At 40.2% G+C, this 72089-nt stretch overlaps 3 protein-coding genes across 4 annotated transcripts; 1 reads left to right on the forward strand and 2 right to left on the reverse strand.

Annotated features, from left to right (window-relative positions):
• The first annotated feature begins 9970 nt into the window (after positions 1-9970).
• Positions 9971-11867, forward strand: LOC148842616 (peroxiredoxin-2). The gene is made up of 3 exons (XM_088959143.1): positions 9971-10207; positions 10513-10592; positions 11478-11867. Exons 1-3 carry the CDS (start codon positions 10053-10055, stop codon positions 11729-11731), a joined length of 489 nt encoding a protein of 162 aa, XP_088815269.1. The 5' UTR covers positions 9971-10052; the 3' UTR covers positions 11732-11867.
• Positions 11868-24492: 12625 nt separating this feature from the next.
• On the reverse strand, positions 24493-25796 carry LOC148842617 (uncharacterized). 2 transcript variants are annotated; one of them, XM_088959880.1, is made up of 3 exons: positions 25181-25796; positions 24983-25098; positions 24493-24891 (listed from the first exon to the last, which is right to left on the reverse strand). In XM_088959880.1, exons 1-3 carry the CDS (start codon positions 25239-25241, stop codon positions 24727-24729), a joined length of 342 nt encoding a protein of 113 aa, XP_088816006.1. In that variant the 5' UTR covers positions 25242-25796; the 3' UTR covers positions 24493-24726. The 2 variants fall into 2 exon arrangements, with proteins under 2 accessions (XP_088816006.1, XP_088816004.1); XM_088959878.1 differs by having other exon boundaries at positions 24983-25123; positions 25211-25689.
• A 19639-nt stretch (positions 25797-45435) lies between these two features.
• On the reverse strand, positions 45436-46430 carry LOC148842618 (uncharacterized). The gene is made up of 3 exons (XM_088959866.1): positions 46167-46430; positions 45891-46031; positions 45436-45801 (listed from the first exon to the last, which is right to left on the reverse strand). The coding sequence occupies exons 1-3, from the start codon at positions 46320-46322 to the stop codon at positions 45652-45654; spliced, it is 447 nt and encodes a 148-aa protein (XP_088815992.1). The 5' UTR covers positions 46323-46430; the 3' UTR covers positions 45436-45651.
• Between the last annotated feature and the right edge of the window lie 25659 nt (positions 46431-72089).

Below are 72089 nucleotides of genomic sequence, written 5' to 3' on the forward strand. Positions count from 1 at the left end.
GTTGCAATCTACATTTGATTAATAATTGGATTGGATTCAAATTTTACCCCATCCGATCCATGAACCTGATTATATTATAATAGTTATTAATCTTAATATATAAATTTTATATAATTATATTAAAAGTTATAAAAAAATATATTATATTTATTATATTATATATGAATTTATATATAATAAATTCAATATGTTATATTTACATTTATTATATATAAAAGTTGAAAAGTAATTAAATATTTAATTTTTATGGTATTTTAAAAAATTAAGTGAAGTTGGATTAAATCCACATCCGATTAGAGTCCGTTAGGATTTGAATTCGAATATGAGGTCTTCAAATCTAGTTAGATTTCGGATTGGATTTGGATGTAGGTTTCTAGTAGTCAGATTGGATGTGGATTTTGTTGAATCCAATCCTAGTCCGATTTTGTTACAACCCTAATGGGATAAGATTAATAGGAGTACCAGATTGGGGACCAAGACAAGGATAGGGAGTGAAGTCCACACCACACCCTGACCTCAATTATATATATTAAATATATGTGTATATATATTATATTAAATATATAATGTTATTTATATTATATATAATATTATTTACATTTTAATTTTCCTTTATTTTAAATAAATAAGTTTCTGAAAAATAAACTTTTAATTAAAAAATTTGGGGATTTAGGTCCCCAATGGGGAGCTTGTCTCCATCCGGGATCAAGGATGCAAAGTAAAATTTTTCCCAACGGGGATTGGGGTCAGAAATAGGATTTAATTTAAAACTTGGGATTGGAACGGGGAGTATGATCCTCGCTTTGAACTTGCCCATTGCCATTCCTACTTGGGGGGTCATCCCCCATACCCATAAATATAATTCCAATAATTATGGTAATTATAAATATAGTATCCAATACTTATGGAAATCATTAAAAATTTCCAATTATTTATTTGAATAATTGGAACTTTTATAATTTAACTTTCACTAAATTAAATTACCAAAATCAGTAATTTTTAGTAATTAAATTCCCAAAATCACTAATGATTGATAAAAAATTATAGTAAATATCCATTAAAAAATAAATATCATTAAAATTACCAATAATTTTTAATTAATAAATTTGTATTTATTAATATTTTACTTAATTATCAAATTTTCAGTAATTATTGATTTCAATAATTGATTTTCAAATGTTTCTGAAATTAAATTACGAAAATCAGTAATTTTCAGCATGTAATTCTTAGTAATTAAAATTTCCAATTTACCAAAATTACGAAAAATTATAGTTTAGGTGTTGATATTTATTGAATAATATTCAATAATATCAGTAATTATTGAAAATATCAAAAATATTTTACAAATTAATTTAACCACATTTGGTTTTAGATGGTTTATTGGACATGTAATATAGATTAAGAGGTGTTTTAGGAGGAATTTTAGGTGGGAGAGATAGTTTAGAAGAAATTTTAAGAGGGGGTTGGCTAAGTGTTTGGGAGCATGAGAGAGAGAGAGAGACTGTAATGAGGAAGAGAATATTGCCACGTGACTAACATGGAAGGGTTAGGCAAATTTCCATTTGTGTGGATTGGAGGAGAGAGAGAGAGAAATTAACTGGGCAAAAAAGGGGAGATTGCCATGCCAATGACAACTCCATGGGCTTGCACCCCTCTACAATTGCTCCTTTAGATAATGGAGCACAAAGAGGCCATTTAGGGTGGCATAAATTAATGAGAGAGGAAGAGAGTGATTAATACCTTGCAATAAGAATTAGTTACCTAAATTAATGAGAGAGAATGAATAATAGCTTATAGTTAAGAAATAATTATCGAAATTAATTAATAGGGTAAATTACAAATACCCCCCGTATTATGAGATCTATTGGATTTCGTTGAAATCCACCATTTTAATCTCCATACTACCCTTTAATAAATATTCGAACACCGTTCATCTTCCCCAACCTCACATACACGAACAACAACGGCAACAAAGGTATTGGTGACCTTTTTAAATACTTACCCCGTCGATAGTGGAGAAGATCCATCCAACCAGACCAGACTCCAGAGCAGTTCCACTTCTACTGTTCGACGTCCATGGAGAAGAGTCCTTCATTTGGGTTCCTAAGCCAAGATCTAGGCCTTGACATAGCCCAGACCTTCTTCAAGCCCATCCATCGAACGGAGCCCCCATCTCCCACCAAGCGTCACATAAAGATCACCGTCGTCGGTACTGGCAACGTTGGCATGGCCATTACTTAGACCATCCTAACTCAGGACCTTGCCGACGAACTCGCCCTCGTCGGCGCCAAGCCCGACAAACTCCGTGGTGAGATGCTCGAATCTGGCAACTACTGTGCAGGGAGGCATGTCGCAAACTCGATGTGGAGACACCAGACATGTCTGCACACTCAAAGACCTTATCTTTTCCTTCCTCTGCTTCTTTCGTTTCTCTTCTCCCTCCCATTGAAGCCCTCTACATCAACAATCTCATCAGTTTTTTCTGCATACTCGACGTGTAGACACCAGACATGTCGCAGACTCAAAGACCTTATCTTTTCCTTCCTCTACTTCTTCTGTTTCTCTTCTCCCTCCCATTGAAGCCCTCTACATCAACAACAACAGAAGCCCTCACCAATATAAGAAGCTTCTGCAACTGGGTAGGCATCGTCTGCAACAAAGCCGGAAGCGTCACCCCAGATAAACCTCCCCAGCTCTAGTCTCAACAGGACACTCGACCAACTCAATTTCGCATCGTTACCCAATCTCACCAGTTTTGATCTTAGCGACAACTCTCTCAATGGAACAATTCCCTCGGCCATTGCCAACCTCTCCAACTTCACTTACTTGGACCTGGGCACCAATAATTTTGTTGGTTCCATCCCTCTAGAGATTGGAAGACTGTCGGAGTTCCTCTATCTCAACCTCTTCAACAATTCTCTCGAGGGTCCAATCCCATATCAGATCAACAATCTCCAAAAGGTATGGTACCTAGACCTCGGGTCAAACTACTTAGAATCCCCTGACTCATCCAAGTTCTCCGCCATGCCCAACCTTACATATCTTAGTCTTTTCTATAACTCACTAAGCATGGACTTTCTGCCTTTCATACTCAACTACCGGAACCTGACTTACCTCGACTTATCGTCGAACAATCTTTCGGGCCCAATACCAGAACTGTTGGCAACCAATATTCCGAAGATTGAGTACCTTAATTTTATACTAGTAATTTCTTTCAAGGGCCGTTGCCTGTGAACCTGAAGAAGCTTGGTCGGCTGAAAGAGCTACGTCTGGGAGAGAACAGGTTCACTGGTACAGTACCCACTGGGATTGGTTCTATTTCTGGACTGCAAAATCTCGAATTACAAAGCAATTCACTGGTTGGGCATATCCCTTCTTCACTGGGGCAACTCAGGATGCTTCAAAAGCTGTATCTGGTTTTACAAGTAATCTTCGATGGAGGCGTGAGTTCTCTGGTTTTACAAGGAATCTCCGATGGAGGCATTCAAATTACGAAAAACAGAGCTCTTTGTAGGTGAACAGTGTTTTATGCCCGGCCGTTAATGTACAGTGAAATTGGGGAAGATGAATAGTGTTTGTAAAACCAGAGCACCAGAGCTTCTCTGGTTTCTACTCTCATAACTTATTCACTAACAATACCCAAATATATACATTCGAGAGTCTCCTACGTATACAAGGATCGGAGGCTCCTCATTCAATTACAATTACAACAGAGACTTTCAATCCTAATTGTAATCCATTGTAATCCTTACACCCCCCCTCAAGTTGGAACATGCAGATTGTGAATGCCCAACTTCCAGAGAAAGTACTTAAATTCTTTGCGACCCAATGCCTTTGTAAAAATGTCAGTCAGCTGAACGGTAGTCGATACATAAGCAGGACGTATGCAACCATTTTGAATCTCATCCCGTACAAAATGGCAATCAACTTCAATATGTTTCGTACGCTCATGAAACACTGGGTTTGCGGCAATATGCAAGGCTGTCTAACTATCACAATATAATCGTATTGGGTTTGAATGCGTAACTCCAAGAGCCAATAACAATCCCTTCAGCCATTTCAATTTACATGTGGTTGTGGCCATAGACCGATACTCTACTTCCGCTGAAGAACGAGCCATAGTGTGTTGTTTCTTAGTTTTCCAGGAAATCGGTGATTTTCCAAGCATAACAAACCACCCAGATAGAGAACGTCGGGACAAAGGGCAGCTCGCCCAGTCTGAATCACACCATGCATATAACTGCAAGTCACAATCTGAACGCAAGAGAATTCCTTGACCAGGATTTCCTTTCAAGTAGTGCACCACTTGCAACGCAACCTCCCAATGTCTTTCTTGCGGCTGCGGCATGAATTGGGACAGAACATGCATACAATAAGACAACTCTGGACGCATTGCTGAGAGATAGATAAGCCTCCCCACCAAGCGTTTGTATTGCTCAGGATTAGATAAGAGGGCCTCGTCTGTCAAGGCGAGATTGTGATTCTGCTCCAGAGGAAAAGGAGCAGGTTTTGCACCAAGTAATCCAACTTTAGACATAATATCCAAAGCATACTTTCATTGTGATAGAAAAATTCCTTTTGAGTTTCGGGCAACTTCAATGCCCAAAAAATATTTCAATGACCTCAAGTCTTTCATATGGAAACAGTCACTCAAATATTTCTTGAAGACTTGAATTGTCATACAATCATTACCTGACACGATAATATCGTCCACATATACGAGAACAAGCACATGCACCCTGTCCTAACGAAAGGTGAAGAGGGAGTAATCTGAACATGATTGCTGAAACCCATATGTCTTCAAGGTTGCGGTTAATTTAGCAAATCAAAATCTCGGCGCTTGTTTCAAGCCATACAGAGATTTTCGCAACCAACACACCATACCTGGTTTATCTGACTGAAAACCCGGAGGCATTCGCATGTAGACTTCCTCATGTGGATCACCATGCAAGAATGCGTTATGTACATCCATTTGATGAAGCTCCCAATTTCTAGTTGTTGCGACTGCAAGGAAGGTACGAGCAGTAACCTTTTTTGCAACTGGGGCAAAAGTTTCATTATAATCAATTCCCTCAACTTGCTTGTTCCCAAAAACCACGAGACGAGCTTTATATCTTTCCACTGTCCCATCAACGTTATACTTGATTCGATAAACCCATTTGCATCCTATGGCTCATTTTCCGGATGGCAAAGGCTCCACAGTCCATGTGTGATTATTTTCAAGTGCCTGTATTTCTTTCTGCATAGCATCCCTCCATTTTTCATCCTTTATAGCTTTAGCAAAAGAAGTGGGTTCAACTCCTGCAGTGATAGCTGCCAAGAAAGCACGATGTCGACAAGAAAAATTGTTACAGTTCACATAGTTATCTATGGGGTAAGGACTACCTGCAGAATGTGATTGGCTGAGTGAGCTTGCAAAGGGACGCAAAGAGGGACTCAAGCGTTGTGTGGTGTGAAGCACATAGTCTCTTAACCTTGTGGACTGCTGTTTCTGTCGATGCCCACACCCCAAATGAGTATAAGAGTGTTGTTGTTGCTCAACATTGCCACCCCCTTGACGTCAGGTCTGTCTTCGCTTGCATTTTCTGTGGTGACGTTAGAAGGATGCATGGGTGCATTGGTATTCGGGTCTACTTGGGTTCCTTCTTCTATGAGTTCATCTTGCTAGTTAGTCTCTGTCTCGCCATTTGCAAGTTCAGGTGAAGAAATGGATGGTACCAACACCTTATCTGTCCCACTTATTCCACAATCTTGTGCTTTGTTCGGCCGTGCATCCTCTGTGTGTGTATATGGGAATTCATGCTCAAAGAAAGTAACATCTCTGGAAGCAAAGAACATGCCGGATTCTAAATCATATAAGCTCCATCCTTTCTTCCCAAAAGGATACCCGACAAAAACACACCATCTGCTTTGACTAACAAATTTATCCCCTCCATGACTAGGATTGTTTGCATATGCTAAGCAACAAAGACTCGCACATTATCACAAGAAGGAGGTCGCCCAAAAAACATTTCATAGGGAGTCTTTCCCTTTAACAGAATGGACAGTGTCTGATTGATCTGATAACATGCGGTTAAGACACATTCCCCCCAAAAATCAATAGGTAAGCTAGTTTGGAAGCGCAAAGCTCGGGCAACATTGAGTATGTGGCGGTGCTTGCGTTCAACCCTCCCGTTTTGTTGAGAGGTCCCGACACAAGTGGTTTGATGAATAATGCCACTTTCAGCAAAATAACCAGCCAAGCAGACAAACTCAGTCCTATTGTCAGTACAGATCACCTTGACAGGTTTGTTAAATTTCCTTTGAACCATAGCAAACAAATTTCGAAGGACTAGTCCCACTATGGTCAAGAAATAATGTGCACCAGAAGAAGTTGCAGTTCTATAAGGACCCCACAAATCACAATGAATTAACTCAAAAATATCGGATGCTTTATTATTACTAGGAGCAAACTCTTCCCAACATTGTTTAGCTCAGAAGCATACATCACAACCCTTAACACTGTTAGTATGCTTAGTATGAAAATGTAGCAATTTAATAAGTCTATAAGAAGGATGCCCCAACCTTTGATGCCAAATATTTGACGTTTTGCTCTCTATAGTCTTCATTGCTATTGTTGATGCAATGCTCCGAAAATAATAGAATCCCTTTCGCTGCTCACCTGCTCCAATCAGCATCCTCGTAGTGCGGTCCTGTATCACACATAATTTGTTAGTGAATTGGACGATACAATTCGATTCCTCAATTAATTGTGATACAAAAAGTAAATTGCAATTCAAACTAGGCACATATAAAACACTAGTCAGTTTCAGGTGATCGTCCAGTGCAATTGTGCCTTCTTTTTCTACTATCGTCGGTTTCTCGTCTGGCAGTCCGACAGAGCACAAAATGATATTCTTTATGTCTCTCATCGACTCGAGGTTTCCTGTCATATGATGAGAGGCCCCTGTGTCTATTATCCATTCTGACAATTTTTGCTTACCACTTAGTCGTTGACTCCCTTTTTTCTGTGTGTTCAAAAGGTTGAGCAACATGTTCCACTACTCACTGCTCAGTCCATTTAACCCAGTCTTGGCTACATCGATTGATTCTCCTTGAGACGTATTGCCTTGCGCAGAGGCTTTGGCTGTAATGGCCTTAGCTTGGCTGTCACAACTTTTTCCTCCTGCCCCTATTCGTTGTTTTTGTCCACCACGCCCTCGACCTGTTCCACGGGTATTATTTTTCGGCCGATCACCCCACCATTTAGGGTAGCCGATCAGTTGGAAACAAGACTCTACATCGTGGCCTATCTTGTTGCAGTGAGTACATACTGTGTTCTTGTCTCTGCCTTTGCTTTGCCTCTTTCCTGTGTGGGTTGTGAAAGCCACAGCTTCAGCTTTCTCTTCCTTTGCGCGCGTCATAGTCTGAACTTGCTCTTCTTGAACCACTATGGCAAAGGCTCGATTCAAATTTGGCAAGGGTTCCGTACTCAGTATATGCGAACGCACACCTCCATAGACCGTGTCATCTAGCCCCATCAAAAATTGATGAAGTTTCTCTTCATCTCGCTTCTTATCCCACGCCCTGCTTATGTCGCAGCTGCACTTGCCACATTGACAAGTGGGATATTGCTCATAATTTCCCAATTCCTCCCATATCATCTTGAATTTGCCATAGTAATTTAGAATCGTCATACCTCTTTGTTTGCAATTCGCCAGCTCGGATTTGAGTTGTTGGACTCATGGTCCATTACCAATAGAAAATCGCTCATTTATGCCGTCCCAAAGTGTCTTTGCAATCTCTGTGTATGTTTACGGTTGAACGTAAATTTGGTTCATTCGTATTTAGAATCCATGACACAAGCATGAAATTCACCATCCACCAATCTTCTAATTCCACTGAATCTTCCAAAGGTTGTTTCACCGATCCATCGATGAAGCCGAATTCCTTCTTGGCTCACAGCGTCGTTCTTATTGCTCGAGCCCATTCATCATAGTTGTCACCTCTAAGCTGGATCTGTGTTATAACACTCCCTAGATTGTCATTGGTTGATAGAAGGTAGGGTGAGATCACGTTCCTTGGACATTGACTGCCACCCTGATCCTTGTTTTCAGCCATGTCGAGTATAGTGTTGGTGCCGCTGAAGAGAAACTGCTGTAGAATGTTGATTCGTCGGAAGAACTCTACGAAAAATCATAGTGTCGCACTGATTTGGTAGGTGAAAAATACAGCTTAGAACGTTGTCGCTGCTGATCATTGGTTCGAAGTGCCGCCGTTGTTCACCGAATGAGACGATGAACAGTGATACTTCAGAAACCAGAAGAAGTGCCACCACAGTTCACCGAAGAAGACGATGATCACCGAAGTGTCGCTGCTTGTCCGAAAACACAACACCGGACTGAAAACCACAACGCAAAACATTGTCGCCACTGATCGCTGATCCGAAGTCATCGCTCATCACTGGTTTGAAGTCACCGTTGATCATTGGTTCAAAATGGTTGCATACGTCCTGCTTATGTGTCGACTACTGTTCAGTTGGCTGACATTTTTACAAAGGCATTGGGTCGCAAAGAATTTGAGTACTTTCTCCGCAAGTTGGGCATTCACAATCTGCATGCTCCAACTTGAGGGGGGTGTTAGGATTACAATGGATTACAATTAGGATTGAAAGTCTCTGTTGTAATTGTAATTGAATCAAGAGTCTCCGATCCTTGTATACGTAGGAGACTCTCGAGTGTATATATTTGGGTATTGTTAGTGAATAAGATATGATAGTAGAAACCAGAGGAAGTGCTACCATTGTTCTCCGAAGGAGACGATGATCACCGAAGTACCACTGCTGGTCCAAAAACACAACGCCAGACTGAAAAACACAGTGCAATTGATCACTGGTCCGAAACCAGAAGAAGTGTCGCCATTGTTCACCGAAGAAGACGATGATCACCAAAGTGCCGCCGCTTGTCCGAAAACACAATGCCGGACTGAAAACCACAACGTAGAACGTTGTCGCCGCTGATCGCTGATCCGAAGTCGCCACTGATCACTGGTCCAAAGTGCCGCCGCTGAACGATCGTTGCTGCTGCCATTGATCTCCAGAGTGCCCTGGCTCTGATACCATGTAAAACCAGAGCTTCTCTGGTTTCTACTATCATATCTTATTCACTAACAATACCCAAATATATACACTCGAGAGTCTCCTACGTATACAAGGATAAGAGACTCCTGATTCAATTACAATTACAACAGAGATTTTCAATCCTAATTGTAATCCATTGTAATCCTACCAGTGTTTTTTCTTAATTGTTCGAATATTTATTATGAAGGTAGTATGGGGATGGAACGGCCGATTTCAACGAAAAATTAATGAAAGGGGATCTTTGTCTCACGGTCATAGTACAAAGAGGCTCTTTGCCCAAAACAAAGTATAGGGTGTTTTTTTATCACAGACCCCATAATACATAATACAAGGGGGTCTTTGTAATTTCCCCAAATTAATAAGAAGAATTCAAATTATTGAACATTCGTAGACTGGGAACATCCAGATCTCCTGAATTCTGCCCACCCCTACCCACATTACATTATCCTCGTACGCAGGAGATCCGGACTGGGTCACCACGGATCAATGGGAACAAGCAGATTTTTAGGTGAAGCAGAAATAGAATGTCGGATCAATTTCAATCTGCTCCACTAATTTTAGGGTTCCAAAACTTTATTATTTCAATTTTAAGTGGGAGAAGACAAGTACGTCATCGGCTACACGTACTGACCCACCTTGCAGCAGGTTCATTTATTACGAGTATAACTATAGATGATAATTCGCCTTCTACCGTCGATTCTAAATCCAATCACTTACTCACAAGAAATCGGACCCAAAGAAATTATTAAATTCAGTAAAGGAACGGCGACCAGAATTTCTTTCCTTTTCTCTCTCCTCTCACTCTGAATCTGAACTCTATTTATAGTTCTTAGTTAATACTTCATACGCCTTGTGCTTAACTCCGCTCTCTCTCGTCTCCTCTTGTCTCGGAAGGAAGGTAAGGAGTAAAAAAGAGAGCAATCAGCATTCAGCAATGGCTCCCATCTCGGTTGGTGACGTGATTCCGGACGGCACTCTTAGTTACTTCGACGAGAACGACGACCAACAAAAGGTCTCCATTCACTCCCTCGCTGCCGGTAAAAAGGTCATCTTGTTCGGCGTTCCCGGTGCTTTCACCCCAACCTGCAGGTAACCGAATCCCCCCTCCCCCTCGTCGGTCCTTGTCTCTTTCAGCCCAACCCTCGCCGCCGCTTGACTCATGGTCTCGCTGCTTTTAACTTTCCAATAATGTTCCCTTCCCTTCAAATCTTTGCTTTGATGGGACCAGGCTTGCTCTGATCTAATTGGGAATTCATCCTTATCGTACAATTCTGCTTATTTATTTATTTTTTTAATATAATGCATATGGAAATTTAATATTATTTTAATTACATAAATTAATTCTGATATATTGGAAATTATCTTATTTATTTTTTTGTTTTTGTGGATTGTAGTTTGAAGCATGTTCCTGGCTTCATTGAGAAAGCAGAAGAGCTCAAGTCCAAAGGGGTCGATGAAATTTTGCTCATTAGTGGTATTTTTCGTAATTGGTCATTTTTATTCCTTTGATCAGAACTTTGTTGCTTCTGTGACTCTCGTAATGTTTACATTGCAAATAAAGTAGAAGTTTAATCCCAAGGAAACCAGAATTTTCACTAGCGCAAATGAATTATCAAATAAACGGAGCATAAGGAAGAGAATTACATAACTTGATTCGATACCATTACCTGTGATGTACTGAAATAGAAGATTAGCTTTGTCTTTCTGTGGTGCCCAAAAGGTTTTACAATCTTTCTATTCAAATAATACAAGGAACATTTAGCACAAAACTCAAGACAATTGAAGATCAGTTTTTATCTGTTTTTTAAAACCATCAGAACTAGTGATGGATTCTCTCCTGAATTTAAATTTGATTTACAAATACCAAGTTAAAGACAATGGTTAAAGCATGAAATGCAACGTATTGATGATAAGATCCAATGTGTGGGTTTCACATGGGTCGGCAGATTCTCTGTTCCAATTTACAATGTTCAATCATTATACTTCTTCCTAAACAGAAGTTCAAATAAAATCGCCATAAGCTTCATTTATGGAGAACTCCCTGTAAGGTCTCCAATTTTAGCTCTCTCTCTCTGGAATTTGAAGGAAGTTGGGTGAACTGTGGTATAACCTCATCTTTAGTCTTTGCTGAATTATTTGTATACTTGTGAATAACCTCATCTTTCTTCCAGAAGAAGTGACAAATTCAGAGAATTAATACTAGGATGTTGCAAGTTTTTTGAACATCTCAATAGAACCCTTCCCATTTCCCAAAAGCCTCAACTGGATTGAATACTGAATAGCATTAGTTGATGATTCTATCTAATGATGATCCCTAACCAAGTAACCATGTTTTTGTTTTTTTAAATCTTGACTGCAGTGAATGATCCCTTTGTGATGAAGGCATGGGCGAAGACCTACCCTGACAACAAGCATGTCAAGTTCCTAGCTGATGGTTCAGCTACCTACACTCATGCACTCGGTCTTGAGCTTGACCTTTCGGAGAAAGGACTTGGTACCCGCTCTAGGAGGTTTGCTCTTCTGGTGGACGACCTCAAGGTGAAAGTTGCAAACATTGAATCAGGGGGAGAATTCACCGTCTCCAGTGCTGAGGACATCCTCAAGGCTCTCTGACTCCTACATATTCACAGTTGCCTTTGAGCTTTTGCTTTCTACTGTTATGTGGGCCCTTGGCTTATGCTCTTCTCGCACAATATCTTTGTGGCAGCACGAACTTGTGATAAAGAAATAAATGACTTGTTTTGAATTCTCTCTTTTTGTGGTTTGGTTGAATGTTGAAGATATTAATACTAGTCTTTTTGCCTTCTAGAGTTGGATTAATGATGGATTTACGTGATTTCCTAATTTTGATCCGTCGGATTCATTAACAAATTAATGTGAATTCTTGCCCCACGTTCATTGATCTTTCCTAATTGAACTAGGTCCCCTTTGGCCTTTGGATGGCTTTCATGTTAATTGAGTTCCGTTGACAGACCCTAAAGTTATTATTATTATTTTTTTGGTTCATGTATAACCTATTTTTGGAGTTTCGGCTTGTTACCTTCTGGGTTTCTCCAAGCTGCTGTGCTAATAAAGCCCTCTCAAATGACCGAATGGGCATCAAGGATAGTGGACACTTATGGCGTTTTGTAGTCGCAATGGGAACTGAAATCAGAATCCAAATCGCTCAGGCTTCTCCCTCTCCTTGAACCAAGTCAACATTCCTCCCTCTTTCTCCTCATTCCTCTCCTTTCCCATTTCAATTAGCTAAAAGTATTCTTAACGTCTCTCCCGCATTATTTTCCCTCTTAAAACTACCTTTCTCCTCTTACTCCTAAACTAACGCATGCTTGCTTTATCAATAACACTATAGTAGTTTCATGTTGGGAGCACTTAGTCCCACCACACTCATTCTTTTATTTAGGTCTTTGTTTTTGTGTTCTACAATGGAAATAAGATATTCCCAGCATACTCCTTCCTCCATTAGCACATATAGCTCAGTTTGGAAGGAGTACAAATACAAATAAACAGAGTAAAACTTTATATTTTGTATTATTTTTATATATTTGTATTTGTACTCCTTTCAAACTGAGCCTATGGATTATTTGTATTGATTTGTTTGTATTTCCTTTAATATCTTCATTAATGATGGGCTTGATTGATGATGGTAACAAGGATCGTAATTGTTGCTCCCTATTAGCCATCTACAGATCCATTTTTCTGTGATGACACTTTTAGGCTATGTTTGGTTTGAAAGAAAATGTAGGGAAAGGAAGAAAAACAAAAGGAAATCTACATAAAGGTTGTAAAGGTTTTCTTATATTTCCCTTCCTTTCCCTACTTTTTCCTTCAAACCAAACATGATCTTAAAGCAGATTAAGCTATTTCCTACTGGGTGTTGCTTGATGGATGAAAGAACTTTGTTGATGTGAGTGTTTAACCTTCTCCAGTGATCGATGTGGATTCGTTATTTTTAGTTATTTCAGTAATTAATAATACTAGTAATTAACACTTTTCAATAATTATTATTTTCAGTAATTAAATAATGATAATATTATTTATTTATTTTTTGAAACAAGGGGTGAAAATCTCATCCCATGTTAACTTCATTTTGGTTAGGAAGACAATTATTTTGGGTCGGATTCTAGATAATCTGACCCGAATCTGATCCATAACCATATAAGTAAACCGTTTTAATAACAAAGTGTCCAGTTTCATCTTTTAGAACCGGTCCAAACCAGCAGAACTATTAATAACCGGTCCACTTTTGTCTTTTAACTAATAACTATCAATAACCAATTATTACTATTAATTTATCGAAATAATTAGTAATTTATCATAATTACATTATTTAATAAATAATCATTACTTATTAATTCATAATCTAATAGGTAAATTATTAATAACTATTAATAACCAATTACTACTATTAATTTCTGCAAATAATCATTATGTTATTTTCAGTAATCCAGTAATTCTAACATTTTTCAGTTATTTGTTTTTAATTTACTTATTTGTTTTAATGCTTTCATTAATTAGTTATTAATATTAATTTTCTATTTTAATATTTTAAAATACAAATATTGAAATTTTAGTAATATTTCAATAAATTAATCATTATTATTATTTTTTCAATTTTTTCATATTAACATATTTTAATATTACTGAAAATATTAACATTTTTAATTTATTATAAATTTGTTTAATTTCAGAAAATTACTTAAAATTGAAATTGTTATGCAATTAATGAAACAATTACTGATAAATTACTGAATTATTGATATTTATGAAGATTACAAACATTTTGAAGAAATAATTTATTGATATGTTAATAAATTAATCATTATTTTTTTATTGTTACTGAATTATTGGATTTTCCCATGCATCGCACAGGTCCTGCTAGTTTAGATAAATAGAGTTATAAACATAAAATAAAATTTTTAAAAACATAATATATAATAAAAATAAAATATGTAAATTTTCTATAAAATAAAATAAATTGTGTATATTTATACTTTGAGGCTCACATGTACACCTCAAACCACCTTAGGTTTACGCCTCACCTCTTCGTCACCCAACCGCCTTTCAAGTCTCATCCATCATTAGCCTTTTAAAATCTTGTCCATACACTCCCACTCCGTCTTTGAAATACAGCTAGTTCGCACCTTATACATAGATTTTTCCAATTTGATCTAATAATTGTCATTATACGTGTAAGTTGAACACACTCCACTACTACACTCATAGCATTTCCACTTTCCACAATGGGGTGGTTTGAAATGATGAATTCTAAAAATGAATCTAGAAAGATTGAAGCCTTGATACCAATGTGATCAGAGTCAAAGTCGTCCATTAAATTGGAGACTTTGCTTTTAAGTTTAGACATCATCCTGATGATGAAAAAGCAATAGAGAATTGGAAATTGGAATCGCTTATTTTGGTTAAAAAAACAGAAACCAGAACCATGCTTACTTTAGTCATCAGTCGATGCCATATATACAAAGATGGGAGGAAGAAGAGTAAGAAGGGTTTATTCAATAACCCTCTTTCTTAGTTTCTTTGTACAACTTATTTTTTTAATATTATCAATTGTTGCCATAAATGTTATGAATGTTATTGTTTTCTTTATGCAAGGGATAAGGAGAGAAAGAATGATTTTCATGTAATAGGTTAGGTGTCTTTCCTGTAATGGACGAAAACTAAAGAGAGAGAGGTTTTAAAGAGAGACAGATTTTGTTTGACAATCCAGGTCGGATTTAATCCTCACAAAATCGGAACAGGATCTAGTAGGCACAACATAAGTAATCACGCTAAATGAGCATTTGATAAATATTTTGACAATGCTTAAAAGTGGGTTTTAATCTTTCCCAAATGTGGGCTGAGGGTATTTTAAGGGGCAAGTGTCAAAAAAATTTTCAAGTGCTCATTGAACGTGCTTACAACGTTGTAATTGCCTGATCCCAACTGCACAAAATCAGTCATTACACCTCCCTCAGCCTAGTCTCACTTTGGCACCAGAATTTTAAAACGTGCCAATTCAGTTCCTGAACTCCCAAAACATTTTTAGTTTATTTCTTGTTGCTACCGGTCTATTAGTTATCTGTATATGTACAACTCAAAAGTTTTGGAAAATCTCAAAATTACCCTTTGAAATAAGACAATGTTCATCATCTTCTTCCTCAAGAATCAAGATTGAATCAAAGCAATGGTGAACAACCCCAAACCCACCACCAATCCAAAGAAATTTGAGCATTTGGATGGTTGATAAAGAAAATTAGATGACACCCAAAGGCATTTGTGCCCTTTTACATATCACTAAATGGTGGTTAATGATTTTAGACTAAACTGGAACGTTTTAGGAGTTCAAGTACTAGATTGGCACATTTTGAAACTTGAGTACCAAAGTGAGACCAGGCCAAAAGTATAAGGTATAACATGCAATTTACCCTCTTTTTTATTCATGATAAGATATTCCCAATATGCCATTGTAAGATAAGGGCTGTGAGGATGATGTGAGACTATGAGGACCAAGGTTTTAAAAACCAAACTGGACAGGGAACCGTTATGGGGACCGGTTTAAAAAAATAATAAAAAATAAAAAATAGCCAAAACTGTTGTCTGGGTCAATGGTTCAATAGTTTGACTGCCTGGGTCAACGGGTCACTAATCAAATCAATAGTTCTTGGCTCCTAGATATTCTGGTCTAACCGTCTGGTTTGGTCTGGTTTTGTAAATCATGATGAGGACTAAGCTGATGTTTGGCATTAAATGATGATATCCCAAAAATCAGCACCACTTAGGATCCATCTCATAATTTGAAGAATCAATGATTTTTTTTCTTGTTTGGTTGGCCGATTTTGCCAATTTATGGGAAATCGGCCAAAAATCTATTATTGAAATCAGCCCTTTTCAGGGGAGTCCGGATCTCCTGCCCACGAAAACTCTGCCCACATTTATCGCAGCTATACATGGAGAACATCTCATCCTCTGCATAGCTTTATGCAGGGGGAGATGTTCCCAATTCACGGGGGACAGTGTATTGTGGGTAGGCGTGGGCAGAGTTTTCGTGGGCAGAAGATCCCGACTGATCACTTTTTTTGGTGATTTCCTGATTTTTAACTGGTTTTGATTTTTTGAGGATGATATATTAACATAGCATCCAACATGGCATTGAATAATAACTCTAATACAAAAATAATCGGCCCTTGAAAATCAAAACCAAATAAACTCAATCAATTTTTCAAATATCAGCTTACATGGCATAAATGATACCAAACAACAATTTTTTATGACTTTTCAAAAATCACTAATTACAGAAATCACTGATCACCGATTTCTGAATAATCGACAAAGAAAAATCATCATCGATGCCAAACATCACCTAAATCCGAATTCCAGAAAATCTCATTCTCATGAAAGCATATGGACTCTCCGTGTTGTGAATGTCAGCGGGCGCATACATGAAAGCATATGGACTCTCCGTGTCGTGAATGTCAGCGGGCCCATACATGTAATCCACTACCACCACTACAAATCCACTTGCCCATTGAGGTACGAGAGGGGTCCTCCACTAACCGGCTAATGGCATAGATTTGATTATTTGAATACCGAATTTTTCTTTTTTTAATTTATTAAGATTGGTTTAAGTACAAACGTTATCAATACAAGATAAAAAAGAAGGGCAAAATGACCAAGTCTGCAACCTATGAAGAAGAAGTCCATACTTTGCTAAACAATACAAAGGTTTATATGTTGTTTAAGTTTGCAATCATGAATTTGAATATGAATAAGAGTGAATGTGAATTCAACGGTAGAGATTCAGATCTTTATTACCCTTAATTTTTTGTGGTGTTCATTTGTTTTAAGTATTGATGTAGGGACATTAGTTCTCTAATAACTTTGAGCTTCAACTGAGTAATTGAAGAAGATACTTTCACTCAGAATTTGAGTAATAAATAGTACAGTACTATGATACTATGTTCATGTCATGTCTAATCTGAAACTACAATTACGATCACAGATTTTCAAAATAAGGTCTCTATCTGAGGATAAAATAGGATTTTATAAATTTTTTTGAGTCTAAAAACTAATGATGGGTATGTTTAAGTCTAGTGGGTCAGCCCACAACTTGTGGGTCAAATTATATTTAAGTCTATTTTAAAAACCCGGATGTAGTTAAGTCAATTATTTAAGTCTTTTATTTATTTATTTATTTTTTTAAGCCACAATGATGAATTTATTCATCAATCATCATTATATGGATGATTATACAATCAGCAATAAGCCAAATAAGGAGACCGAGCACAAATGTGGAAGAGAGAAAACAAAAACAACACTCAAACCTCTTTTTGAAACTGAACCAGCACCATTGGTTTTTGAAAAACCATGAATCAAAATTGAACCAAAACCAACAGATCAATTCTTGGTTTTTTATATTTATAATATATATTATAAATAAATATATAAAAATATAATATATACTTATAAATATAATATATATTTATAGTTATATAATGCATATCAATTCTTCGGGTTTTCAGCTTTTATTGAGCACCCATACCCAAACACAAATCAATTTTTTGAGAAAATGAAGCCAACTGAGCACCTAGGTTAAGCAACTTGTGAGACGCCTACAGACGACACCAAAAGTCCAAAATAAGACTAATATGAAGTATCAACTTCCTCCCACAAGGATTCAATCTTCTCATGCCCATCTCCGAAATATAACCCAATATGAAAACCCTGTCAATATGAGTTTTTTTTTTTTTTTTTCTGAAAAATAATTTGTCTAGGGAAAAATCACAACCCATGCCAAATAAAAGCTCAAATATCAAGATAGATTGGAGGCAAGAGAGGGTCAAAGATCCGGAAGAAGGGAGGTAGGGGTGTTAATGGACTGGATTTGAGTTGGACCTGGTGCATTAAAATCAATTTGAACTAATTGGATGGTCCAATAAGACATGTTAAATTGAACTAGTCTAGACTGTATGGTCCAAAGTATTTATAGGAATGGATTGGACCTGATTCATCTATAATAGATTTATATTGGAGTGAGTTGGATTGAACCAATATCTAGTCAATTGACAAAATATAAGATTAAGGGTGTTAGTTAGGGGTGGCAACGAGCCGAGCTTTTCATGATCTATTTGAGCTTAGTTCGTGAAAAGCTCGGCTCAACTTAGTTTCAACCGAGCTCGAATTTGAACTTAAGCCCAATTCACTAACTCGATTATGAAACGAGCTGAGATCGAGCCTACTATCAAATAAAAAATGTTTTTATATATAATTTTTTTTTTTACAAAATATTTTTTTCAAAGTCGAGCTCGAGCCGAGCTGTACTCGAGCTTATGAATTTTTGACTCGAGCCAAGCTCGAGCTTGAACCTTGTAGAACAGTGTCGAGCCGAGCTCGAGCCTCATACTATTTGGCTCGGCTCGGCTCGAATCCACCCCTAGTGTCAGTGGACTAAGTTAAAGTTGAACCCAATTGGAAGTGAAACCAATGTGAACAGATTGGACAATCTAATAAGACATTAAATTGGACCAGTCCAGACTAATAGTCCAAAGTATTCACCAGATTGGATTAGACCTGGTCCATTTATGATGGGCTCATATTGGACCAGGTCAAGTTGGACCAATATCTGGTCCATTGACAGCCCCGGAGGGAGAGATGGGTGGGAAGAATGAGGATTAAGAAAACACTCGAAGAGACCCATGCAACTATGCAAGGTTGTTCTTAACAAGATGCTCATGATGTTACATTCGGTTTCTAACTGAATTGTTATGGGTGAGTTTAACTGATCTTGGTTATCTTCCTTTTTTTATTAGGTGTCGTTCAGTTTTAGCATAGTTCAAATCAGCCGCCCACAAGATTTCCCCCCACAACATCCCACAGCACAATCCCACCGTGTATTGGGAACATCTCCCGATGATGACATCATCATTTCTGGGATTATCATCGAGAGATGTTCCCAATACACGATGGGGATGTGTTGTGGTACATTGTTGGGGATATCTTGTGGGGGGCTGATTCGGTCTCGTTTTAGTAGGTTTTATGTTAGTTTGTAGTAGGTTGCTTTCAATTTCCTTGTTTTCTAACAGTGCTTTGGTTGTTTTTCTCTTCTGCTATTGCTTTGGCTTTGTAGCTGTTTGTTTCTCTTCAATAAATCCAGTTATTTACCCAAAAAAAAGTTTAATTGATTGTAGATTTTTTTTAAGGCTTAAAGTATATTTCATTCATTCAAGAAATTGGTACAAGTACAAAGAATTGCCAACAAGGCCAATTAGAACATAGACACAATTTCTCAAGAAGAACAAAATTTATAAATGGATGAAGGAGAACATAATGAACTTTTGCAATCAAAGAAAGGTGAATTTAAGATCACCAACAGAAGTAGATAAGCATAATTCCAATCCACCACAAATGGCCAAAGAATGACAAGAGAGGTTCCCAAAAGAGACAGTCGACAGAGTCCCAATTATTACAACCGCTGCCAGAGACTATAACTGCCTTCTATAACTACATCTGCCAGAGAACTACAAAGGGAACTAACCATGAATTGCATCTGCCAGAGAACCACAAACAGACTTAACCATGGATGGCAAACGTAAAGCAACATCCACCGGTATCGAATGCTCAATACAAGATTCAAGAGAAAGTAACCCCCTTGTCAAAACGCTTGCAGAAAGAAAAAAAAAAAAAAGCACAAAAAAAAGACAAATAATGGAGAGAACTAGACAGGAAAAGTGAGAGAAATAGATGGGAGGAAGAATAATGGGAAGAATGGAGAGAACCTAATGATAGGAAGAACGAAAAATGAAAGCAGGGGAGGAGAGAAGAAGAGAAACAACAGAAAGAAAAAAAAAAACAAGAAAATAAAAGAGAGAATAATGAAAAAGGGGACTCTCCCAAGAGATCATTCCAACAGAGAGATTGATAAAACCTCAAGAAACTCAAGAGAGAAGCTCTCTCTAAAGAGAGAGAGAGAGAGAGGGGGGGAACAGTTTTGCAACTTGCAAAGAGGGAACGGTCTTTCACACGGTTTCACTGTCTAATTGATTGTAGATGAGTTTAATTAAATAGCCCCATGTTAATTATTTTATTTTAAAAATTCAAAAAACCATAATTAGAGGTTGGGAAGCAATATACGAAAACATTGCAGCTTTGGAGGCCTACCGTATATAGTTAGATGAACAATACAAGTTTTCTATTATCCTTAAAAAAGCATGAAGAGGGAAATAAAGCCAACATGGAGGATAAACAATTCTGCTCAAGAACAGCAAAGAGATAGTAGAAGATGGGTTTCAATACAGGATCTTACCACATGGTCCCAACAATCATTGTAGCTTTGTAGCAGTACATCAAGAAGATCTCCGCCATGAAGTACAAGGAATGTTCCCAATGAACTCTAAGGGTTGTTGGGATCATATTTGAACTTTCAATGGATCATATACCACCACATACGTGAGGCGAAATAGACTATTTCAACTATATTCCTTTGGGCTGTATTTGGATGCAATGTAAATCAAGAGCGGATGTAAAATTTACATTGATTTGCTTTTGTACGTGTTTGATAAAAGAGTGTAATTATTATTGACGTAAAATTACACTCCAGTTCAGTTTTGCATGCATTTGGGTGGAGTATAGTTTTACGTCAATGATAGATATAAAACTTCATCACTTTTAAAGCTTTACATCGACAATCGATGTAAAAATTACATCGATGTAAAACTTAAACATCTTTTTACATCGATTTCAAAATACAATGGTCATATATATTTACGGCTCAGTGTATTTTTACACTGATGACGTTTTATACCTTTTCCAAACACAGCCTTGAGAATTGGGACCTAGTTTACACATGCTTAGGGGTGGATAATAGAGCTCGCTTGGAAAAAGGTGGATTTAAGTTAACTCAAACACAATAAACCAATTTTGGATCGCCCGTCAACAAAATTCCTTCCAATACCCTAATAACAAGTTCTGATACCACACGAGTTCAGATCTGCACCCCACGATGGGGCGCCCCACAACGTTCCACAGCGCATCCTCACCTTGTATTGGGAATATTTCTTGATGGTATTATCATCGGGTATGGTATTATCATTAGGAGATGTTCCCAATACATGGGGGGATGTGCTGTGGGACATTGTGGGGTGCAGATGTGAATTCATACCGCATACCTCATTACAAGATTGGACCCACCAAAGTAGGACCCGCTATGCATGAGGTGTGTAGTGTCAACTCGTGTTGGTTGGTGATCTGGACTCAATAAAATTTGGCTCCTAAAACTCACAAGTCTAATCAAATTTACACATAGACGTGACCCAATTCAAACCGCTGTTTGGATAAATCGGAGACAAAATCATGCATACCCAGCTGAACTACCTATCACAGTTGAACATGCCATTGCTCACTGTGAGTCCCTTCTGGGACCCAACTATAATGAACACTAGCATATTCAACCATGATAGGTATTTCAGCGGGGTGTGTATGTTTTTGTCTCCAGCTATTCTGCTCCCTTCAAACCAAACCTAACACATTGTCGGATATGTAATGTTGGAAAAACCTTAATGTTTTAAACCAAACACCAGGGTTTCCAAATTGTGTGCAGAGATGGTCACATGATATTAGGGATGCAAATGGATCAGATCAGATTCGGATCAAGGTATATTCAAATTCGATTCAATACTATTCATATTGGATTCTATTCGATTTGATAGGGCTCGATTTGAATTTGAATTCTATCGATAAGTCAGATCTTTGGATTTGATCCAATCCAATTTTGTTTTTTTTAAAAACTAATAAATTATTAAAAAGAAAAATAAAATATACTAATTTAAATAAATTAAAAACAAAATATGCAAATATTTTTTAATTATTTTCATGATATATACATGTTTTTTATAAAAAAATTATAAATATATATTTATAAATAAATAAATAACATATATATATATATATATATATATATATATATATATTATAAGTATATAATATATATCCAATCAGATCTTTTTAGATTAGATAAAGGGTGATCCGAATCTAATCCAATTTCTGACCGAATCCTATTATCCAATCTAAAATCCAAATAGGGGTGATCCAAATTGCATAGGTGGTTGAGAACGTTTTTGAGCTGACACGTTAACTCATTCACACCCATATGGGCAATTACTTTTACCCTACTCTCAAATCAGTCCCCACAAGACTACCCCACAACAGCGCATCTCTGCCATGTATTGAGACTACCCCCATATGTAGCATTCAAAAAGGGATTATAACGGATAAGGGCAATTTTAGGTCCTTAATATCAATAAAAGTAATATTTAAAAAAAATCAAAAACAAATTAACTTTTTTAAAATAATATCAATTAAAGCCAAAAACACTGTTCATCTTCTTCCTCTTGCAATCCATTCATCAGTGCCGCTATCCACGGTCTCTACCTATCTCCACCCACCTTTGCATCCACCTCTAATGACATTGCCAGAGGTGGCTAGAGGTAGAGGTGGCAGCAGCGCTGGTGGTCATTCCTTTACTCAACACTACCAACGCTGCCGAAGGCGGAGGTAGAGGTGGGCGGAGGTGGCGGCATTGGGCAAAGGAATGACCACCAACATTGCCACCGCCTCTGCCTCCACCCACCTCTCGCAACGTTGCCGGAGGCAGAGGTGACGGCATTGGGCAAAGGAATGACCACTAGCACTGCCACCGCCTCTACCTCCACCCACCTCCGGCAACGTTACCAGAGGCAGAGGTGGCGGCGTTAGGCAGAGGAATGACCACCAACGCCACCACCACCCACCTCCAACAACATTTATGGAGGCGGAGGTGGGTAGAGATAGACGGAGGCGTTGCTAGAAACGGTAGCGAGCGGCGACGAACGACGGCATTGATGAATGGATTGAAAGAGGAAGAAGATTAACAATGTTTTTGCCCTAAATTGATATTATTTTTAAAAAGTTTACCTATTTTTTAAATTTTAAAAAATATTACTTTTATTGATATTAGAGCACTAAAGTTGCCCTTATATCTTATAATCCCAAAAAACTTATCTCAACAGCATAGATCGTCGGTTGATAGCCAAAGTTTTTCCGTCTTTATATCCTTTTGGTGTAAAGATACTCTTTTGCCCCACACCCCATGGTAGCGCAGTTCGGATTCAGTGCGTTTGAACTCGAACCCTTCTCCCCCAACCATTAACGGGAAGACAAAACCTTCCTCACGGATGTGGCTTTGGATTTGCAAGACAAATCCTTACATTCTCAATACAAACGCAACTCAAGCCTTGCTCCTCCAACCATTAATGGGAAGACAAACCCGGTTTTGACTTTGGATTTGTAAGGCACAAAACGTCTTCTTCTTCCTCCATACTAAGCTTCTGAAAGTAAAAACAATAGCTCCAATTCTCCAAAGATATCTTTTCAAGAAAAATATATTCAAGCAGTCACGCTGTCACGCACAGGATTTTCTTTCATAGGCTCTCAAAATTTTCTATTTTTTCAAAGGATTCTTGGGTTTCAGATTTTAATACGAAAAAGTGGTATTAGGGATTTTCGGACAGAAATCAGTTTCATAAACTTGATGGATGTTGAGTAGGTTGACAACTTGCCAAAATGAGTTAGAGTTAGGATCTTCAGTCTTACAAAGGATTCTTAGACACAAATCAGCGGGTTCATTAGCTTTTCGGTTCTCAGTTTCTGCCTTCTATATTTTGGTGTTTCATTCACCTTTGAACACTTCGATGTTTGAAACTTTCCATTAATACCATTGCTGTCGCCGCTAAAATCTATAGTTATCGTTTAATTGCAGTTTGAACACCATTGATAAGGGTTGTTGTTGTTACTGGTTGGGGGGAGAAGGTTTGAGTCACAGGGCTTTGCAAAGACTGCTCTGCAACTTTTTTTATATCTTTTATCAATTTTTATTTAAGCTCCACCCGGTTGTAATTGATGGCCAGTTGAGTTAAGCATGAAATGATGTCAAACTTTTAGTGGACTGGAAGAGAAAATTCGAACTAAATCCCTTCGAGTACAAATGCATTGAATCCGAACTGATGGTAGCGTGTGATCCGGAAGAACTTCTCAAAAGCAGTGTAGGCTGATGGCCTACAAACAGCCAAAGGTTTTGCAGGGAAAGCTGAGACAACAGATTAATAAGTCGTGTGGAGAGATAATGAAGGGTAAAGCAAAGACCCATCGGCAACACAACATTTGATGTCACGGACCCGGTGAAAGAAGACTCCAAGCTTGTGAAGTCTCAGAGTCTGATATATCATCCACAAAAACTGATCGTTCATACATAATATTGGAGAGTAGAACTAGAGAGAAAATAAAATCATATATAGTAGGAAAGGAACCTCTCCTACCGCAAACAATGGAAATCAAGATATCAGAAGTAGCCAATGAATTCAATAGTCAGGCATTAAATTGAACCATGTATTCCATACCAGAGCCAAACAGCCACAACATCAACTGAAGTGCCAAACATCAACTGAAGAGCTAGAACTAAGCTAAAGGCCAAGGGCAATTAAGTAATCGACAAACAGGAGTTACAGGAGGATGGAGTCATGGAGACTGTAACTAGTGACGCTTACGATGGATATGTCTACCGCCCAGAGACAGTAAATGATTCAAAGCTTGCTTGGAGGAGTCATCGCCGGACTCAATTTGGTTAAAACCGTCCACTGCTTGGCGGAAACAACCAACTCTCCATTATCTTTCCTTCTGATTTCCACCGTCACTGATACAAACTTCCCTTGATTTCCTACCACCTTGGCTTCAATCTCCACTTCCTCCTGAAATAAGCAATTCGTCAATTTCGTCAAATGGGATGAACAAAAGAAGAAACACCTTATCCCTTTTCTTTTTCAATAATTAAATACTGACGTTGATCTTAACCGTTGAAAAGTAGGATATATTAAAATCAACGGTGACGTTGATGGTCCCCGTCACAGACGTTGTAGCCGCGGCTGCAACAATATCGATCAGAGATGCCACCGCTCCTGCATGCCAATTTCCATTTACATCCTATAGAGAAAGAGAAATCAGTTGATGGATTTAAGAAAGGGGAAATTTATAAAATACCAATCAAAAATCGCAGAACAAATGACGAACAGATAGGTGTCTGGGCAGGATGAAGTTGCATCGAATCAATCCCTTCTTGATTAGGACGATCTCGAGGCCCTGACGAGAGTGGCGATCGATCTCATGACACCATTCTCCACCTCGAAGCCTTTCTGTAGCTACCTGCAGAAAACCACCGTCTTTCTCCATATTCTCTCTCTTTCTCTCCCTTTCAATCACAGACACGACGCAGAAATATTAGTAAGAGGACCAAAGTTCGAAGGGCTCTGTTTGCAGGAAAAATCTACGATGCCGGAAACACATGATTCCGGTGGTTTGCAAGGAATAGAAAAAGGGAAAAAAGAAAACGTGGGTGGAACTGGAATGATGTTCATACACGAACACATTGATCTCGCACAGTCGCATTAATAACCTCTCCCACTGTCTCTGGTCAGCCCCCTCTGGTTCGAATTGGGATATGCTCCAGCGCTCCTCGCACCGACCACACATTCACATCCCACCGTTTACTGGGATCTGGGAGCTTCTTTATGTGCGGCCAATACTACTGTGAGGTCGTTGTCAGGAGCGGATCCGGACTCCTCTAGTGTGCTTTCACCTAGCCCAATAACGTAGCAGCAGGTTTTCCCTTCTGGCCACTTTCTTTTATGAAACTACTTTCTACGCTTTTGTCATTTAGGTGGTGTTTGGAGTCCTGATATTTCGGTCCCATTTTTGCTCCTTGAAAGTGTGAGAGGCAATTTGGCTTCAAATATGTTTATTTTAGGGAAAGAAAATAGTTAAACTTACCCTCAACGTGATTGATTGAGATATGGATTTATGGTGCAATATACAGTAGTTAATACTAGTGAATGCAATTTAATTTAGACTTGAGAGGGTTTTATTTATGATGTTGAAATGAAAAAATTATTAAAAATGCATAAATTTTATAAAAAATGGGTTTTTATTGTTCAATCCATCTTAACAAATCTTAACTTTAATGTATAATTGGGGTATGTGCCAGCTTGGAATTGATGCCAATACACATAGGCCTGTAAATGGATCGAATACGAATTGAATCATGTTAGATTTGAATTCAAAATTGATTATAAAGAATAATATTTGAATTCAATTCGATATCTGACAGATATCGAATATTTCAATTTGAATTCGAAGTCAATTATTAAATCGAATATTCAATTCGATTCGAATTCGATCAATTACTTAATGCAACTAAAGTCTGAAGCAATAGAAGATCTTTTCACCCCTTCTCATGGTGGAAATTTGTAGTTAATTTAATTAAGACAAGGATTAAAATGAGAATCTGTAATCTATGAAAATCAATATACCTTGAGAAAAGAGGTAGGAGATTGACGGCGATAGTCGTGGATTCCCAGTGGTGCGATTGCGATGGTAGTGAGCAGTGTTGGCCAGTGGTGTTTGACTGTTGCAGTACAATGGCCGGTGATGCTGGACTATTGTAGCACAATGGTCGGTGATGTTGGACGGTTGAAGGCCTTGAGGCATTGAGCAGCGGCGAAGGAAACGGTAGTGGCTAGTGACTGGTGCTTGACCGCTATCATTGACGCTGCCATCGGTGATAGTGGTTGCTTGGGCAACGGCGATATTGAGTCACTAAGAGAAGAGAGATAGAGGAAAAATGAGGGGAGACTAGATGAGAGACGACTAGACAGAACAGCGGAGAATGAAGGGTGGTGACCGGTGATGGTGGTTGCCCGGGCGGCGTCCAACGACGGCGAAAGGAGGGATGGAAGGTTAAGAATTTAGTGTTAGGGTTTGAAACTTGAAAGATGGAGAATGGAGATTGGAGAGAGGTAAGGTTCGAAAGTCAAAACTTGATTTCGAACTCATTTCTCATTTAGTCATTTTCTCAATGATTTTTTCTTTTTTTAACCTTTTTTTAGTTATATATATTTGGGAAAATTCCTGATTAGTACCTTGTACTTTGGGCCTAGTGCCACTTTGGTCCCCGAACATTAAAATGCGACAATTCAGTACCCGAACTTTTAAAACGTGTCAGTCCAGTACCTGCCATTAATCAACTGTTAATCAACCGTTAAATGGCATTTGGAAAAGGCACAAATTCCCTTCAAGTGTCATCTAATTTTTTTTATCAACCATCCAAACATTGACAAAATATTAACAGTCCCAAATCCGTGCCTTTTCTATTTAAGAATGTTGACAAAAAGTTAATAGACCCCAACTTTCTTGAATAGAAGAGGTAAGAATTTGGGATTGTTAATTAACAGTTGATTAACAACAGGTACTGGATTGACACGTTTTGAAAGTTTAGGTATTGTATCATCGCATTTTAAAGCTCGGGGACTAAAGTGGCACAAGGCCCAAAGTACAGGGTACTAATTGGGAATATATATATATAGGGAAAATTCCCAATTAGTACCTGGTACTTTGGGCCTAATGCCATTTTATCGGATTGAATCAATGTATATCCGAATTCAATCGAATATCCGATTCGAATTATCCAAATTCGATTCAATTATGCCGAATCTCGGATTTGAATTCGGATTTTTGAATACTGTTTATAGGCCTAAATACACATGCAAGTATTAGTGTTATCGGTGGTGGTATTTCAAATTTTTAATTGTTGTAAGTCTGCATTTAGAGTTCTAAGGTGGAGTACAGTATAGTTTTTACTATAAAAAATCATTTAGCACTTCTCTAATACTATATACTCATCATATTAAATAAAATAATAATAAATAAGAATTATTGTTATGTACTAAAAATATAAAAAAATTGTAAAAAAATTCAGATACAAATTATTACTAGCATAATGAATGGACATTTTGAAAAGACAAAAAACTAAGGTCATGTTTGGATATATTTTTATAAAGAACTTTCATACTTTTGAAAGTAAGTATGAAAGGTACCATATAATTTTTGTATTGTATATTTTATTTTGTACTTTCATAAAAAAAACTTAGAAGCACAAAATCGGCTTTTTATACTCCAATAAAACTCAAAAACCCTACCTCTGCTCACTACTACTGGGGAGATGTTCCCAATGTGCAGGTCGATGCTCGTGCTTTTGGAGTTTGTGCAGTCTTTTTTTGGCAAGAGTTCCCGTCACTCCTCAAGCTCAAATTTTCTTGAGATAGGATTAGCGGAATTCAATAACTGTTCACCAAGCTATGATACCAATAATAACATTGAACATGAGTCATAAAATACATGGGGCCTATAATCATTCAACTTCTCAGTGTAGGCACTATGTATTTTATCAATAGCATGGGGCATTGTTATTGGTCTCACAGCCTATTACACAGCAAAAGCGTTCAACTAACCCGAATTCCATTTTCCTTGATTCCACAATTAGAGGGATGGTCAACTTGATTTTGTTTCAAACAAGAGAACAGAAAAGAAGAAAAGGATCTGATTTGAGTATGAGTCTACATCTTAAGCAAGGTAACACATGAAATGGTATGGTAGGATTGACTTTTCTTATATTCCATCATATTTAATGATTTGGTACTCTAACAGGGGTGCTTTTAAGACATTTTACAAAACAGAGAGGGAGATTTAAGTATTTTGTTAGATATCTTAGGGGAGATTTAAGTAAGGGGTCATTTGGCAGTCTTTTTTGTAATATTTTTGAAAGTTCTGACATTCAAAAGATGAAGTGAGTTTTTGCATTAAGATCTTAATAATTTGAAGACTATTTGATTAAAGCATGTTTTTCTGCATAAAAACAAGTTGAAAAAAAGGCAAAAAGGTATATTTGAAACTTCTTAAAAGTAGTTTGAAATGGGCTTCTAACATTTTTGGGGTTGTGGCTTTCGGCGGCTAAATTTTTTTCCAACCAAATAGGTAAAGACCAAAACATGGGTTGGTGGGCTTCTAAAAAACCGACAGCCCACCCGAAAAGACATGCCAAATGGGGTCTAAATTTCCTCTATTTTTTTTTGCATGTGATATGCATTCCCACAATTTTGGATGGGAAAATCACAAATGGACTAAACAAGAAGCCTGGATTCACAGTCCACAAAATGCTATATACATGCTACCTACGAGACACTACAACTGCACATCAGGAAAATCTCCCATGAATGACAACACACAAGTACGTAAGGTGTTCTTAATATGTAACGGTAGTGTCTTGTTAGAAGATCTCAGCTCCCATGCAAGAAGGAATCTTTTCCCAAACCCCAACGAAGGCAAGATTTGATCTCAAGTCTCTATTACAACCAGATAGGGCTCTTACTAGAAAACAAGCTCGCACCTTCCTAGGCATTTCCATTCCATTTATCCTGTATGGCATCTAATGGTGCCTACATGTTTGAAAATACAATGAACTACTTTGCAGTTTCTTTCTTATCTCCATCCATTTCAAAGCTGTCACCAACGCACCATTGGATCAGAGAAACTGAAAAATCTTAGCTCAACATGTATCAGCATTGGCCGGGCTATTTGATAGTGGGGTTACTAGTGAAAATGATGGAGTCTTTGAAGCTAGTGGGGTTGCTAAAAGTTTAAGGACCCGTTTGATTTTTGAATTTTAAGAGGGGAGAAAATTTGTCCACAGAAACTTTAATTTTTTCTGGGTATTATTTATGTAGGTAAGTGATATCCATTTTCCATATGGATAAATAATTTTTTCATCTTGAGGAAAAATTGTCAATACTTAGATGTGACAAAATTGCAATTCAATAGTGATGAAGGAAGATTTGGCCCGACCTCGTAATCACTCAACACGTGGCAAAGGCAACAGCTTGGCACAACAGCACGCCCGAGGCGCGAGCTCCGAAAGGAGGAACCAGCGGTCCAAACTCCCTACAAGGAGCCCGAACTCCCCGCAAGGAGCCCAAGCTCTCCCTTAGGCCTCAAGCCTTACAAACACAAAGGGCAATAATCCAAACTGGCCTGCCCCATGACAGTTCGGGACACACCTCTATCCGAACTCAAGACCACCTTGCTCACCACTCTAGCACTTTGCCTCCAGGACACCGAACTGAACAACCGTACCATGCCTGACACTGAGGAAATCCGTATCCAAGGGCGGCGCACCTGACTGACTTGGAATCTGACGCTTGACAGCCGCACTTCAATGGCCACTTGCCACCGCCACCTGCCACCGCCATCTCCAATTACAGAGACGACTCCGACAAAGAGAGCAATGGCGGTTCTACCCCAGTAGAGGCGATGACACCCGAACTGATAGGAGCGCAGAGATAATCATGTCCGACCTGACAGAAGCTTAGGAGTGAGTGCGCGAAATGGTTATAAAAGGCTCCCTACTCCCCAAGAACAAAGTATATGAAACTTTTCGCCATCTGGTTTTATCTTGCCTTTGAGAGAATACTAACTTGAGCTTCGGAGCAATTTCACCGGGTTCTTCCCCGGAGATTCCTCATCTTCTCCGTTTCAAGTTCCCTGTTGCTCCAGTCAGAGGCAAGGTCATTGACAGATAGGACCGACCGGATTGCACACCATCAAATAGTATCTTTTTAATGGCTAAAACAGTCATTATCTTATTATTTGGGAAATAAAAAGAACATGAATAAATACATTTACCATTAAATTTTGGAAAAGCAAATGGGGCCTAAAATTAGTGAGAAAAGCACTTTTCCGGTAAGCTCATTTTGTAGGCATTTGATAACCGTAGAGGGATGACTATTGTATCAGCTCCGATGGATCCATGAGATCTTCCGGGAGGGAGAGAGGTATTGGCAGCATTATCAGAGACTGTAATGGGACTCCCAATCGTGCTCTGGCTGCCTCTATAATTAACTCCGATGTCTTGACTATGGAGCTGGAAGCTATCAGGCATGGCCTCATCTTGGCTATAGAGCGTCTCCTCCGCCGCATTATTATTCAATCTGATTCTCAGCTTGCTATTAAGAGATCTTAAGGAAGGATACCGTGGCGCCTTGGAAATTCGGTGACTTAGAGTATCTTTTGTGCATATCTACAGACTACAGAGAGAGGAACAGAGATGCAGATTTTTTTTTGTCCAATTTCTTAATTGGTGTAAATGAAGTAGTCTTGCATCCTTTGTTTTTCTCGGTTGAGCTGTCTTGTTTAGTTTGGGAGGACGCTCATGGGCTCCGGGTTCTCCGTTTGTAATTTTGTGTTTATTAAACAATTTTCTCAGCTTATTTCTTCCAAAAAAAAAAACGGGTAAGAAAAAAGCTACCAGCTCTCCAATGTTCTTCTTTATAACCTCCACGAGAGTTGATGAAAGCTTCCCTTTCTATCTCAGTACATTAGCTTCAGTCTCCACTTCTTCCTAAAATCAATGAGCTAATAAAAGAGCAGTAACTAATTTTCTTAGCTTTTAGTAATCCCAGTTCGCAGAGAGCTTCCAATGTTCACAAGGAAAATTAAACTAACTTCGATCTTAAACTAGTTTCCATTTCTATCCTATGCAGATGCAGATGAGAGAATCAGAGGGACGGAGGCAAAATTCGTTTCATTAATGGGGAGAGAGCATCGTTGACCTGTTGAATCAATTGTAAAAGGTTCAATGGTACATTCGTTGTACAGAAATTGAGGGATAAGTGGTAGAAAGCATTTGTTTACCTGTTTTAACCCATTATTGCATTTAACTTCTAGGGAGTATCATAATCTATCGACTCATTTTGAGTTTACCATTGGCCTCATTCTTTCTCATTTCATTATTCTGAGTGTACCTGTTTCCGTTGATCATTCAGTTTTTTTTAGGAATCAATGGATAGCTCTCTTGGAGTATTTCTTGTATTAATTACTGTCTGTTGTTGTTTTTTAAGTGAAGAGTACAATATTATTTCACTACAAGAAAAATGACCTTTGGCAACAGGCACTTCATTATAATTGCAAATGGTTGTTGCCAAAAGATAAACATCAACAATAATTGACCAATGCAATTGCTAAATCAAGTGAATTGGCAACAAAGGCTACCTAATTGTTGCTCATTTTATCTACAATTGTTGGTAAAGCAATGAATTAGAAACAAAGCTTACCACTGTTAGCTTATTGAATATCCAATTGTAATTAAATCAATGACTTGGAAAATAACGTGAAGCACCTGTTGTGAATCTTTAGCAACAATCATTGAAAATAGTAGGTACAAATATATTTAATACATCAACAAATGGAATAAAGAACAAAAATTCATTTTAATGAGTCAAGCTTGGATAAACCCAAAGGATTAGTTACATTTGCAATTTGCCCATTAGTTACATTTGCAATTTGCCCAGAGATGACATTGGCGCCCCAGAGTGTGTCCCATGAGCGCCCCTAGCACATCCAAACTGTACATTTGCAATGCTCGCCAGATGTGCATGTGGGACGCAGTATGGATGTGTTTGGTTTGAAAGAAAAAGTGAGGATAGGAAGGGGAAGGTAGGAAATCCGGAAACCTATAAACATAACCTATGTGAATTCATTTGCTGAAGCCTGAAAGTTGGATAATTCTGCAATCCTGTTTGGTTGTATATGGTAATTAAGGGGGTGTTCTACAACATAAATTGTTTTTTCTTGTTGCCTACTCCAAAACCAATTCAAAGGCATCTGGTTTGAAAATAGATTATTTCTCAAAACAAAAAATACAAAAAAAAAAACATGTTTTTCGTTGTGTGTGTGTGTGTGTTTTTTTTTTTTTCAAAACTAAAATCAGGACCATGTTCTCGAATTTCTGGTTTCGAAAATATGTTTTTATCCAATTATTTAATATCGTGTTTCATAAATCATATAATTCCTATATTAGAAAATTTGTTTCTGTTTTAAAAACTATAAACATGTATCGTCTTTTATCAGAAAACCAGCTTGTTTTTCCCTTTAAAAACAAAAACAGAACTCCGAAACATGTTTTTGTTTTTTTTTCTTTTTTTTTCTGATGCAGCAATTCCAAAAATAAATAAAAACATTAATGTTGTAAGACATTCAATGATTTGTTTCCTCGGAAGGAGTAGCTTCTCACATTGCTTCTCTGCCAGGAGTGCCACTAACTTCTATCTTGCTATTCTAAAAAGAAACGTAAAGAAAAAGAAAAAGAATATGAGCTAAGTGCTTATGTTTTTGTAGCAATTTGAGACTACCTGATCTTGATAATCAGCCTTTTGTCAGCAGAGAGTATCTGGTTCAAAGGCGCCTTGCCGCCTTGGAGTTCTCTCCTTGGGACATAAATCTTATAGCTATATGGCTTCAATCCTCCGGTATACAGTAGAAGGTTATAGAATTCTCAGCATACAAGATCGTGCACAACTTCATATAGATGTTAGAAAGATTCAAATAAGCAAATTTTCATCTTCAATTTTCAGTTCAAATTTCTCAGAAGAACAAATATTAAGACAGACAAATGGGAGTGTTTTATTCCCTGAATATATGTATTTTCAGGAACGACATATATGACCAAAGGTTGCAAATCCGGAATATCAACAAAACGAGACGTGTAAAGCCCATCACAACTCCACTATGAGGTAAGACAACTGGGTTCTATAGTTTAGTTCAGAGCAGGACTCAGAGCTTACTTGATTTGATATCAGCAGACGTCATCCATAGCTTAGCTGAAGCGACCAGCTCTCCGTTGTCTTTCCTTCTAACCTCCACCAACGCTGATGAAAGCTTCGTCGCTTTGTGTCCCAGCAATTTCTCTTCAATCTCCACTTCTTCCTAAACCAGTAAACTCGTAAAACAACTGAAACCAATCTTAGCTTTTAATAAACACAAACAGCTTCCAAAGCTTGCAAAGAAAACTAACATCGATCTTAACAGTAGAGAAGTAGAATACGCTGAAATCGACGGTGACCACTTTAACATCCCTATCTGAAAAAGATACTTTAATAACTGCAACTCCGACGAGGTCGATTAGGGTTGCTATTGCTCCCGCTTGCCAATTGCCATTTTTATCCTATGCAGATGAGAGAGAGAGAGAGAGAGAGAGAGAGAGAGAGAGAGAGAGATTTCATCATTTTCCTTCATCGGAATTCAGAAGAAAATATATAATTAAGAAAGAAGCGGTATAATAAGATGAACGATTAATTGATTGGTGAAAGTGGAGGTATTAGTGGGAAGATAGATGAGAGAGGACTTACACACAAATGATTCGGTACAGTGAAGTAGCCAAGGATAAAACCCTTCTGGGCCCGTACAATCTGGAGGGCCTTAACTGATAATTTATCGATCTCAGATCGACCCTGTGACAGACCTTCAAACCAGTCCCTGGCTTTCTGTAAAGGATCTTCCTTGATCGTCTACTTCTGTCTCTGACTTTCTTCTCGTGCCAAAAGGGAAGCCATCCATGAGCGTGGCTGTGGAAAAAAAATTTTAAAAAGAACAAGTTGACTACACTCCACCTCAGAAAACGAAATAAAGAATCGGAAAAACAAGTCGTAATGGCGTCCACTTGACTTGAATCGTAAATAAAGAAAGGCCTTGCCTTCAAAAATAAAATAAGTCGAGCGTGATTCGTAGGTTTAATGTACGGTCGGGTAGGTGTGATGCCAATTCACTTTATAGTCCTAAATCCGTACTTTTTTCGGAATAAAGAAAGGCTTTACAAAACCCCCGCTATGGTACTATTGTGTCAGTGACACGAATGCATTAAATCACTAAAATATTCATCTAAACTTCCTCTTTTTATTTTCTCATCCCTTTATCTTTATCTCAGGGGTTTTTATTGTTCAGTACTTATTTATCTTAAACCTTAATTGATTAAAAATACCTTCATTTTCTTTCAAATAAAACCAGTTAAAATTATAAGAATCATTTCAATAATACAAGAAAATAAGTATTTTTAAGGATTAAATACTTGGGAGAATGAATTATCATTCCAGGTCAGAAATTTTTAGCCCCACCTTAGAGGGAGATGAATCCTGCCAAGGATTGATGCTAAATTCTTGGACAGGATGCAGTTTATAGGGCGGTTATTAATAGATTACAGGGGTTATAATTTCATAATTCTGCATTGAGCTGCAATGTATTTAACCCTAAATATTTAAAGTATTCCTTTAATTTAACAAATGACAAAAACTTACCCTTCTGTTAAGAAATGACCCTTAAGTTTTTTGACTATAGACAAAAAACCTGATTGATTTTGCCTTTCATTATTCTTTAAATTTTCAAAATAAACTTTAACAACAATTCCTCTTTTTTTTTTTTTCCAAATCTCCTACAACTCTCCTTGCAAGGTTGCAGTTGTTAGACATTAAAACTATGAAGATGATATTGAGATTGAGAACTCCGACAATTTTTTTTAGTATAAGAGAACTCCGACGATTGAATTATCGAAATATAGAAAATAAAAAGGTAGTATATCCAAGCAAGTCCTAATTAAATATTTTTTTTTCTTAAACAATTCTCGGTTAACACGAGAGAGATATGGGAACCATTTGAACCGAATAGAAAGGATTTTCAGAACATACATCGAGAAATTAATTGGAAGTGACCCTATTGTTTGTAGCAGGAAATAAAATTGAGAGAATGGAATTTCTCCAATACAATGATTTTCAACGCATGGTTAGAAACATTCAATAGAGACCAATATGAGTAACAGTAGAATTAACAACACAAATTAAAAGAAATTACCCGACAAGAAATTATGGCCAGAAATTAGTGCTTTCAATAACTCTAGATGAGTGGGTTAGACTTAGTTGATGATGAAGACGAAAATTAGTGAGCGGATTTCAAAGATACTTACTACTCATCATGCTAATTGCTTAGATTTGATTATAGGAGCACGAATTGGAGACAAAATGCCTGAATCACTGGTGAAGGAAGAGGAGATGAAAGATGTAAAAGGAAAACATACCACGTTTAAAAATCACTGAAGTCCATGTTCCATGTCTAAAAAGGCCGAGCCTGGCAAAAAGAAACTTTGGGGTACCAAAACCCGTTGTTGGTTGCTTGTAAGTGGCATGGGAAAGAATAACAAAAATTCATCCAAGGTTCAAAAAATCGTTATGGATTGGCCCGTATCGACCCATTCATATCGTATCAAGTCCTTTCTAACACGCACCTACAGGGATTGTATTGGGTCAGGGCCTAGTTCAGAGGGTAGCCGAGGCTTAAACTGGCCCCTCTGAACCAAAATCGAAAACAGTAAGTGGAAGTTAAAAAAAAAAGGTTTATACTGGCCGATACACCCTATTGGCGTATCAGCCAGTATCGATACTTTAAACCTTGCACTCATCTATGACGAAGATGACAAATGATAAGCAGATCTTCTTGTGGGGCCCTCTTTCCTTAAACTCTCTTAAAGTTCTTCCATGTTCTTATCGATTGGGCTTTGTTTTGAAATTTTAAGAAATAATGAAGGGCAAATTCAACATTTCACTTTTTTCCATCAATATTTAATGGTGATGTCCATTGTTAAAAAATTTAAGAGTACTTTAAGTAATTTTTCAAACAATAAAGTAAGTTTTTGTCCATTTGCTAAACCATAGGAGCAAGGTCTAAAGTATCGACACGTATCGGCCCGTATCGACCGATACATGTCATTCCGGGACCCCTCCGATATGCCCCTACAATGGGTGTATCGGAGGTCTGACCGGTTCAAGGGGTAGAGGAGACCTAAACCGGCCCCTCTGAACCGGTTACGAAAAACAAAAATAAAAAAATGGCTTAAAATGTGTATCGATTTGCCCAATACGCCGCCTATCGATGTATCGATATTTTGAACCCTGCATAGGAGTACTTTAAGTATTTAATCCCTTTTTTTAATTTGTGTTTCATTTCATTGACATGTTTATCTGTCTTTATCTTAATATATAAAAATTATCCACTCCTTTCTCCAATAAATCAAGAAAAACCAAATGAAACCTTAAATTTATGTCTATCATAAATAAACTTCCTACCATTTTGTCTGAATATTGAATCCATCAAAAATTTTGCAAGAATCTATTAGAGCAACTAAGAGGATTTCATTATTATTATATTTAGAAAACTAATCAAATCATAATTGATGTAACCATTCTTGGTCACGTATCAATTTTTTGGCTAAGTACCTCGTCAGTGACGTCTGCTCCCAAGCGGTCTGTGACTCAGAGGCTGAAGTGGAGCTCCCTAGTGGCGAGCTATCCGGTGGCAAGATACCTAGTGGCGAACTACCTGGTGGCGAGCTGCCTGGTGGCAAACTGCCTTTTGGTGAGCTACCTAGTGGCGAGCTACCTGGTGCCGAGCTGCCTGTGAGGTGCTGGGCAGGTGCCGAACTGACTAGGTGTCGGTCAGGTGCCGAACTGACCAAGTGTCGAGCTGGGCAGGTTAGGTGACGAGCTTCCTTGCTCTTTAGAGTCCTACAAGGAACCAAATGTCAGAGGACCCGGGGTGGCTAACCCAGCGAGGTCACTCTAATGCTTAAGTCAATATTCTCATAGTAGACTGCGAGCTAAAAATCATAAAGTATGAGAGCTAGAATATGCTTATTTGCATACTTGCTCTCTTGCTCTCTCCATGTCATTAGGGTTGGTGCCTTTATATAGGCATTGTTTGGCGTGGTCGTCTAAGTGGTTCGAGATTCCTGGAGGCAACCGCCATGCAGGTTGACCATCCTTTGGAACGTTCGATACGTGGGCCAACTTCCAAGGATCGTGGAAGTGTTGGGATATGCATGCCAAATTCGTCAGCGAGCACGTCTTGTAAGTCGCCAAGTCGATGCTTGGGCCAAATTGTCAGCTCGTGCTTGTGCCAGGTCGGGTCAATGCCAGGCCGCGCTTGTGCCAGCTCGTGCATGTGCCAGGTCGCGCTTGTGCCAGATTGTGCCTATGCCAGCTCGCGCTTGTGCCAACTCGTGCTTATGCCCGCTCGCGCCTGTGCCAAGTCGTGCCTATGCCAGGTCATGCCTGTGCCAGGTCGCACCTGTGCCAGGTTGTGCCTGTGCCAAGTCGTGCTTGTGCTAGGTCATGCATGTGCCAGCTCATGCCTATGCCAGGTCATGCCTGTGCCAGCTCGTGCCCGTGCCAAGTCGTGCCTGTGATAGGTCGCACCTGTGCCAGCTCGTGCCTGTGCTAGGACGTGCCTGGCCCAGCCCGTGCCTATGCCAGGCTGCCAGGTAAGACACCATCAACTTGGCTAAGGCAAGTTGTTGCCAAAGTGGTTTCGGGTGTCACCTAGTTGTTCTGAGGTGCCATGTGTCACAATATCATTGGAGGGCCAAATCCGCCCTCATCATTTGCCCCCCCACTACTGAGCCGAAAGTAACTCGGCGAAGGGAGTAGATTTCTCCTTTTGGCCCAGAATGAATAATTCGATCAGCTCATAAGCGTCGATTCAATTCCTTAGGCTCTGGGAGCGACTCGTAGTCCACTCCTTGATTTTGCCCATGCCGAAGAGGCGACTGGGTCTTATATGGTGAGGAGTTCTTCGCTAGTTCGGTATTTTGGCCCTTAGGCTCTGGGAGCGACTCGTATTCCACTCTCCTTGGTATTTGATTTTGCCCATGTCGAAGAGGCAACTGGGTCTTATGTGATATTTTAGCCCTTAGGCTCTGGGAGCGATTCGTAGTCCACTCTCCTTGACTTTGCCCATGTCGAAGAGGCAACTGGGTCTTGTGACGAGGAAGCCTCTTATCAATTCGTCAGTTCGTGCCTAGATAGCCCACTAGGTTGGTGCCCACGCTAGGTCAGCACATGTGCTAGGCTGCCAGGCCATGCCAAGCCACGCGCAGGCCGCACTGGGCCACACGCAGGTCACCAAGCCGCACGTAGGCCGCGCCAGGTCGCGGCTAGCCGCCAGGTGGGCGCCTTAGAGCTATGATTGTGTTGCATCAGCCTCGAAATGTCGGTCACCCACTCCTACAAGAAGCTACTAGGAGCTCGACCTTCGGGGGCAGCACTACTAACTTTGGGTCGCCAGCTCACACGGGAGCCTTGGAAGGCTCGACGAGTAAGATCGCCCATGTAGTCTGTTGGCCACCAACTCCCACAGAAGCCACGAAGAGCTCATCTTTATAGAGGGGACCTCACAAAGAGGACTGATGAGGTTTTATCTGAATTGAAAGTAAAGTTGGTAGAGCTGCTTAGTCTATTACCTCCCTACGTAGTCTTTGAGTTCATAAAAAATGGAAAGTATAGAGCGAGAGCTTTTGTTTGTAAACCGACGAGAATTTAGCTTTTTGCAACGATTCCCACAAAAGGCGCCAAATGATGTAACCGTTCCTGATCACGTATCAATTTTTTGGCTAAGTACCTCGTTAGTGACGTCTGCTCCCAAGTGGCCTATGACTCAGAGGCTGAAGTGGAGCTCCCTAGTGGCGAGCTGTCTAGTGGCGAGCTACCTAGTGGCGAACTGCCTAGTGGTGAGCTGCCTGGTCGAAAATTGCCTTGTTGTGAGCTACCTTGATGAGTTACTTGATGGTGAGTTACCTGGTGGCGAACTGCCTTGTGGTGAACTACCTAGTGGCGAGCTGTCGAGTGCCGAGCTGCCTAGTGGCAAGCTGCCTGGGAGGTGTCAAGCTGCCTATGAGGTGCCAGGCAGGTGCCGAGCTGGGCAGGTTAGTTGACGAACTTCCTTGCTCTTTAGAGTCCTGCAAGGAACCAAATGTCAGAGGACCCAGGGTGGCTAAACCGACGAGGTCGCTCTGATGCTTAAATCAGTACTCTCTTAGTAGACTGCGAGCTAAAAATCATAAAGTATGAGAGATAGAATATGCTTACTTTCTTGCTTGCTCTCTTGCTCTCCCCATGTCATTGGGGTTGGTGCCTTTATATAGGCATTGTTTGGCGTGGGCTTCACGCACCGTATCCAAGATTTCCGTGAGGTTGTCTAAGTGGCTCGAGATTCCCAGAGGCAACTGCCATGCACGTTGACCACCCTTTGGAATGTTCGATACGTGGGCCAACTTCCAAGGATCGTGGGAGTGTTGGGATATGAGTGCCGAATTCGTCGACAATGACGTCTTGTAAGTCGCCAGGTCGGTGCCTGGGCCAGGTTGCCAGCTCGTGCTTGTGCCAGGTCGCGCCTGTGCCAGGTCGCCAGGTGGGACACCATCAACTTGGCTAAGGCAAGTCGTTGCCAAAGTAGTTTTGGATGTCACCTAATTGTTCTGAGGTGTCATATGTCACAATATCATTAGAGGGCCAAATCCGTTCTCATCAATAATCACTCAAAGAAATAAGAAAAAGGGTAAATTTGAGAATTTAAAAAATTTAAAACAATCGAATAATAACTCCAAGTTAATCAATGTAATTCTAATAGAGGGGGTATTTTTTTGAGGGTAAATTATAAATTACCACCCGGGGACCCGGGGATAGGGACACTTAGACCTTTGTTAAACATTTCTAAATACCCAAGCTACCCTTTTCTTGATTTATTGGACTATTTTTCCTTTTCTCTTGAATAAATCCTTTAAGTATGTTGCTTTCTTTTTCATTTTCACATTCAAATGAACAAAGCATACATTAGTTTAGTTGTCAACACATTGTTAATGAACGTGAGATTAGTTGCTTTGTCATACCCGTTTTCATCGTTTTGAAATGACATTTTTTGACGTTACAAATCTTGAAAGAGAATTTTAGTAAACCAGCACCCTACGTTAATCCAATTAATGGGAAGGGCAAAGTTTTGAAATTTAAAATTACAAGGAGTCTTTGTCACAAATAAAAGTTTAAAGGCTAACTGTCAGGACAATAGGAGAAGTAGTTGAGGCATCAGGACAATAGAAATCCCCCTCAGCGTTAACCTTCCAAATGGATCATTTTAAATCTGGGATTGGCAGGCGAAGATATACAATTATGGACTCTTAGCTAGAAGTCATTGGATTTGAATCTTTCTTTCATCTCCGTATTCTAATATAACCTGCCAAATTGGGTAAGTCTAGCAGATTGAGATTTGGGACCACCTTTGATGCTTTAGTATGGCTTCCCTTGAATTAGTGGATTGTTCTAAGTGTCACTACAACATGGTTTTAATGACATGCTACAACGCGAAATCAAGAGGCTTCAATACATTGTTATGGCCTTACCTTGAATTAGATGAAGTATAGGCGTGTAAGCGAATCAAGCTGCTCGTCAACCATTTAAGCTTGATTCATTGAATACTCAAATCCAACTTTCAGATAATTGAGTTTGAGTCAAATTCAAGTAGCTCGAGTAGATAATTGAGTCGAGATTCGAGTTTTGTAATACTCCATTCAAGCGGTTTTGCTAGCCTAATCAAGTATTTAATAGACTATTAATGTTTATTAAATTTTTATTTACAATGCTCAAACTCCATTATCTTATTTAATATTTTATGATTAATTTTACATAGGATCGCCTTTTGCATTTTTATTCATTCTCTATCACTGCCCTTATTCTCTAAGCTAACATTGTTAACCTTCACTTCCCACTTAGCTTCTCCATCTCCCACAAGTGACCATCATACATCCCTCTCTCTCTTGAGTATGTTGAGCAGAGGTGTAACTTTTTCAGGTTAGGTTTGAAATTTTGTCAAATTTTCAATAAGCTCAATTTAAAATCTAAATTTAAAACTGTGTAAATTATTAACTCGGGCCAACCCGATTTATACCCCTATTGTTGAGTATCTCGTCCAGTTAGATAGCTTTTGAGTCTAGTCGAGCTCAAAAAATGCAGTTTATTGACTTAATTACACCCCTAAATAAATGAAATGACATTGGTAGGGCCTCAGCAATACATCTAATGCCATTCATGGTTTTGGCCCTGCATTAAAAACATGTCATAGCAAAAGTGAACTCTTTCTTGCGACCAATTATGGTAATTAGGGCTATTATCTTGAACAGCTTACAGTTTTTGTAAATTTTACTATACTATGCCTCCCTTTGATTTTATTATGAACGAAGATTGACAAATAGGAATAACGAATATTTAACATACTACCTCCCTTTGGTTTCGCTATGACCTTGCGATCACCATGGTTTTACTGATTTACAGTCAGCTCAATCCATCCTTAAATATTTTCTCTCTTCTTGGTTACTACTCCACACTCTTATCAGATTCAAACTCGCATGCTCCTTCTCTGCCATCGAAAAGAGACAGTTCTGCAAATCCACTACAAATTTCCATCTCGAGTCCCAGTTATCTCTTGTGGTTGATCCAGATCCCTGTGCTTAGCCTTAGAGCCAAGGTTGCAACTGCTGAAGTGTGATGTAAATGTTAGAAAATTTACCCATTGGCAGGACCCGGATTGTGGCTCATTATAGTGGCCATGATCCAGATTGAGCTGGACCGAATCCAATCACCTTAATTGGAGCTCATTTATGAGGGTATTGGACTTAAACAATTTTCTAATAAAACAGCCCCTAAATTGGATTTATGATATTCAATTTTGAACTTTAAATCTCCCATTTTACAATTAAGGAAGTTATGGGGCTGATTGATTGAAAGAAACTATGGGAATTGATTTCCCTATAATTAAGCAAGATCTTTGATAGGAAGATTGCCTAAGAGAATGACTAGAGAGAGGATCCATCTCCCCTAGGCGTGTGATCCCTCTTAACTTCTTCTCCTTCAAGCTCTGCTCTTAGTCTTTGGCTCTTCCTTGTAAGAGAAAAATAGAGTGTTTCCTATCAACACTGAATTAGAGAGAGAGAGAGATAATACAAGAGAGATCAAATCAACATTAAAAGGATATTACAGTTCTCGCGATTCACCGACTCTAATCGGTGTGTAGTTTTTTGGTGGTTCGATTGCATCAATCCGGAAGCAAGGAACGAGTGCTGATGGGGTCAGAATAGAACAAGAAAAAGGAGGTTTCGATCTCAACTACCATATGGCACAGCAGATGCTTATACAGAGGCTATAGCGACAGGAGGTAAAACTTTTTAACATACTGTTCATTTATTTGGTTGAACAAATCATGGTTTGCTACTAGTGGTATCAGAGCCGGTCCTCCAGATGGTTGAACCCCTCTAGTTAAAATCGTGGCTGCCATTAATTAATTAATTAATTAATTAATTTTTCTTGTGTACCTATGTAAATGGGTTTTGGTAATACCGGTAGTCTACAACTTGGTTTGAGTTTTGGGTTGCATTCTGCCCATTTTGTTAGATTTAAGAGAGTAGTTTATTTATTTATTTATTTTTGTTTTATTTAATATTGCTCTTTGATTCATTATTTAAATAAATAATGCCGATTTGAATGGCTTAAGATTGTAACAAGCCATGTTGATAGCTACGGTTAAATCCACCCTTAACCTAGAGGGTTGTAGCAGTATTTATCGGTTAATTTATTGCGCGTAAACCTGATTTGTTTGTGATGGCATAAGAAGATCAAAACCTTGATTGTGTGGTCCAGCACTATTTGGTCCAAATGATGGTCACAACGTGACCTATAAAAGGGTGCCCAACAAGCAGTATAGGATGATCGGCCATGGATAATTTTCTCGTTTGAATTTTTCTATCCATGGCTGAACGTACTGTGAGCTGACGTACGTATGAACAAGTGGTCGAATGAATTTAATTTTATCAGAATTTCATTGCTGAAATATCTGAATAATTTTGACCACCGAAATCGTATATCTGTTGGAATTCATACGCTATCAATCGGTGCTGTAACCGACTGAAGTTTTCAAATTGCTATGTCATCGAAATGGCAGTCATGGAGCGACAAAAAAAAATTAATAGTTTATTTTATGTAATTGTACAGTTGCGCCAATCTCTACTTTGTGTGGTGGGCCTCAACCCCGTTATTTTTTTGTGGCTTGGCGCTAACTATTTTTTAAATTACCAGTTTGAATCCAACCGAACCAACGTCAATGCAAATTGCATATTGATCCGGTTCATGATTGAACCGAGTAATTTAGTTATACAATTTGCTTGGGAATTGGGATCCTTGTAAACTTTTGATCGCGTAGACAAATTGGTTATCATGAGTATTACTTTTAAGAGTTCTTTGTTTACTAATGGGCCTAGCCAAACCAACCCATTAATGTGTTGAGGATGCCGAGACTTATTAAATCACGTTAAATCTTAACTGCTTGGGCCCAAAGGCGAGAAATGGGATGACATCGTTGATGATGCATACTCAGTTGATACGGCAATTGGGTTGAATGCTCAAAGGTAAAACTCAATTGTTTTTACGGTAAATTCTTAATCCAATTTAATTCAATTTGCAGCAAATCTCGATTGTTTGACATGACTGCAATCCCTATGTTGGACGGAGATAATTATGCGGAATGGAGCGAAATGCTCCATACAATTCTGGGCTGTAAAGGCTTAGACTTGTTGAAAGTGCATCCCAAAAAGAGAGAGAGCACTTGGATGCATGGGAGAAGTCCAACTGAATCTACAAATCTATTGTCAAAGCCCGTATAAACAAGAGGATAAGGGTTGCGATCCCTGAAAAGGACACTGTGGCTGAATACCTCGCAGCCATCGAATAACACTTTGTTGCCTCGGAAAATGTGGTCTCACAGACCTTGCTGAATAAACTAGCTAATATGAGATTGGCTAACTCCAAATCTGTGAGAGACCACATTCTGGAGATGGACATAAGCGACAATAACAGCCCAGGTGCGACTGTCATAGACCCTTTTGGGGATATTACAGTTCTTGCGATTCACCGACTCTAATCGGTGTGTAGTTTTTTGGTGGTTCAATTGCATCAGATCTCAACTACCGTTTGGTGCAGCAGATCGCTATACAGAGGCTATGGCAATAGGAGGTGAAATTTTTTTAGATATTTTTTTTTTGAGCATCAATTTTCTGTGGTTCGTGGAGGTTTGATAAGCAAGTGCGTGCCTATTAGTGGCCTATGAGTTGTTTTATCTTGGTGATCGATTTGTGATCACCCGGCTATACTGTGGGGGGCAAATGTGGTTTTAAGGAGAGTAACCAAGTGGCACGACTCAACCCTCATTTTCTCAGTTTCACAGTTATGCAATACCACACTCTTGCAAATTCTCGGTTTGAAAAGTGATTACCGATAAGTTCCATCAGCCTTCTTTATTATTTTACAACAAGTGCCATCCATGGCAAGTAAAGCCTATGACATATGTTTTTAGTTTTGTGTATGCTGATATTAGTGTAATTTGACTGAGAAATTTAGGATCCGTTTGGTTTACAATTGGATCCCTCGAAATTGGAATTTGAATGGTCTATTCCTCTCCCCTGTTTGGTTCAGACTGAAATCGGAATTGGAATCAGGATTGACTGGAATGGATTCTCATTTCCAGGGGAGGGGGAGGGAATGATCATTCCCTCATATGGGACGATGCCATTCCACCAGGAAACTAAACAGTTAGAACCAGAATGGACCATCTTATAGCTATATGGCTTCAATCCTCTAGAATGCAGTAGAAGGTTATAGAATTCTCAGCATACAAGATCGTGCACACCTGACTTCTTATAGATATTAGAAAGATTCAAATAAGCAAATTTTCATCTTCAATTTTCATTCTTTTACTCACTTGATTTAACAGGGAAGAGGGTGGCGGGTTTAAAATTTCAGTTCAAATTTCTCAGAAGAACAAATATTAAGAAAAAAAAATATGACAGATATCAACAAAATGAGATTTGCAAAGCTCATCTGCAGTCCCTTATGAGGTAAGACAACTGGGTATTATAGTTTAGTTCAGAGCATGACTCAGAGCTTACTTGATTTGATATCAACAGACGTCATCCATTGCTTACCTGAAGCGACCAGCTCTCCATTGTCTTTCCTTCTAACCTCGACCATCGTTGATGAAAGCTTAGCTTTGTTTCCCAACAATTTCGCTTCAATCTCCACTTCTTCCTGAAATCAATAGATTCGTAAAACACCTGAAGCCATTCTTAGCTTCTAGTAAACACAAGTAGCTTCCAATGCTTGCAAAGAAAACTAACATCGATCTGAACCGTAGAGAAGTAGGATATGCTGAAATCGACGGATACTTTGAGAGCCCCATCAAGAGATGCTATAGCTGCAGATCCAACGATGTCGATTAGGGTTGCTATTGCTCCCGCTTGCCAATTGCCATTTCTGTCCTATACAGATGAGAGACAGAGAAAGTTCATCATTTTCCTTCATCGAAATTCAGAAGAAAATACATATAATTAAGTAAAGAAGGCGGAATTGGTGAAAGTGAAGGGATTAGTGTGAAGATGAACGAGAGGACTTACACACAGATGCTTCGGTACGGTGAAGTAGGCAAGGATCAAACCCTTCTGGATCCGTACAATCTGGAGGGTCTTAACTGACAATTTTTCGATCTCAGACCAACCCTGTGACAGACCTTCAATCCAGTTCCTGGCTTTCTGCAAAGTATCTTCCTTCATCGTCACTAACGTCTACTTGACTACTTGAGAAAAAGGGAAGCCTTCCCTGCGCGCCTAATGGCCTTCGGATCCTACACTTGACTACTTGAGACAAAGACACCCCCGGTATTTGGGTCAGTGTCTCATTATATATATCTCCACTCAGAAAATGGAATCTGAGTAGATCCCACGTGCAAGCACCCATTTTCAGTAATTAATTAAAGTAATTCATTATTAATTAATTATTAGTTAATAATAATTATTATTAATTAATTACAGTAATTAATAGTGATGCAGCACGATCCGATCATTCCTAGCTGTCACTCACGTGACTCCTGGAAGATACCTGAGAAAAAGAAAGTTCCCCAAGGGAATTACTCGACAGGAACACTCCGATGATTAAGTTAGTACTTGATAGGAGAAGCAAGGAGAAAGATAAAGGCTAAGAGTGAAGATAGCGCATGTACCAAAGATGATGATCCCCCCCCCTTGATGCTAAACTCCTTATAGTATAAATCTGTTACCTCTCGCCCATCAGGCTCTAATAGGGCGGGTATAATTGCCACTACCAACTTGCCATAGCCGTTATTGGTAGGGTTGAGGTGGCACGTGCGGGGCCGTCACTGTTGGGTACGTGTCTGTCAGGTGTAGGACACCTTCTAAAGGTGGCAGGCACGACGCTGCCTGACAAGAGACACGGCTACTGTCACCAGATTTGTCGGGTACGACGGTCGGGCAGGAGATCTTCCTGCCTTCCTTCATGCGGCTCATCGATCTGCCACAAACTGGGGTGCTTCAAGGCAGATAGGTCCCTGCCTCGAAGCACCGAGGTGCTCCCTCCCAGGTGGGGAAAAGCTTGGCGTCCCTTAGGGGGGAGACCGGGCTCTCCGAGCTAGGCAAGGGACTGACCCACCGAGGTATTAGCCCTCGGCAAGTAGACTGTCTTTGACTTGGCGTTTCCTTCCCGACGAGTCGAGATCATGCTGCTAGGCTAGACTATTCACCAAGCCAAGTCATGCGCACGTGTTCTGGGTTCATGGGGTTGAGCCAAATCGTCCTCCATCAATTGCCCCCCACTCCCCGTGTTGGGGACGGGGGCCCCAGTGCAAGGAGTTCATGGTTCACCGGGCAGATTTGGCTCGGTTACTCACACTGCACCTCAAGCAGTTCAATGGCTGGATCGGCTGGGCAATCGGTTCTTTACGGGAAAAAACCCACGTCTCGTGCAACTCACGCGCGGACGTAAAGCACATTATGTTGAGCGGATGCCAAAAAATGCGCTAAATTAAATTCACGTTGGGAGTCCCACAGCCGGTTTCTTTGAGGTCCGTTGGATTGATCCAATCTTGATCATTGGTCACCGGGCCCCGTGTCTATAAAAAGCGGGGTTCTGGCATTCTCTTCGCTGCTAAGTATTTTTCGCCTTGAGCTCGCGTCTAAGGTCTCCAGCTCGGGTCTTTCAACTCGTTTTCACCTATTTCAGGTGAGTCTCTGAGTCTTTCCTTTCTTTTTCTTTCTTCTTTTCTTAGCCCGTTCCTCCTTATGTCTAGTGAGAGCAGCTTTTCGGATGAGCCCAGGGTGGGCACTTCGGGTCATGGTGACCCTTCCCCGGCCCGACCTACCTGCAAAGCATAGGCAGCTTCGGGTAAGTTGGCGTCCACCTCCCATCGAGATCGGGTGTCGGACCTGTTCGATCCCTCTACCCTGACACCGGAGAGGCTTCTAGACCTCGTCCAGCAGTTCAACCTTCCTTCTAAGTACAGCTACAGCCTTCCTACCGGCAATTTCCCCTAGGAGCACGGTCTGGATGAGGTCGTGATTTTCAAGGAACAGCTCATCGGTAGGCTTCGTCTCCCTCTTCACCCCCTTATCCCCGAGGTGTTAGGGCATTTCAATATCACGCTGGATCAGCTCCACCCCAACTCCATTCGGAATTTAGTGGGGACCATTTCCCTCAGGCATGAAAAGCAGTTCTCTTTGGACGCGGACATACTCTGCTCCATATTGCTGATAAAAAAGAGCACCTCTAGCGCTCCCCCCGAGCACGAGTAGGTCTACTACTTATCTCCTCGCCCAGGCTTTAAGCTATTGCATAAGTTCCCGAGCAAGGTCCCGGCTTGGAAGCAGGAATACTTTGTGGTTCGGGCCAACACAAGGTGACAAACACCTGAGGCACGCTTTGGCTGCTAAGGAGTCATCCCATGTGGCTCATGCCGAGCAGAAGGCAACACAGGACAAGATCCATCAATTGGAGAGTGTTGTCGCTGCCCAAAAAGGTTTGAATGACACCTTGGCACTAGAGAGGGAGGAGCTGGCCCGGGAATGATACAGACTGAAGGCCGAGGTGAATGGGCTCCGAGTTGGTCAGGAGGCCCTAAAGCTCAAGGTGGAAAGCCTCAAAATGGCCCAGAAGGCTTCACAGCTTGAGATGCAGGCCCTAAAGGGAACCAAGGAGGCCCTAGGGCGCGAGGTAGAGTCTCTCAAGGCCGATATCGAGGAGAAGACGGAAATCTTTCACAATGCTCTGGATCAGACCAAGGTTCAGTCTGTCATCGACTATGTCAAGTCCTCGAGGTTCGACAACGTAATGTCAATGGCCTACCGTAGGGGGTTCAAGCTCAGCCGGTGGTGGATAAGGCATACCTACCTCAATCTGGATATAAGTGCCTTCACTTCTTTCAACATCACAGGTGACATGGCACGCCAGGCCGCGGATGACCTAGACTCTGAAGATGATGGCGGCAACGGGGAGGCTGACGCCACCGATCTGACTAATTCTTCTGAGGAAACCCCTAAAGAAACCCCGAATAAGGCCGATGAGCCTCCCAAGTAGTCAGACACTCCTTGTATTCTGAGCCTGCGAGCTCGATTTCCCTCTCTTTTGTATTGAACGTATTTATGTAGTGTAATGGAGCTTATATAATGAAGAACATTTTTTGCCAAACACTTGCGCAATTTTCTTTTACTTGCTGAAGTGGTTGTCTTACTCTGAACTGTTAGGCTACTAGGCTGATTACCCGGAGTGTGAGTTCCTCAACTATTGTGCTCCCGAACCGTATTCTGACACTTAGTAGGGGTAGCCTTGTGTACACTGAGGTGTAGTAGGGTACATGCCCAACTTGTCTGCACCTGGGTCAAGTTGGCATCGGTTATCTCTTACGGGTTTAATTTGTTGCATGCCAGGGCGGGCTATCCGTCATAGGGTTCCTAGCCGAAGTGCCTGTGCCTTAGGCATTGCAAGCATTTAGCCTATGCCAATGAGACAACTAGGTATTGTATGCTGTCGAGGTCTTTTCATTAGCTCGGTGTTCTAGCCCTTAGGCTGGAGGAGTGGCTCGTGGCCCACTCTTGGAGTTTGCCCATGCCATAGAGGCGACTTGGTCCTGTTATGCCGAGGTCATGTTAGCTTGGTATTCTAGCCCTTAGGCTTCGGGAGTGACTCATGGCCTACTCAGTTCTTATAGATAGGATTGTCTTAAGTTGACAATATTCCACGCTAAAGGCACTTGTTTCCCTTCGAGGGTCTCGAGCTCGTACATTCCTTCCTCGAGCACTCGTTCCACTCGGTAAGGACCTTCTCAGTTGGACCCGAGCTTGCCAGTGCAGGGCTCAGGTACCATAACTTTACGAAGGACCAGGTCGCCAACGCGGAGGCTCCGCTTCTTGACCCTGGCGTTATAGTACCGAGCTACTCTCAGCTGGTAGGCTGCGGTCCTGATGTACACGAGGTCCCTTACTTCGTCGAGTAGATCGATGTTGGTATGTAACTCATCTTCATTTGTCTTATCACTGTATGCTTCTAGTCACAGCGTAGGGACTTCGATCTCTGTGGGGATGACTGCTTCAGTCCCGTAGGTGAGGTTAAAGGGTATTTCTCCCGTGGCAGTCTTCTCCATGGTCTGATAGGCCCATAGAACACTGGGTAGCTCATCTGCCCACAACCCTTTAGCCTGGTCCAGTCGTGCCTTCAGTCCGCGGTGGATGGCTCTGTTCATGACTTCTACCTGACCATTTGCTTGAGGGTGTGCGACTGAAGTAAAATTCTGTCAGATTCCCATGTCTTGGCAACAATCTTGGAATTTGATGTCCTCGAACTGCTTGCCATTGTCAGAAATCAATACCCGAGGTAACCCGAAGCGGCATACGATGTTCTTCCAAAAGAATTTTTGGACGTTTCGGGCTGTGATCGTTACAAGGGGTTCAGCCTCTACCCACTTGGTGAAGTAATCCACTGCCACTACTAAGAACTTCCTTCTGCCCATTGCTGGCGGGAATGGCCCAAGTAGGTTGATGCCCCATTGTGCAAAAGACCACGGTCTAATGAGATATTTGAGGTCGGCAGCGGGTTGGTGGTGAATATTGGTGTGCTTCTGGCATTTGTCGCATTTTCTAACGAGCTCAACAACATCTTCCTTCATTGTTGGCCAATAATACCCCTATCGAAGTGCTTTCTGAGCAAGGGCCCTGCCCCCTAAGTGCCCACCACACAACCCCTCATGAGTGTCGCGGAGTACGAGCTCAGCTTTGGTAGGTCGCAAGCAACGCAAGTAGGGGAGCGTGTAGGATCTCTAGTACAGTCGTTCGTCTATCATGACGTATTTGGCTGCCTGGCGCTGCACCCTTCTGGCTACACAACGATCTACAGGGAGGGTCCCGTGTAGCAGGAAGCTCGCGAGCGGGTCAATCCAGCGCGGCTCTGCTTGAACGACAGGAGCGACCTACTCTGCCCCTCCCCCCCGAGAATGGTAGGCTGAGGCAAGTCCTCTATGTACAGGGTTCTCATGGTGATGTCGCTGGCGATGGCTAATCTAGGCGTCGGCCTCAGCGTTCTCCGACCTTGGGATTTGCCTTATAAAGTGTGACTAGAAGTTGAGTAGGGCCTCTCTGACTTTGGCTAAGTAGGCGATCATGGTTGCTCGCGAGCTTCGTACTCGCTGATGACCTAGTTGACCACGAGTTGGGAGTCACTACAGATGACGATGTGCTTGGCTTTTACTTCTCTAGCTAGAGCTAGTCCTGCTATCAATGCTTCGTACTTCGTTTTGTTGTTGGATGTCGCGAACTCAAAGCATAGCGCGTACTCCAATTTCATGCCACTTGGGCCGTGCAGAACCATTCCGGCTCCACTGCCCTGTTGGTTCGAGGAGCCATCCATGTGAAGGATCCAGGGCTCCTCATCCCAGCTCGCGCTTGGCCGAACTAGGAGAGATGCTACACCGGTTGCTACCTCATGGGGCTCAGACCCGACCATCCTGGGAGCTTCAGGCTCACCCGAGTTGGGAGCCTCGTGCTCAACAGGCCTGGGAACTTGGGAGCCGAACGTGCACTCGACGATGAAGTTTGCTAAGGCTTGGGCCTTAATGGCAGTTCGCGGCTGTACTGGAGATCGTATTCGCTGAGCTCGACGGCCCACTTCGTCAACCGACTAGAAACCTCGGACTTGAGTAAGACTTGCCTCAGAGATTTGTCGGTGAGGATAATAACAGTGTGAGACTGGAAGTACGGGTGGAGCTTTCGAGTTTCAATTACTAGTGCGTACACTAGCTTTTCTATTTATGGGTATCTGGTCTCTACTCCCTACAATACTTTACTAACATAATAGATGGGTCGTTGAACCCGATCTACTTCTTTTATTAGTACCGAACTGACCACTTTGTCGCTTGCCGAGAGGTACAATTCTAAAATATCACCCTCCTCGGGCCGGGTTAAGGTCGGCACACTAGCGAGGTATTTCTTGAGCTCGTCAAATGCGAGTTGACAGTCTTGGATCCATTTGAACCCTTTGCTTTTGATTGCCTTAAAGAACGGTAGACAGCGGTCCGCCGATTTGGACATGAAGCGGCTCAGGGCGGCTATGCGGCCATTTAACCTCTGAACCTCCTTCAACTTCTGGGGTGGTCTCATATCTAAGATGGCCTTAACCTTATCCGGGTTGGCCTCAATGCCGCGCCGATTAACGATGTATCCTAGGAACTTGCCCGAGGTCACGCTGAAAACACACTTGTTTGGGTTCAGTCTCATATTAAACTTGCGCAAAATTTCAAAAACAGAATGCAAGTCCTGTATTAATTCGTGTGAAAATTGAGTTTTGACAACCATGTCGTCTACATAGCATTCTACCTTTCTACCAATTAATGGCGCAAACAACTTATTTACAAGTTTTTGAAAAGTTGCCCCTACGTTTTTCAACTCGAAGGGCATAACCTTGTAACAGTATAGACCGAACTCTGTGATGAAGACAATCTTTTCTTCGTCCGCCGGGTCCATCTTGATTTGGTTATAGCCTGAATAGGCATCTAAGAAACTCAGCAACTCATGCCCTGAGGTCGCATCCACCAAATGATCATTTCTGGGGAGCAGGAAGTAGTCTTTCGGGCAGGCTCGGTTTAGGTCGGTGTAGTCGACGCAGATGCACCACTTGCCTTTAGCCTTCCCTACCAAAACGGGGTTGGCTACCCAGCTCGGGTAATGGACTTCTCTTATGAAGTTAGCTGTGAGGAGCTTCTCGACCTCCTCGTCAATCGCTTTCCACCGCTCCGGGGCTAGGTTGCATTTCTTCTGTCTAACGGGCCTAACAGTTCGGATCGTGGAGGTTCCTGGATGGAAGTGCCAATCTGAAGTGTCCGAGCTGGGTCTGCTGCCGAGGTCGGGACTGCGACTGTCTCTTCTGTGGGCGCGGCTCGTTCTTCACCTTGCTCCGTAGACCGCTCCAATTCATGATCATCGGCCACCGTGGTCTTTCCCTTCAGGGCGGCGACATAGCACTTGCGAGACTCGAGTTGGTCACCCCGCACTACCCCAACACCGAAGTTTGTAGGAACTTCATTGCCAAATGGTAAGTGGAGACCATCGTCGGTAGGATATGTGTGATCGGACAAACTATTATGGCATTGTATGGGGAGGGGGTCGCGACCACCAGGAAGTCGTGGCTGAGTCTGGCTACGCAGGGCCATGTGCCAACTTTCACAGGTACCGTTATTTTCCCAAGGGGCTGGACTTCTTCTCCGCTGAAACCCACCAAAGGAGTGTCTGCAGCTTTCAGGTCACTTTTCTACAACTGAAGCTGGTCGAATGCAGCTTTGAAAAGGATATCTGCCAAGCTGCCCGAGTCGACGAGTACGCGCCTGACCTTGAAGTCGTTGATCCTCAGTTTTATCACAAGTGCGTCATCGTGGGGGTAGTAGACCCCTCACGCGTCATTTTCTGTGAAGAAAATTGGCTCTTCTATCCTTGGCCGCTTCAGAGGATTCCGTTCTTCTTGGGCGGCTTCACGAACCAACGTCCGAGCTGCTGCTGAAGTGCACCCCGCGATGATCGGTCCTCCCACTATAACGTGGATTGTGCCCCGGACCGACCTCTCTTCCGGAGGCTGCCTCTATGACTGCTCGGCCAGCCTGTTGCTGGACTCGGGAGCATCCTTACCTTACTGTGCTCCCTTGCCGACCTGTTTTATTATTATTATTGTTGTTTTGTACAAAGTTCCTTAAATATCCGCGACGGATGAGTTTTTCAATCTCATCACAGAGATTTTTACAATTTTTTGTACTATGACCGTGATCTTTGTGAAAGCTACAATATAGATTCTTGTTTCTCTCATTGGGATTTCCCCTCAAACGGGGTGGCCATTTCACATACTAAGCATCCTTGATCGCCATCAGGGTTTCGGCCCGTTTCGTGTTTAGTGGGGTGTAATCAGTTCGGTCCGCTGTAGGAGCTCGGAACGACTGACCTAGCTTTGCCCCCCAAGCTGCATCCTTTTTCTTTCGGTTGTCCCCTTGACTAGAAGGCTCCCCTTCCCTCTTCCTCTTTTCAGGCGCGCTTTCGCCCTTCTGGTTGATCTCTTCCTTGGTGGCTATAAACCTGTCCGTGAGCTTAAGGAATTCGGTTATGGTCGTTGGTTGGTTGACGACCATGTGCCACTTGAACTCCTTATGCATCACGCCTTTCTTAGCTACTGCAAGGCGCACAACGGGGTCTAGGCGTGGTATCTGCATACAAGCGTCGTTGAACCGCTTGATGTAACTTTGGATGGACTCTCCCTCTCTCTGCACTATGCTGAGGAGACTTCCTTCAGTTCGCGGACACCGCTTGCTAGTAACGAGGTGGGACGCCAAGGCTTGCGCGAACTGCGCCCAACTTCTTATTGATCCAAGTGCCAAGTTCCATTACCATGTACGGGCTACTACTCTAAAAGTGGTGGAGAAGGTCACGCACATGCATGACTCACTAGCTCTCGCCAGGTGCATCTGCGACTGAAAAAGCGTCCACGTGATCATTTGGGTCGAACGACCCGTCGTACTTGTCAAGAGGGGGGAGCTTAAAGTCTTTAGTCATTGAGATTGCCAGGAGCTTGGGAGATAGGGGAGACTGGACTGAAAGGAGGGGTGCCTTGGCTTCGCCCGAGCTTACCTCTTCTTTGCCTCTGAGCTCCGGCAGGTCGTGGGTGGCAGATCGGCGAGCTCGGCGGCGGCGTCTCTGCTTCTTGGCGGGCTCAGCGTTGGTGCTGCTCACCTCCGTGCTGTTAGGAATGGTGTGTGCAGGAAGTAGCTCAGGCCGCTGGAGCTGGCTGCGGACAGAGGGATGTTGCTTGGAGCCTGGGGCCAGGATCTCGAACCGGTTCTCTAGGAACGGAGTATCGAGCTTCAAGGTCTGAGGAAACGTGGACCTGGCAAGCTAGGGTCTTCCCGACCTAACTGCCCTCGGTGAGGTCGGAGTGGCGGGTCTTTCTTGTCTGCTGCGGAAGGAGGCCTGACTCCTAGGAGGGTTCTGGGGGGCCTCTCCTTGGCAAGAAAGGTGCTCCTCCTGATGGTGAGACCTGGCTTGCTGCGAGGCCGGGTGCCGAGGAGGGAGCTGCGGCTGCTGATGCTAAGGTTGGAGCAGCTGAGGGAATTGCTACTGATATTGGTACTAGGAGGCCTGGTGTAGCACGTGCTGTTGATAGATCTAAAACTGTTGAAACTACTGCATTTGAGCCTGCATGGTCTGCATGCACTGCACCAAATCTTCCAGTTGGTTCGGGCTGGCCACTGGGGCACACCTGAGGGTTCAGTGAAGGTTGTTCCAACTGTGGTAGGGAGTGGAGCAATGACGGGTGCCCCTGCAAGAGGCACGTTCAAACTAAGGATCCCGTCCGCTGAGAGGGGGACGGTGAACTGTCCGATGCAAATAGTAGGAAGCTGGGGCTGTTCCTTGGAGTTATTCATCTCCGTGCTTCATCCGATATTGCTTGAGGACACCATGAGCGTTGGGTTTTTGGAGAGTAAAAAGATGTGAAAGTTTAGAGAAAGGCTTTTCAAAGCGTTTCCCACAGACGGCGCCAAATGATGTAGCGCGATCCGGTCACTCCTAGCTGGCACTCACGTGGCTCCTGGAAGATACCTGAGAAGAAGAAAGTTCCCCGAGGGAATTACCCGACGGGAACACTCCGATGATTAAGTTACTACTTGATAGGAGAAGCAAGGAGAAAGATGAAGGCTAAGAGTAAAGATAGCGTGTGTACCGAAGATGATGATCCCCCCCTTGATGCTAAACTCCTTATAGCAGAAATCTGTTACCTCTCGCCCATCGGCCTCTGACAGGGCGGGTATAACCGCCATTGCCAACCTGCCATAGTCGTTATTGGCATGGCTGAGGTGGCACGCGTGGGGCCATCACTGCTGGGTACGTGTCTGTCAGGTGTAGGAAACCTTCTAAAGGTGGCATGCACAACGCTACCTGACGAGGGACACGACTGCTGTCACCAAATTTGTCAAGTACGGCAGTCGGGCAGGAGATCTTCCTGCCTTCCTTCATGTGGCTCGCTGAGCTGCCACAAACTAGGGTGCTTCAGGGCAGATAGGTCCCTGCCTCGAAGCACCGAGGTGCTCCCTCCCAGGTGGGGAAAGGCTTGGCGTCCCTTGGGGGGAGCCTGGGCTCTCCGAGCTAGGTGGGGGACTGACCCACCGAGGTATTAGCCCTCGGCGAGTTGACAGTCTTTGACTTGGCGTTTCCTTCCCGTCGAATCGAGATCATGCTGCTAGGCTAGACTGTTCACTAAGCCAGGTCATGCGCACGTGTTCTGGGTTCATGGGGTTGAGCCAAATCGTCCTCCATCAAATAGTGTAATAACATGCACCCATTTCCAGTAATTAATTACTAATTAATTATTAATTAATAACAATAATTACTAACTAATTACAATAATTAATTATTGTAATAATAATTATTGATTATTATAGTAATTTAATAAATATATAATTAGTGATTATAATTAATAATTACTGTTATTATAAGTATTATTAATAAATAGATATTTACTTAAATCTTACTTTAAATTAAATTTGTAAATACTATTAATAAATATAGTAATTATTGTTATATTCAAAATAATTAAAAATGTTACTAAAAGTATTGCTATGGATTATTTAATAAAATGTTATAATTACAGACTATTACAAATAAATACTATTAATTTAATTTAATTTTGGTAATTATTAATTTAATGAATATTGTTAATAAATCTTATTCATAAATTTAATAATTATTGTTATATTAAAAATAACTAAATAATATTATTAAAACTATCATTAATGATTATTTAATTAAATAGTATAATTACTTACTAATATCGATAAATGTTGTTAATAATGGTCTGACAACCAACGGTTTGACCGTTCGGATTGAATGGATGGCTCGTTCTGACAACAAAAATTACAAGTAAAAAATTACAGAACCATTCTAGCCACTGGTTTTTGGGTCAACGGTTCAATCATCCGATTCGAACGGACAATCCACTCTGACAACAAAAATTATAGGCAAAAATTTGAGTTTGTGAGGTCCATTAAGTAGTATCATACATGTTATGTCATTTGAGCGATGACTCATACAACTCAAAAACGAAACCGTTCTGGCCACCGGTTTTTGGATCAACGGTTCAGCCATTCGGTTCGAACGAACGACCCATTCTAACAATAAAAAATTATAAGCATTAATTTATGAAACCATTTTGGCCACCGGTTTTCAAGTCAGTGGTTCAATCGTCTAGTTCGAATGGACAATCAATTCTAACAACAAAGATTACAAGCGAAAAATTGAGTGTGTGAGGTCTATTGAGCAATATCATAAATGTTATGTCATTCGAGCATGTGACTTGTATGACCCAAAAATGGAACCGTTTTGGCCACCGGTTTTTGGGTCAATGATTCAATCGTCCGGTTCGAACGGACTTCTGACAACAAAAATTAAAAAATAAAATAAAAAGTAGCCAAAAACCATTGAACGAGTCAATGGATTGACGGTTTGACCATTCAGATCAATGGGTTGTTGACCGATTCAATGGTTTTTTGCCAAGGACTAGGATTGGGGTAAAATGGAACTGGTTGCTTGGATAGTTTCCAATTAAAAAAATACAAAAAGAAAAAAATAGACGACCCGTTCTAGCAACAAAAATTACATGCAAAATGTTGAGTGTGTGAGGTTCATTAAGCATTACCATACGCGTTATGTCATTGGAGCGTGTGACTTATACAACCTGAAAATGGAATTGTTCTGGCCATCAGTTTTCAGGTCAACGATTCAATTGTCTAGTTTGAACGGATGGTCCGTTCTCATAATAAAAAAACAAGAAAAAACCATTGAACGGGTCAACGGTTCGACCGCCCAGGTCAATGGGTCATTGACCGATTTAACGATTTTTGTCTATGAACCAAGATTAGGATAAAACGAAATCAATTACCTAAATGGCCGATTAAAAATAAATAAAAAAATAGCCATAACTATTAAATAGGTCAACAGGTCAATGGTTTTACTACTTGGATCAATGATCCAACAATTTTTAACTAAGAACCAGATCAACGAATTGACAGATCAACGGTTGCATTCCAGCCCCTACAAAGCAGGGCCCCTCCGCTAGTTCAATTCGTAAAAATATACCCCTTTCCGTTAAGTCAAGTGTATGATAAAATGCGCTAAATACATCTCCTAAATTTTGCTCACGTTAAATAGCTCTCCTAATTCCTAAACTTCACTTACTCTCACAGTCTCACTCATAGCTAAGGTATTTATAGCTAATAGCTGCTAAATCATTGAAGACAACATTTTACAGTACGGTTGATGGTCATTGTAACATGGACCGGATCTGCTCCTCTCATACCTAGCGCCTCACACGCACATTCTACCATTGGGAACATCTCCCGTGAATATTAAGTATTATTCATGGGAGATGTTACTAATGCATGTGAGACGCCCGTGAGGAGCAGATCCCGTCTTCGTCTTGTTGTAACACGGATGCACCCATTTCAGTTTTCCTCTCCGTTACTTTTATTTTTTATTTTAAATTATTAAAGAAATAGCCCTACTTCTCTTTCCTATTATTTTTTCTTTCGTAAATAGAAAAACAAAGAGTTGATGCTGGTGTCGGTGACTGACGATTGATTTTCGATAATCGACCACCAACATCCGGTTTTATTTTCTAATGACTTTCGGTAAGAGGGTTTAGTCCGCCACCAGGGACAGAGGATTCCGATGGGTTTGTTTATGATCTTGCATGTTTATTTTTATTTTCTTTTCTTCCACTTTTTTTTTTTTTGCAGGTGAAGCATGTGAGAGTGTTTAGTGTTTCTGAAAACTTACTGGTGAAGCATCTGAGATCAGTGTTTATTAAACCCTCCCGTTCTGTCGGGACTCGGGAACTGCTGTCGTTTCTAAACCAAGAGGGAGCTGGCATCTCAGTAGTTCTTCCATCAAGAGATTGAATAGAAGACTGAAAATGAGGGGTAAAATTGGTATTATAAAGAATGAATAAATGGCCTATTTATGTTAGGTGGGACCATCTTATAAAGTAGATATAAGTTGTTTTTAAAAGGGAAAATTCCCAATTAGCATCCTCTTTTTTGTGTCTAATGCTACTTTGGTTCTTAAGCTTTAAAATATGACAATTCAATATCCTAATTTTCAAAATGTGACAATCTAATACTTGTCATTAATCAGAAGTTAATTTGCCTTTAAGTGACATTTGAAAAGGAAACAAATGTCATTCCAGTGTCATTTAATTTTCTTTATCAATCATATAAACATTATAAAAAAATTAAGTCTCAAATCCTTACCTCTTCTATTAAAAAAAAAATTGGAGTCACTAGATTGTCCAATCAAATATAACCCCAACTCTTTTGAATGGAAAAAACAAGGATTTAGTACCGTTAAGTTTTTGTCAATGTTTAGATGGTTGATAAAAAAAATTAAATGACATTCCAAAGACATTTGTATCTTTTTCAAATGTCACTTAATGGCAGGTTAACTGTTGATTAATGATAAATACTGGATTGTCATATTTTGAAAGTTTGAGTACTAAATTATTGTATTTTAAAATTCAGAGACCAAAGTGATATTAGGCACAAAGTAGAAGTTATTAATAAGGAATTTTTCCATTTTAAAAGTTAGTTGGGGGTATATATATATATACAATCTGTATTATGGATTTGAATCTTTCTTTTATCTCCATTTTCAAATATAACCTGCCGAATGGGGGAAGTCTAGCAAATGGGAATGCATTGGCATCGCTTCACCTTGAATTAGTGCCCGTTTGGGAGGGTATTCGCACAGCATTTTCTAGTGTTCCATGAGTTGAGAAACCTGAAACTCTATGAAACTGTGTTTGTTAAAAGTTTTGAGAGTTTGAACTACACGTACAAAGCCACAAAATCCACTTTCTAGTAAAATTATCTCACGTAGTTTCTCCGAAACAACTCGATTAACATAGCATACTCAATGCAGAAGTCCTCAAGATACTCGTGAGCTATGCAAGCTTGATTTATTGAATACTCAAATTCAATAAGCAGATAATTGGGCATGAGTTGAACTTTAATTCGAGTTTCGTAATACACCATTCAAGTGGTTTTGCGAGCCTAATCAAGTATATAATAATATATTAGCATTATTAGTCTCAGTTTGGAAGGAGTACAAATGCAAATATAAACAGTGCAAATACATACAAAAAAATACAAAATATAAGGTTTTGTGCTCTACGTATTTGCATTTGTACTGCTTCCAAACTGAGCCTAAACTTCACCTTCACACCAGAGCTTTCTTATCTCCAAAACATCTCTCTCTCTAGTTTAGTTGAGTTGGTGCTTGAATACGTGGAATATCTCATCAAGTCAATCAAGTTAGCGGCTTTTTGTGTCTAATTGAGTTTATTAAGTGTAGTATTGACTCGGTTTGACTCAATTACACCCCTAAATGGATCAGTTTAGAAAAAGTGCAAATGCAAATATATACAGTATAAATACTTACAAAATAATACAAAATATTGGTTCAGTTTGGAAGGAATACAAATATAAATATTGTGCGCAAATATATACAAAATAATACAAAATACAAGATTTTGCACTCTACATATTTATATTTGTACTCCTTCCAAACTAGCACGGTAAGAGCACAACAATACAGACCATGTTATGGTTTTGGCCCTGCACTAAAAAACCATGTATAGTAAAAGTGAATTCTTTCTTGTGACCAACTATGGAAATTAGGGTTATTATATTGACCTTACCTTGACTTTTCAAAACCTTCAGAGACCCTCTATCAGTAATCTATCATTAGGAGATTAACAGTTTTTGTAAATTTACCATACTACGCCTCCTTTTGATTTTGCTATGAACAAAAAATGACGAATAGGGTTAATATGAATGGCCTTGCCATCACCATAGTTTTAACTGATTAACAATCTTCTCAATCCATCATCCATCCTTAAATATAGTTAAATACCTTCTCTCTTCTCAGTTACTACTCTACACTCTTGTCAGATTCAAAGTCGCATGCTCCTTCTCTACCATCAAAAAGAGAGTTCTGCAAATCCACTACAAATTTCCATTTCGAGTCCCAGTTGTGCTTGATCTAGATCCCTGTGCGCTTAGAGCCATGGTTGCAACTGCGAAGTTTGTGATGCAACAACTAATTATAAGTGGTGAACTTAGGCTCTCTTCAACCAATTTTCCAAATATATGGTCGGCATCAAGTTTTCCTTGGGCCAGTTGTAGTTCTCAAAGTGCTTGAAGACAATGTTTCATTTATTAGTCTCTTGAGGAGAAAGACAATGGTAGAGTTTTAGGATCTTCAGAATTGGAAACGTAATGGTCTATTTCCATAGTCTGTTTGGTTCAGGCAGAAATGAGAATGAGAATTGGAATCAACAGGAATGAGATTTCATTCCCAAAAAAGGATCAAGAAATGCCCATTCCCTCAAATGGGGGAATGCCATTCCAGCAGAAATGAGAATGGGATTTTGATTCTGTCCAACCAAACAGTAAGAATCTAAATAGTCATTCCAATTCCAATTCCAATTCCAGACTCCTATTCCTGTGAATCAAATGGGGCCTTAGTTATTGAAGGAGGTATAAGCTTTTTGAGTGCAATACTAGAAAGCAAGCTCAAAACAACAGGTGGGCTGGTATAGTGGTGAGTGGATACATAGGCAAGTTGATGAGATAAATGAGTGTGATAATGGAGTGTGGGATCTAGATTGAAGAGAAACATGTGACTATAACATTGCAGGGACACGAATATATGATAGTGATTAGTGAATGGCTGTATGCCGACACTGATGGGATTCTGATTTCTTGAGCTGACGAGTTCTCGGTCTAAGCATTGACATTGATACTCTTTTGGGGATTATCTTTGCAGTGCTATCCATGGAAAGTAAAGCCTATGGCATATGTTTTTAGTTGTATCCTTGTTTTCCTACTCCTCTTTCAACATTCAATTAAATTCTACTGTTTCTTAAAAAAATAAATTTATTATACTACCCCTTAGTATGAAATTTGTGGTTGTGGTTCATGCTTTTATCCAGATGGGCGTCTGATCTTTCAGTTGGAGGAAGATAAAAAGAAGACATTTTTATTTTTTACCTGTTTTCTATTTTAAACAATTATTTAAGATAGGATTTGGGTTATTTTGGTTATTAAATAATTAATTTCCTAAATGAGCATTTTTTATTAATCCATATTATAATAAAGCAGACATTTGCCTTGGATTCTGTATAGTTTTATAAAAGTGGACAGCACCTAATCTTACACAAGTGGTCCCTAATGAAGAAGAAGGTAAGTTTTAGATAACAAAAAAAGAAAAATCTAATAAGGGGGTCTCCATAGGTTTTGAATACCTAGGGTAAGTTTAAAAGAAATAGAAAAAGTTGAGGGAGTTTTAGAGAATAACTGTAAAAATTAAAAAACAGTTTTGCATAGGGGTGAGAAAATGGGTAGGTTTTACCTAGAATCAAATGGAGCCGACTTCAAAATGGCCTTGAACCGACCCTACCCAATCTGTTACAGGGTAGGGTCTGGTTCAAAATACTTGGAACGACTCCTACCCAGCCGGTTATAAGGTCTAGGGGTTCACCCTACCTGAACCGACCTGATGATCTCACTTTACTACCGAGTTACTTAAATAATTTGATCATTTGTTTTCAAATTAATATTTGAATGTGTACAATAAGTAATGTAGAAGGTAATATTTACAAAATTTAAATTTAAACTATAAATCTTAAACCATATAATGATAATTTACATATTAAATTACTTAATCAATAAAGATAATATAAGTTTTAAACTATATATTATATCGATTGAAAATCAAGTTTTTAAAGAACATGTTTCTTTCTTTATTTATTTTTTTGAAGGGGGAGAGTAAAAGAAAGAACAAGTTCATAGACCCTGGAGCCAACCCCAAAACCACCAAGGTCAAAACAACATTAGAGTCAACCTTCACATAATAGGTTCTGGAAACTTGAAACCAAAAGGTAGGTTCCAAGTTCTGCCATGGAATTGAACCAAATCGAACCATGCTAACCCCTAGTTCTGCATTTTAAATTTATTTCCATTATTTACTTGTCTATGATGTTATTTCATCAAGGGGGTCACAAGAGAGACAAAAAGAGGAAGGCTTATTATAAGAATAAGTAAATATTTTAAACAATTATTTGAGAGAGGATTAGGGTTAATTTGAATAAAGTAATTAATTGCCTAACTGAACAACTTTTATAAATCTATACTATATAAATTGGATATTTGCGACAACTATTTTCCAAATACCATACATCATCTATGGTTAATACTTATTTACACACACGAATATCACCTACTCTTACACTACTGACCCCTGAGTTTGAGATAAAAAATAAAATAAAAAATAAAAAAACTTTGATAAAAGTGTATAGAGGTTTTGAATAGTCAAGGTAAGTTTAAGAGAAATAAGAAAAAGCGGAGGAGAGATTTAGAAAGAAAAAAAAAAAACAGTTCCATGTCTGAAATAAATTTCCAATACTGACTTGTCTGTGGTGTTGTTTCATCACGGGGTCACAAGGGAAACAAAATGAGGAAGGCTTATTATGAGAATAAGTCAATATTTCTGCCATGCAAACAAAGAGTCCAGCTCCTCATAAAACGCACATCACATCAACTCACAATGTATCCTAGTTGTACATCAGAAACATCTCCCATACTTGTATTTATGATTCATGGGAAAGATGCTTCCAATACATGGTGGGACGTATCTGTGTAAGATCAGTGTAAGGCACACTGTAAGAAGCAGATCCCAATTTGCAAAAAAAAGAAAAAATCCTAATATCCTATATATGGGAAACTAATAAGGACCCTTGGGCATGCATTTGCATTAGAACCATAACCTAGTTATGCTTAAGAAATAATAGTCATTCACTTTGAATTATTTGATTAAAAATCGCCTATAAAGAATGGATTATTTTGACATATGATAAGATTATATTATGGCTGAAAATTGGACCATAAATAAAAAATCATTCAAAATTAGAATTATTTAATTAAAATTTGCTTATAAAGAATGCATTATTTTGACATATGATAATGTTATTAAGGCTGAAATTGGACAATAAATATTATACTTATTCGGTAAGATAGTTTAACTCAAATTATTATTATTATTATTATTATTATTATTATTATTATTAATGTACTAGCTATTGCACATGAGAGAGTAAGGGCCCTATGACTACCACATGTGCCCCACATGTGGAGTATACGTTACCAATGCACAGATTGGAATGTGCTGTGAGGTGCGTGAGGGGCATGTTCTGTGGGGAGCCAATGTACATTCTTTAAACTAAAAAAAATTATTTGAACCTTCTGCACCCCACAAGGGGGCGCCCCCTTGTGGGGTGCAGATCTGAACTCAGTCCAAATAGCTGCAATGGATGTTGGTCCCGTGTATAGGGACTAGATCAGAACTTGAGTTTTAACACCCTATATTCATTCCTGTCCTCATCATCCTGGTTGAATTTGGTACCGTTAATGTTTCAACCTGAAGTGTTTTGGATTGAGACATAAAGTAGAAGTATCATCTTTCATGCTTGGAGAATGTCTGTTTGATGAAAAATGCGTTTCAGCTTAGATTAAAAACATAATTGTGACGTTTGTTTTTAAGCACCCTTGATTTTTCTTACTGCCCCTCAATTTTCTACTTTTCACCATGGGGTAAGGTTTATAAAACCAGATCGAACAGGGAATTGTTCTGAGACTGCAGGTTCCTGGGTCGAATGGTCCGATCATCTGGTCCGAATGGATGAATTGTTTTGACTAAAAATTCCAAAAAGAATGTCCAAAAACCGCTGTTCAGGTTGATGGTTCGACGGTTTGACTGCCTGGGTCAGCAATTTGCTGACCAAATCAATGGTTTTTGACCAAAAGTGGTTTTGGGGTGAAATGGAACTGGTCAGATGACTAATTCCCAGTTTTTCCGGTCTGATTTTGAAAACACTGTTATGTGACATAAGGCTGCATTTGGAAATGGTACAAATAAGTGTGGATGCAAATATGTAGAGTGTAAAACAGTTCATATAAATTGTAAAGTTAGGTTAGTTTTTGCACTAACAAATTTACCTTATTACCAAACAGACTTTTGGCTGTAATTGATGCAAACATGAATTTCAATAAAACATATGCTTTTTTTTTTTTTTATCAAAAGCCCACTTAAATGCAAATTTACTTCTTTTTTATTGATATACTTTTACATATTATTATCAATGTAAATATGCATTGGTCTGTCATTTGTCATTGCATAAATGTAATGTTGCCAAATACAGGCAAAAGTAAACTAGAGTACAAATTTACCCTGAACCAGAATTTATACTCTATTTATATCACTTCCAAACGCAGCCTAAGGTAGGAGCTGTGAAACTCTTAACACCCGTTTCTACTCAAAACAACCACGGTACCAAACACCATGTTTGATAGGATTTCTCATTCTCCAAAATGGTTGTGCAGAAAAATAAATGATGACATAATTCCTGAAGTGTTTATCAACAAGGATTTTCCTAAATTTATGGCCGCAAGTTGGGCTGACTTGAGTTGAGCATTTGAAAGAAAAAATGAATGGGCCTAGGCCCATGCCTTGTAAATTTCTGACTTGCACCCCACCTACAATCTAGCATGAGAAAGCCAGCCAAAACAGCTCCAGATCCTCTTAGGCCAGTCAGAAGTGAAATTTCTACTGGACCAATAAGATTGTGTTAATTCATTAATTTTACAGATTATAGAGTAGAGAGAGAATATTTTGGTTGAGGGATTAGAGGAATGAGGTAAGGTAAGATAGGGATTCTCCTTGTGTCACTTTAAGTTTATCCTATTTATGATTTTCTTCGTTATTAATTACAGGCAATGCGTGTAATACACTGCTTATTTGCATTGAAAACCCGAATCAGATAAACTTTTTGTACCTGGTTCAGTTTTGTAACTGTTTGTTTGTAATTATGATATGCATGTCCATCTGATACAAAATGTGTACTTTTTGTGTCATTTGCATTGCTAATCGGCAGTACAAGTTTTATTTCTCAAAAATTTGATACAAAATTTATACCACCTTTCTCTTATCTCAATTTTCTTATCGATAATACATCATCTTGCTTCCTACATCACAACCAACCAAATAATCGTCATCTTACCTCCATTTTCTTTTATATACGTCATTTTACACCAAAGCTTGAGCCCACCTTAAGGCATTACAACATGGTCCATACCTTAGTGCTAACCTTTGTTTACAAAATTCTTATTAAGAAGTAAAATAACAAATCCTATTGTGGCTTGGGAGTTGGATATGAATAGCCCATCAACAAAAACCATATACAAGTTGATGTTGCACGATCTAATAGTTCCCTATTAGAGGACAGTTCAGATGCTAGGTTGGCGAGTTTGCTGGGTCGAGTTGCAAAAGAACAGTATCAGAGTATTCAGGTTCCTTTACCCGGGGTGAGCACTCCAATGCCTAAGTTAACGAAGAGTTTTTATAAAGCTAAAAAGTGAGAGTGCTAAAGAGTTGTGAATGCTAAACCGTACTTTCCTTCTCTGATCCCTAGGATGCCTTTATATAGGCACAGGTTGTTGTGGGCTCCATCCTAGACACTTGAGATCTCTAGGGGGACGTGATTTATCGGCCCATCTCGCTTGGAGGCGGTTTTCATGTAAAGCGATAGACCTCACCCTATTGCCTCTGAAGTGGGCAGGGCGGGAGTCAACTTCGTCGATGGGGTAACATGATCTTGAAGGATTCAAAAATGATAGCCCACTCATAGTGGGGGTCGGCCACCACATCCTACAGGTCGCCAACGATGCTTCAACCAAGTCGACGGAGAGAGGTCGCCCCTCATACCGAGGTCCCTAGCTCAATCTTGTGATACTGACTTAATCCTACAATGGTCGATCTGGTCCTGTGATGGCCGACCTGGTCCTTCAATGGGCGACATGGTCTTGTGATGGTCAACCTGGTCCTACAATGGGCGACCTGGTCCTGTGATGGCTGACCTAGTCCTGTGATGGGCGGCCTAGTCCTGCGATGGGCGACCTAGTCCTGCGATGGGCGACCTAGTCCTATGATGGCCGACCTAGTCCTACGATGGGCGACTTGGTCCTGTGATGGGCAACCTAGTCCTATGATGGCTAACCTGGTCCTATGATAGCCAACCTAGCCCTATGATGCGCGACCTAGTCCTGTGATGGGTGACCTAATCCTGTGATGGCCAAACTGGTCTTGTGATGGGTGACCTAGTCTTGGACCGAGGTGCCTACGTGACACTAAGGTGTTAAGCAATGGTTTAGGGCCGCCACGTGGTGCAATGTCACTTGAGGGTTAAATTTCCCCTCATCTATTGCCCCCACTCCCAAGTCAAGGTAAGTTCAGTGAAGAGAATAGTTCCTTGTGGGTTTCTAGCCCAAAGTGACTTAGTTCAGCTGGTTCGTTGGCGTTGGCCCGATTTGTTCACCTGAGCTAGAAGTGTCCAAGGGCTGAATGTGGCACTACGCAATACATCACCATCTAGACCACCGAAGCATAAGAACAAACTCGTCAACACGAGGAGGCAGAGTGGGCACTCCGAGGACATCTGTCGATCTAGGGATGTGGTTATCAAGGAGTTCTGTTGTTCGCCCAAGCACCTCAAGAGTGGAGTTTGTCATGCCCGCCCTCAAGAAGGGCTTCAAACTGTGCCACTATTTCCTCAAGTTGCTCCACTCACATGCTTCTACGCAGTGTCCCTCAAGTTGGTCCTCGAGGGGGTAGCCAACGATATCAACGCGAAGCCCAAAACCGAGGTGGAGGATAGCAGAGAAGGCAATGAGAATGATACCAACAAGGATGTTGTCGACAAGGACAAGGACGATGTTGCATTTTTTAGCAAGCCGAGGTGCGCTAAGCGTGGGCCAGTTATATGTTGTCATTGTGTTTCGAATAGGTCATCTTGAGGGAGCCTTAATGCTAAATGCAGTTAGCTTCCCATTCGTTGATTTTCGCCAAATTGCATGTATCACGAGTCAGCTCGTCCAGGTCACCAAAGTGGGTCTTAGTTAGGTTGCTGAAATTTTAATAGGCCTATTCGCTCTTAGCACCTCGGCAAGGCTAACCTACGAGGGTGGCTCCACAATCTATCGGTCGTCTACTCCCATAGGAACCATGGAGGGCTCGGATGCCAGGCTGGTGAGTTCATCGAGTCGAGCTGTAAAAGAATAGTATCAGAGTACCCTGGGTAGGCACTCCAATGCTTAAGTCAATGAAGCATTTTGAGAGAGCTAAAAAAGCGAGAAAGCTAGAGAGTTGTGAATGCTAAATCACACATACCTTCTTTAATCCATGGGATGCCTTTATATAGGTGCAGGTTGTCGTGGGCTCCACGCTACACGCCCATCCAAGGGGACGTGACTTATTGGTCCACCTTGCTTGGAGACGGTTTTCATATTAAGAGATAGAGCTCACCTGATTGCCTCTAAAGCGAGCGGGGTGGGAGTCAACTCTGTCGATGGGGTGACATGATCTCGGAGGATTCAGAGATGATAGCCCACTCACGATGGGGGTCGGCCACTACATCTTGCAGGTCGCCAATTACGCTTCAGCCAGGTTGGTGGAGAGAGGTTGCCCCTCATGAAGAGGTCCCTAGTTCAATCTTGTGATGGCCAACCTAATTCTGCAATGGCCGACTTGGTCTTGAGATGGTTGACTTGCTCCTACGATGGCTGACCTGGTCTGCGATGGGTGACATGTTCCTGTGATGGCCAACCTAGTCCTACAATAGCCAATCTGACCCTACGATGGACAACCTAATCCTATAATGGGCGACCTAGTCCTTAGATTGCCAACCTAATCTTGGACCGGTGTGCCTACATGACATTGAGGTGTTAAACAACGATTTAGGGCCACCACGTGGCATAATATCACTGCAGGCCCAAATCGCCCCTCATCACAAGTCACCCCATTAGAGAGAGCCTGGCTTTGCTTCAGCTCAGCATGTATATTCATTCATAACAGTAGCATATGAAATTGCTTCACATGATCAGGCCATGTATGTGTTCAGTTTATGTAGTATTTGTTTGGATTATTAGGATTAATTGACCCCTCAAAACATCATGTTTCATCCATTCTTTGGTAACTATATGCATGTATTGGTCATCATATATATCTCAAGATTGAAGCCATTATTAGCTTTCTATCCTAGTTGTTCTTGCAATGGCATTTTTAATCCTTAGATGGTAATCAGTTGCAAAAAGTTTAGGTAAATCTCTAAGGTACCTCTACTTTTTAAACCCAATTCCACAATGTATTTCTGTTGAACAACCTACTTCCTTTACTGGGAAAGGTCAACAGGCTGACTTGGCTTCAAAAAAAGAGTTCATATATGCTACCCACAACCCTTCCCACAAGCCATTACAGCCGCACATTCCGGACATTTGTCTTGTCATTCATGGAAAAATGGTTCTCAATGTACTGTAGTGTCCTGTGAATAACTTGGCTAATGAAAAGTATTTGTGAATAGCGGATTCGCAGATGCTATGCCCGAAATTATGTCCACTCCATATCCAGTGCACCCCTATTAGGATTCCAAATAGTGGGGACAGGTGACCTAATGGCCTTTCTTTTTCAATATCATACATGATTCTAATTACAAGTGGGTTTTGACTGAAAGATCACATGTGGAAGTGTTTTACATGTTTTGCCATGTCTGCTGTTGGAAAGACATTTCTTCCGCTCCAAAAGCTCTAGCATTACAATCCAAATTTCCACCAAATAAAGGATAAAAAGAACTTCTGTCATTGGAGCAGTTTGCCAGATGTTGTGTCAAGCAAAGTCCAAATTTGTTCATTGTGCATTTAAAGACCCATAAATGTGAGACAAATGGAGTTTTAAATAAAGTTCTGGATGAGTTCAGATCTGCTGCTAACAAACATTGCTGATCAAGGTCACAGTATTGTCCCATGTGTTGTTACCAGCAACATTTATTAGCAACAGAACCGCATGCCCACCAGCCACCTGTCATATATTAATTGCATGTCACACAGCACTGAATGCACCTGTGTGTAGTAGTCTTTTTTCGCTACAATACAACTGCGCAAGTAGTCTAGTTGATGGGATCTACTGTTTGTTCAATCTGTATTCTTTGGGGTTATGATACATGTTTGGACCGCCAGTTGACTCCAAATTCATTCATTTTGGCAAACACCCCCTAAATTAAACAGGTAAAATCATGGTCCAATGAGTTGTTTGGATGCACATTCCTTTGACATTTTTTACAGCTGAATGATTGGATTTCGGAGTAAATTAAAATAACGTTACCCAATCGGCATTTTCGTTTTATGTCTGATTTTAATTCTAATGGCATTGTTCCAGTACACACGCGCGCCTAAACTAAAACGAAAACTAATAAAACCATTAAATGTTTAAGGTATTGATGAGGGGCAATTTGGCCTGACCAAATAAGCAGTGGACACATGGACATTGGTGATTAGATGTATTCAGCATCCTCGGCCACTTCGGCAGATCGGGTCACCTTAGGTATTTCGGTCACTTCAGATAGCACCGAAATCCGAGTATCTCAGGATGAGTATCTTAGGATAACCTAACTTGTCGAAGTGACACATAGTAACCTTCTAGAAGCTTGTCAGTTGTCTCTGAATCCCTTGGAGGGACACAATAGGCCTTACCAGCTAGCACGTTATCCACTTTCCGGAGTAGAATGGATTCCTACGGATCGGACCAATGATCTCGGGAGTGTTTCGTCAGATCCACGACAACTCAGTTATATAAGGGCATCAGCCCCTAAGACCCAGGTACACGTGATTTAGTGCATTCTAGCTCTCTAGTTCTCAAATTCTCAACTCGCTACTCACATCCAGTACTAACTTAAGCATCGGAGGACCTTATCGGGTTAGCCACCCCGGGTTCTTTGATCCATCTGTTTTACAATTCAACCGCCCTACTACACAACTGACGTCCGAACTACCTTCCGGTTAGGAACATCTAGATCACACACTATCAGGTATCTTATCCTTTTGTATTATATTGGGCTATTTTATAATGGCCCACCGAAAGAATCAACAATGGATGCAGGGGTGTGATCAAACCTAGCGAAACTTTAGAGTTGTTTCCGTTCGATTAAAATATAAATATGTTCGAGTTTGATATGAACTTTATTTTCTGGTTTGAACTAAATTTAATTAAATATTTGATGAATTTGAGTTTGACCAAAAAGCTCAAATACATGCATATATAATTGGTTTAGTGCAAATATGCATTCTGTTCAGTTTTGCTGGCCTTTGGCAAGAAAGTATTTGTGTATTGATAATGACAGAAAACACAATTTGAAAGCATCTTTACACCTAAAAAGATAGATAAATTTATATGAAAAAGAAAACTGTGTTCAAATTAGTTAATGTTAGAAATGTATATTTTTATATTAGGATTCAGCTTATGTTTTTAGTGTTTTACCCTTTGACGTGCCTTTACATTTTCTTCGAAGGCTTTACATTAAGTATGTATATCCTTTCATTGGTCAAATTCAAATTGGAATAACTAATTAATTGAACTTATTATTATGTTCAAATTCTAATCTGAGCTATTAGATTAGAGCTAGATTCCATTGCAACTAAGAGGGTGTTTGGAATCTTGGGCGTTTATTAAATAAATGCTGTCATATATGCATTACTTCAGCATTTGTCCCATTATGTGAATCCCGTACACTTAGAAACTTGTAAAAGTAGGCTTCGATTTATGGGTGTGCCTATTGTTGGGGGAAGCTTCATTTTAGTGTTTCCCCCATCAGGCAGCGTTTATTCATTATTTTGCTTATGTGGTGCCTAATAACACCTAAGTATCAATAAATGGGTTCATTATTGTTTTTCTTTATTTTCCAAACAAATCAAGTACAAAACGTTTAGTAAATAAATATCCACAGTTTATGTGTTTGGTTCCACAGGCGTTTATGGATAGGTCGCTTATTTGTACTTTTTCATTTTAAACGCTTATTTA

Source organism: Nelumbo lutea, chromosome 8 (genome assembly GCF_056320005.1).
Source record: "Nelumbo lutea isolate HS-2025 chromosome 8, American lotus-T2T, whole genome shotgun sequence".
NCBI lineage: Eukaryota > Viridiplantae > Streptophyta > Magnoliopsida > Proteales > Nelumbonaceae > Nelumbo > Nelumbo lutea.

Coding starts and splice junctions, on each gene's coding strand:
- LOC148842616 (XM_088959143.1), top strand. CDS start 10,053: ATGGCTCCCATCTCGGTTGGTGACGTGATTCCGGACGGCACTCTTAGT. Junction 10,208..10,512: donor GCTTTCACCCCAACCTGCAG/GTAACCGAATCC, acceptor TGTGGATTGTAG/TTTGAAGCATGTTCCTGGCT. Junction 10,593..11,477: donor TGAAATTTTGCTCATTAGTG/GTATTTTTCGTA, acceptor TCTTGACTGCAG/TGAATGATCCCTTTGTGATG.
- LOC148842617 (XM_088959878.1), bottom strand. CDS start 25,369: ATGGAGAAAGACGGTGGTTTTCTGCAGGTAGCTACAGAAAGGCTTCGA. Junction 25,124..25,210: donor TCCTGCCCAGACACCTATCT/GTTCGTCATTTG, acceptor CTTTCTCTATAG/GATGTAAATGGAAATTGGCA. Junction 24,892..24,982: donor TTTCAACGGTTAAGATCAAC/GTCAGTATTTAA, acceptor TGCTTATTTCAG/GAGGAAGTGGAGATTGAAGC.
- LOC148842618 (XM_088959866.1), bottom strand. CDS start 46,322: ATGAAGGAAGATACTTTGCAGAAAGCCAGGAACTGGATTGAAGGTCTG. Junction 46,032..46,166: donor CCGTACCGAAGCATCTGTGT/GTAAGTCCTCTC, acceptor TCATCTGTATAG/GACAGAAATGGCAATTGGCA. Junction 45,802..45,890: donor TCTCTACGGTTCAGATCGAT/GTTAGTTTTCTT, acceptor TATTGATTTCAG/GAAGAAGTGGAGATTGAAGC.